Genomic DNA, 72,089 nt, shown 5'->3' with positions numbered 1-72,089 from the left:
GAACTGTTCATCCCATCCCTAACGGTGTAGCTTTAAGCCCGCACAAAAGACAACTTCAGATGATCTCATGATCTCTTTTTCAGCAGTGTAAGTTATTGCAAACACCCAAAAGGCACTTTGGATTTAATTTTCAATATAAGCATGTCCGGTTCAGTAGACCTCGGTGCAGGAAGACAGTGGCTGGTCCCAAAGCTCTCAGCTCTGCATGGCTCTTGCTGGCAAAGGAGTGCCCTGTGGCAGTGGCACATCCCAGCAGCCTCTGCCATGGCCTTGGCACGCAGAGCATCCTCCCACTGGTGTCCCAGAGAGTGCTTGGCAGCTGATGGCTGTCGGGAGGACAGAAGAGGCTTCCGGATCCGTGGTGGCCTCTCCTGCCTTCTGCGGGTACCGGTTGCAACCGCAGTCCTTAATGCAGTTCTCGCCTAAAGCCACAGCAGCTTAGCATGGCATCTTCCAAGCAGCTGCAACCAGGAGGACATCAACGGTTGAAGCTGCTATATGGTCATGTTTATAAAGAACGAAAAAACCAATGTCTAGATTGTACCTGTCCCTCCAGGACCTTGTTTTTAAAGGCTGTTTCTCAGACTGGCTTTTGATCTCAGGTGAGCAGGGCCACTCAATTTTGCCGTACTTACATGGGTTCAGCAGTTTTTGCCAGTCATCTTGATTCAGGAAATCAAAGTTCTTTGCCAAAGGACTTATTCAAATGCAAAATGAATTAGGCTTTTTTATCTTACTGCACACGTACTTCAGGAATTTTGGAATATTAAGAACCCCCAGAGACTCCTTTCTTCTCTCCAGTTGCCATGGTTCATTTGACAAGCAGCGATACCCGCCTCGCAGGCAGCCGCCGGCAACACCACGAGCTTTGGGGAGCAATTAGGGCAAGCGGGAACAGTCCTGTGCTGTTTCTGGAAGAGGCGGCAGAGTCTGGGCACCGCAGTGGGGCTGTGGCGGGTTGAGTGTTTTAAGAAAAAACATTACGGGGCAATGGAGACTGAATTAACTCCCTGCTCTCCCTTTCACTGTCCCCCCTCCTCCAACGGAGCTGGTAGGAGACAGCAAACGCTAGAAACCGTGAAATTCAATCTATTCACCCTGGATCCTGACCACATGTGATGATGAAGAGATTCTCAAGTGAGAATGCGCTGAGAAATGCTGTGCCCAACATTTACCATGTAAACTTGGTCTGATACAACACATTGGTATCTCCCCGGCCTCTATCTCCGGCTCATCATGGTTACAGCAGCATACTACTGAAACCATAATCTTGCAGCAAATGTTAAGAGATCTCATCTGCACATTGTTTACTGTCAAGTAACTACACAGCATGAGGATGAGATAAACTCACTGATGAAAATTACGTGTATTGTCTATAAACAGAAAGTTCTCCTTCTTCTCTCCTTAGGGGAAAAAGAGATGAAGCAATGTACTTTTTTACTGCCTGACCTAGTTTCTTCTCAGGTATAAAAAAAAAATTGTAAACATTTTTAGGCTCAATAACTATTTATATCTTACACGGGAGTAGCGAGCGGGCAGGGCAGGATTCGGCACTGCATGACCTCTGTTTCAGGCAGGAGCGGCTCCATGGATGAATCAGCCCGGTTCAGGTCACGGATGCTCACAAAAGCCCCACACCTCTGCTCCACGGGATGAAAAAGCAGAGTACTGCATGCGGCTCTTGTGAGTTCGCACGCTCCAGCTCTAGGTGCAGGCTGCCCTTTCCTAATGGGCGGTGATAAGAAAGGGGGGTCCCGCACCCTCCTGGAGTTGACACTGGTATCTCTGTGCCCTTGCGATCAGGGACCCCCATCCGTTAGAAAATAAAGATTAATTTTCAGCTGCAATTATCTTCTGGTTGTGAAACCACACGGAGAGATGTGTAGGATAGCCTGGTCCCCCTGGGAAAGAAACAGCAGAACTGTAAATCTTTGCCTGCCGTGTAAACTACAACTGCTGGCCGTGATGCTTTTCAATTGCAACACGTGCTTTCTGCCTTGTTGAGCTTCCAACCCAGCTTCTCTGAAAGGCAGCAGCAAGGCCCCAACTGATTTCAGGAACAGCCAATTCCCCAGCGGGTCCGGGGCACAGCGCAGCAGCAAGGACCAGCCTCCGAAGCGGGAGAGATTCCTGCTCCGACGGGTGGCTCCGTGCGGGGACGGCGGCTCCTCTCCTTCGCTTAGCAGTGAAGGGCAGGTCAGTGTCCTGACGTGCACCGCTCCCCGCAGATAGCGTCAACGTGCTGCAGACCGCTTTGAATTAATGATAAGAAAAACACGCCCAGGTCCCACTTGCAGGTTTCCTGAATGCCATTTCTGCTCAAATACTTACTCTCGGCAGCTTTGCGTGTTGTTTCGCTTTAGAGCTCTGCTTCGTGTGTGCGACGGGCTGAAACACCAAGGGTTTATTATCCGCACAGCTCCTCTGTTTTATTCAGAGATTGTGATTTTGGCAAGAAATAGCTTCTTGAAGGCCCGGGGTGCCTGCAGGCAGGGGGGTCACTGCAGACAGGGTCCACGGAGAGGCACCAGCCCCCCCCGGGGCATGGCTGCCCCGCTACACTGCCCTCCTGCCCCGGACACAGGAGCGAGAGAAACCTGGAGGGTTTTGCAGGAGCCGCCTGCTCCTGGGGACACCGGCTTGTAAACACAGGCAGCCTGGCATCGGTGTGGCGGGGAAAGGGCAGCAGACAAGGCTGCACACACGAAACAGGGTGGGCACGAGTCGGCACACGGAGGGGCAGCTCCTCTGACTTCAGCCGCCAAAAGCTCACTCATCCATCAAAGGAGAGAGGGGCATCTCCAGGAGATCCAGCTTATCCTGTGTCTGTTAGAGAGGATCAGTCACCCGCGTAAAAGGGTCCCTTTCTTCTGTTGGCTTTAGAGGGGGCCACAGGGGTGACCACGACTCTGCAGGTTGAAGCCTGCTCCTGGAGGCAGGTGGAGGGGGCAATCCCACTCTGCCTCCTCCACCTACGGTACCAAGTCCAAGGGTTAGATGCTTTTTAATCCGGCACCTGGGCCTCTTCTATTCTACGGCCTGATGCTGAGGAATAGTGTCCAGGGATCTTCGTGCTCAGAAATGCTCCATTAGGCTGGATGCGGTGTTGAATACGGGGAGCCTGACATCTTTCTCCTACTACGCGACCTGGCACACCAGATGTTTGCTGATAATGATGCTGTCCTATGGGCTAGGCAAAAAGAAAGATTACAGGTATCTCTGGACAGAAATCGTGCACATCGCCGCTCTGCTAAGAGAGCTCCAGTTCATTATTTACTACAGAAAATGGAGTTTCAGTGTGGATTGCCAAGAGCACTTAGTTGCAGGCGCCAAGGCTTTAGTACGTAGGTCTCTGGACAATTCCCCGCTGAGGTTACATAGCAGATGGAGCTACCAGGCAGTCACGGACAGAGACGTGAACTCCAGCATCGCGTCTGGCCTCTGGAGGAATTCTGCAGATGCACTGAGGAATTCTGCAGATGCACTGAACAACGGCTGAGAGCATAAGCTCCCCCAGGGCATGTGTTTTGTGTGCCTCTGTAGAGCCCAGCAACTGCATTTGCTGCCGTTACCAACAGCACAAACATCTCCTAAGAGATTTCCCTCTTCTCTCAGATGATTCTGCATCTTCTGGCAATTCTGAGAAGCAACAAACCTTTCTCTCGGTGCTCCTTCCTCAGCTGCAGAACAGCCAGACTTCTGCACAGCATCCGCAGGCTCTCCATCAGAGATGCAGCTAAAGGTGGGTGTCAGGCACTTTCAGCAGTAGCTCTTAAGTAACTATAAAAGTACTTGATTTTTTTATCAACAACATAAGCGACGCTTTCATTTTTCGAAAGGTCGGTTTTACTTCTTGCTGCAATATGCCACTGAAATTGCCTTAGAGTATCTGATCGCTTCTCGATCTGTTGTGGTTTTTTTTAATTTTTATCTTCAGCTGCGTATGGTCTTAGCATAAGGAGTTTAAGTCCATGACACAACCGGAACCTTAGCACATGCCACATGAAAGAAAAGACATAATTAAAAAGAATCTAGTACCGCAAAAAATAATATTACCATCCATTCTGTAGGGCTAACAACCAAATGAAAAATGTATCATCAGAGTGTAACGGACGTTTCTTGAATCAAGAAAAGGTCATCTGGCTCATCGCTCTTCAACATCTTAGTTCCTTGTGAAAGGTACTTAATTGATTCTTTAATTTGTCCCAGGAACCTTGTTAGGGAGAGCATGATGTAGCTTTTCCTCAGTGTGTGGCATGAAGTCTGCTCCAAATTCAGCTTACATTTCCTCAAAATTAATGCGATTTTCTACAAGGTTTAAATTCCATCTTGAAGTTTGTTGTTTGAGTAATAAATGTTTTAGTCAAACATTTCAATTAAAACATCTCTTATATGAATTTAAGTCGAACCTGGCAGCTGTGCAGACTGAAGTCCACTCTTTAGCCAGGGAACAGGAGCAGGAGCAAGGTAGGCAGCCATCTCCAATTTCTCTGCCAATGTCTCAGCTGTCACCTTTAGGGACAGCTTTTAGGGGCAGAGAAGAGTTTAGGCTTCCTCATGATGAACGAAGCCCCTGTAATCCAAAGGGAAACGGTGAGGGACCTGCGTCAGCACCTGGAGGATCCACCCAAGGGTAGTGAAGGAGCTGGCGGAAGTGCTCTCCAGGCCATTTTGCATCATTTATGAGCAGTCTGGATAACTGGGAAGGTCCCAGCTGACTGGAGGTTGGCAAATGTGACACCCATCCACAAGAAGGGCCAGAAGGAGGATCCGGGGAACTACAGGCCAGTCAGTCTGACCTCAGTGCCTGGGAAGGTCATGGAACAGATCCTCCTCAGTGCCGTTACATGGCACATGCAGGAGAACAGGGTGATCAGGCCCAGTCAGCATGGGTTTGTGAAGGGCAGGTCATGCCTATCAAACCTGATCTCCTTCTATGATAAGGTGACCCACTTAGTGGATGAGGGAAAAGCTGTGGATGTCATCTACCTGAATTTTTGCAAAGCTTTTGACACTGTTTCCCACAGCATTCTCCTGGAGAAACTGGCTGCTCATGGCCTGGACAGGTGTACTCTTTGCTGGGCAAAAAACTGGCTGGATGGCCGTGCCCAGAGAGTGGTGGTAAATGGAGATAAATCCAGTTGGTGTCCGGTCACAAGTGGTGTCCCCCAGGGCTCGGTGCTGGGGCCGGTTCTCTTTAATATCTTTATCAATGATCTGGATGAGGGGATTGAATGCACCCTCAGTAAGTTCGCAGATGACACTAAGCTGGGTGGGCGTGTTGATCTGCTTGAGGGTAGGTTGGCTCTGCAGAGGGATCTGGACAGGCTGGACCGATGGGCTGAGACCAATGGTACGAGGTTCAACAAGGCCAAGTGCCGGGTCCTGCACTTGGGTCACAACAACCCCATGCAGCGCTACAGGATTGGGGCAGAGTGGCTCGAAAGCTGCCCGGCAGAAAAGGACCTGGGGGTGCTGGTTGACTGATGGCTGAGTATGAGCCAGCAGTGTGCCCAGGTGGCCAAGAAGGCCAACAGCATTCTGGCTTGTATCAGGAATAGCGTGGCCAGCAGGAGTAGGGAAGTGATCGTGCCTCTGTACTTGGCACTGGTGAGGCCCCACCTCGAGTACTGCGTTCAGTTTTGGGCCCCTCGCTACAAGAGGGACATTGAGGTGTTGGAGCGTGTCCAGAGAAGGGCTACAAAGCTGGTGAGGGGTCTGGAGGACAAACCTTATGAGGAATGACTGAGGGAGCTGGGGTTGTTTAGCTTGGAGAAGAGGAGGCTGAGGGGAGACCTCATTGCCCTCTACAGCTACCTGAAAGGAGGTTGTAGGGAGATGGGGGCTGACCTCTTCTCCCTGGTGACAAGTGACAGGACGAGAGGAAACGGGTTCAAGTTACGTCAGGGGAGGTTTAGATTGCATATTAGGAAACATTTTTTCACTGAAAGGGTTATTAAACATTGGAATAGGCTGCCCAGGGAGGTGGTGGATTCACCATCCCTGGAGGTGTTTAAAAAAAGGGTAGATGGGGCACTTAGGGACATGGTTTAGAAGTGGCTTTTGTCAGGGTAGGTTAAAGGTTGGACTCGATGATCTTAAAGGTCCCTTCCAACCTCAGCAATTCTATGATTCTATGATTCTACGATTATCCTTCCAAGACAATGTAATTTCCTGTGATGATACCACAAAACCTAGAGAGCGCCAATGACAGATGCTGTGATTGCAGCAGAGAAAGAGCTGCCCTGTTCGGCCGGCTTTTGGTGGATGAACTTCCAGCCGGCACTGGATGCCTGCAGGGAAGCCATCCAGCTCCTTGGAGGTTTATCACTCGCACCACCTTCTCCATTGCAGGTGAAGGAGGTTGGTCACGTCATCTTCCCAGGTTCAAATCAATCCATCAATCCATTTCCAGGGAACCATTTTGGAATATTGCATAGGTGATGACAGCCATAAACACATGCTCTCCCGAAGGCTCAGAATCGAGTCTCCGTTTCACTGGTGGACTTGTCATTCTTACCGTCAGCCTCAGATGGGATTTTCATGTTCCGAAGCTTTAATGACTATAATGCATTAACGGACTAATCTGCAAAAATGACTCAGGCGTCCATTGTATCAGCCTGCGGGGAGGAGATCTTCATGGCTTTGTCTCTGAAGTGAGTTTGTTCGGTGTTTTGGAGAAGCAAGTCACAGATGGGGATTCAGCCCTTAGAGCACTCCTCCGTTCAACAACCGTTGCTAAACAATCACAGCGCACAGTCAAGGTGCTCACGCAGACAGGAAAGCAGCGCAGCTTGAAAATCAGGGGCAGCACAGGACACAGACACCGAGCTCTTGAACTTCTTCGGGGAAGAAAAAGACTCCTTTTCATTTTGCAACAAAATACCATATATGCGGTATTCCCAGAAGAAAGTAAACAGACAATTCAGTAATTAGCTACCTTGTTTCATCCACTTGATAGGGAAAAAGAAAATAAAGAAAGAATATTGAAATTCAAAGACAGAAAATCCAGACTTCTTTAGTCTGAGTAAAGTTTCTTCATAAGAAAACTTGTTAGCTGAAACCAGCACAGCAACTTCTTTTTTACTTCCTGTCGTTACCAATCCCTAGGTATTAGTAGGATAAAGCAGAAGGTGACTCATGTATCACTGTGGGTCTTTAGAGGTACAAGGCACAACCTGGTGAGGCTGCAAACTCATCACACGCTTCATGACCGTGACCATTGAGAGTCACCCTCCCCCTCCACACATACATCTCCTGCCACCACCAAATGTTCATCTGGGCATCAATTTTAGCCTTTCACTTGATTTTCAAGTTGTATTCCTAATTAAGCCCATTTTGACTGGAAGGCATCTTGGATCCATCCTTTACATTTCCATGGATTTGGAACATAGCGTACTACCAAAATATTTAACAAGGGACTTCTGTTGATATTTTTTCCCCATTATTACTATGCTTATCCCACCATAAAAAGACTCTCCACTGCATCCTGACCATCAGAGCTATTTCCTTTCCCTCCTTGAAAAACCATCAATCATTTCATTTTCTGCTTGCCAACTCCACCCCTCTCTCCCAGTCTGCTTAACACCCCTGGGAAGGCTCCAGGCCTTCCTTAGGCAGTTTGTCTCTCCTGGCAGTTGCTGCTGATGGCAGCCAGGATGGGCTGCACAGGTGGAGGGCAGGCAGGTATCATCTCCTGCACGATGGCTGGAGATTGTCCTTGGCTTGTACACGCTACAGTTGGGAATGTCAAGGCTGATTTCGATTTTGCTTTCCCAGCTTATTCAAAGCCTTGTGCCTCGTATATACGGCAGATTCAAGAGCAGGGAAGAATTATTTCTGGTGTGTATTATGTCACTGAAACAATCACCGAAGCAGAAACCTTCTTTGCTGACCAACCCCTCCGGATAATCGTGTTGAGCTCCTGCAGTAATTGAAAAGGAGAGCCTGTTGAGTCTGTGCTGACATGCCCCAGCGCTCATCAGGCACTGGCAGGTTTTTTAGTTAAGAAAAATCAAAATCAATTATGCACTTCCTTTCAAACCCTTATCTGTGCAGCTCGGTATCTTCACTCTGATGATGTTATTCTATGTGTTCCTCTACGACCTTAACTGTGACCTGAACTTCTACTGGGGATAGCAGTAAAACCAAAACCAAATATTAATCAAAGTCTCATCACAGTTTGGTAAGTAGCATAGGCCTGACATATGCTTAACATATAAATTCTTAATTTAGGAAAAGGTGGCGGGGGAGGGGGTGGGTGGAGGGGGGGAATACAAGCGTAACTCTGCTCCTCTCTGAAGGTCACATTTAATGAACATGATCCCATTTTGCAAAAGCCCAGACCATTTCGGTAGGTCACATTCTGTCTAAAAATTCTCATTTAGCAAGCCCAGGTTTTTAAAACACTTCTCAGTCCTACAAAATGGCAGGGTCCCGCCGAACGTGCTCCTCTAATCGTCCTCACTGAAGTGCTCCGTGGCTGGCTCGGAAGTCGGGTCATGTAATCTATGTGCTTTGAGGTTCGATTCTTGCTGCCTTACTTCCCTATCCCTCTCAGCACATCTTCTTACTTCCTTTTGTTGTAACCTTGTCATTAGCATTTTCTTTGCTCACCTCACCAAAATATCTGTTTGCAGTCTTTGTAAAAGAACTATTTATCTTCCAGAATACATAACACCACAGACTTATCTTCCCTAATGTTTAAAAGTAAGCTATTTCTATAGCCCCAGCTGTGCAATCTGCTGTTTTGTTGAGGGTTTAGCACACAATGGATTTCAAGCCTGACAAAACAGACTGGGAAAAGATGGATAGTACACAAAACTGGCTATGCAAAAGTTGGACTTCTTTAATGCTACTGACGGGCAGCAGGAAGTAAAACCCATCCTGATGCCTTGGCAGGTCAGGACTATAGTTCAAGCTATGCTGGAACTGCAGACTGACCACCAAACTGCTTCGTCTTGGAGGAAATCACTCATTGCTGATGTTCACTGCTTTAGGTAATAGACTAACACTTCTGTTTCCCTGCAATTAAAAGGAAAGCACTTCGCTTCAGTAACTGAGGAACTTTTTGCTGTAGCATAAGAGCCTGCCACCCCTTCATGGCCATTGCTCATGGACACGTGGCAGGATGAGAACGTAGGAGGTGGATGGTCTGGATTCACACTGAAGTGCCTTACACCATCTAGCTTGGGTGAAATGTCAGCTATAAGCATGAAGGAGTTAACAGAGCACAGGAACGCTGTCAGATCTTGAAACACGCGTACAAATGTTTTGCTGAAGTTTCATGTTTCCTCTACAGAGCCTACAGCCCAGGTTCTCTGGTTGCCCCAGGACACATTAAGCAACGGTACATCCTTATCTTTGGTCAGAAAAACCCTAATTCATGAAATGCCACTTGCTAGCAATCCAGAGACAATCTCACTGACCTAGAAGGGTTCTCCAGTTCCTTTTGACAGTAGGAGTTAGGATTAGATATGCTGATGCTAAATGGCTTAACATTAACAGCAAAACAGCTTAACTACCCTGTCCCAGAAGGTTAAACTATAATGAGCCTCTTAAAAAACGCTCAGCGCGATGGACAAGCACTGGCTTTGCGGCACAAGGCTGGGGATCAGGCTTCCTCTCCACTCGGTGCGTGGCTGTACAGCAGCAGAAAGAGTCAATCCAGACCAGAGCATACTAAAGTATTACTTTTCAAATGTAAATAAATAAAACGAACAAATTTAGATGCAAAGAAATAGCCCAATGGAATTAAATTTTACATTCATCTACGAATGCCCATGGCAGGGGGGTTGGAACTACATGATCTTTAAGGTCTCTTCCAACCCGAACCATTCTGTGATTCTGTGAATAAGGGTATTTTACCATGATAAGGATTTATATTTAAATAATTCTTTCCTCTTTAGGGATCTTAAAAAAAAAAAATCAGCAGCTTGGGACTTGGCTTTGCAAATTCGCACGTGTTGACAAGCGGTTATGTCTGCCCTGTGAGTCACCTGGGGTCCACGCCGGCTTGCCAGTCTGCCTGGGATGGTCTGCTGCGACGGCAGCTCAAGTGTATGATATTTAGATTTTACGTAGACGGCACTCTAATCTACAGCAATAGCGGCGTTGTAAATGAATGCTTCCAACACGCAGATGTCACTTTACTCACCACAAATATGTAGATTCCTGATGAAATGCTCCAGCCTTAAAGCGCTACAGCACGCCTTATACAATGGACCATGATTAAAACCAAGAAGAAATACCATGCAGCAAGCAGAGGCACTAAGGGAGTAACTCCTCCCACCAAAACCAATGTTCCTTGTCAGGCAAGAAATGGCTGGTCAACAGAAATCGTTTGCTAAATTGCTTCTGGGAAGCACATCTCTAGTAAGAAAGAAAACATAAAAAACCACCTGCCCTAAGAAAGAAAAAAAAAAAACAAAAACACAAAAGAAAGGTAGCCTACGGTTAAAAATACTTATTTTCTTCGACTGCTTTCCAAGCCCCAGACATGTAAACCGGGGCATGACATATTTGAAGCTCCGTCCCTGAAACCTTTTCTTTTTGCCCTCTTCTTCCCAGTCGGGAGTCACATAAAGTAACGGCTCTGTGATGAATTACAGCATTCCAGACCTGCATCGTAGTTGAGTTGGGGGCCCCCGTATGTTTCAGCTTCCTTCAAGGCTACTTTCCACCACTACAATCTGGTGATGTCTGGAGGTTTTGCCAGTAGGGCTAAGCATCATCCATTAGAAAATTTCCGTAAAAAAAAATCATTTTCTGCGGAACAGCTCTACCAGAAAGTTCTCCAAACATGTCTAAAACTGCCCTGCTCACTGCAGGAATCTCAGGTGTTCCGAAAACATGGGTTCCTGAGAGGCCAAGCAAAACTGCTCAGCTTGCACAGTGAACCTCTGAAGCCCTTAGAAACCCCTACTTCCAAGCCATAATTGTTGCTGTATTTTGCCTAGGAACAGAATCTGAAATTGCTGATTTCCCTCTAGTTCTAAAAAAGCAATTTGGTGTGTAGCATGACTGACTTGGCTCTACACGTTTCACTACATATTTCACTGTTACAGCCCACTGGGAAACCAGCAGATGCACATCCCTCATCTACACGGTGGCGATACGGGATGCGCAGCTACAGCCTCACCCCATGATCGAAGAGTCCTCCCGCACCAGCCAGCGCTCACGGGATGACTAATACCCCTAAAATGCCCCCTCTCATCTCCAAAGCAAATCTACACCTCTGAAATAGTTCATTCTGCTTCAAGCACCCATTTAAAGACGGCTGGGCTTTGCACCCGCTGAAGCTCCGTGTCAGCCCTGCTGAGGAGAGGGTAGAAGATAACTCGACCCACAACTCCAACAACTAAAGACAGCGCAAAGTGCCAACTCCAGTAAAATCACGCCAACCCGAGGTGGACCTCCCACCCGGAGCCCAAATCAGGAGAGCAGCCTCAGCTTTTCTGCTTCCAGCTGGAAGCTGAATTACACAAAGTCTTTGTTTGGAGCACTTTCCTGTCACTCATCTGTCAAAAGCAGAGCTTGGGGACAGCAAGGTACAATGTAAAAAACACAGAATTGAGCTTCGTTTTCTGGATTTGTATTGTCTTGTCATGAGTGTTCCTGAATTTTTTAAAAACCAGGTAGTTGTTATGGCAATTTGCACTTGGCAGGTTTAAGATGAATTTTTTTTTCTTTGGTATTTCAGACTAGGCTACAAGAGGACACAAAAAGAAAAAGAATCCTTAAAGCAAATGATTTTGTTAGGTTAAAACAGAAGAATAGACGAATCAAGCAACCTTTACTGTATAATTCGTAACCTCAAGAGTGGAAAAGCATGCTTGGGTCTTACTCGTCACAACTAGCAGCTCCTACTACTACAGCTAAGGGTGAGTTAAGCAAAAAATTCTTTTCAGTTATTTCCACCAGATTAATGCAAGGCCTTTGATTACAGCTCAAAGGCTACAGCGACTGTTTAGAATAGTTCTCACTTTCAACAGGTTCCTTGCCTGCGTTTTGAGGCACCTTAACGCCGCATCAGCAGCAAGCAAATTCCCCTCTTTGAAAGGGTACTTCGAGTAACCGTTTTCAGAAAGGCCGGGATTCCCCATCTTCCAACAACTTTTAACTGCACCTTGGAAGAAAATAAAGCTACTTACCATAAAAAAATCCCAAGAGAGAATTGGGAACAGAGGCTAAATCTTGGACTTCTAATACATTTTCTTATCCATATGGCTGTCCTTCCTTCCCTCCTCCGTTCAGAATCTGGAAGTATCAGCCCGCCAGGTTCTTGCTGAGATGTAAGTTACTGGAAATAAGGAAGCAGACCCAGTCACGCACTGCCAGCTGCACGGGCGGCTTACCGAGGGCAGGTGTCGCTAACTGAACCCCCTGACTTCCAAAAGGACCCGAAGCAAAAGGCAAGGTGAATAAAAGGTAGGTGCTTCTGCAGCGTCTCAAACTCACATCTGTAGTTTCTCCGTGCCCACGTCGTCACTCTGGAAGTCTTCCCCTCCAGGAGCACAAGGCTGAGGTGGGTGCTGGGCTGCCCGCAGGGCGGCACGCGGTTCAGTTTAAACAGCCCCAACCTCTCCCACTGTTCTGGCCCTTCAGCCTGCGCTGGCTAGTCCATGGGTCTGTAAGCACTATGCAATTCCGCATTGCAAATGGGCACAGTGCTACGACTGCACTAAAGGCTCAAAGAATTCCAGGCCCCACGAGCCTTTTCTGCTCAACAAAGCAGGAGGCTACACCACAGAACGGGATATGCAGCGCGCGTGAAGCAACACTGCCACGTTTTAGGAAGGTCTTCAATGTCAAAACAATGACTAAAAATACATGAAAATATGCTTGTAGTAAGAGGATGTTGATCATGCAATACAGGAAATTTTTTTCATGATCAAATACTGTACATCACTCTAGTGGAGGAATGGAGGAAATGTAGACTTAGCGGTGAACCTTCCGTGATATTTAAGAGATCAGCTTAGGTACTGAAATAAGAGAAGGCTTCCTTAATAAACCAAAATGAAAATACACCAAAAAAATCCAATGACCCCCTGTGTAAAGATACCATCTTATTTTGTGTTTAAAGGCATGAGAATAAAGTATTTCTTCTGCTATATTCCACTGGTCCTCATTTGATTATGTGCTTTTTAATTTTCAGTATACCTTGATTTCTCCACATATATGGAGTAACTATACAGAACCTTATTAAATCAAAACTTTCATAAACAGTTAGATAAAGGCTTAAAAAAAAAAAAAAAGGCATTTTCAGGTCACGTTATTTCATATAGCTTACATTTAAATGCTTAGAGTAAAGCAGTTCACCATGCAAGTTTAAAGTCAAATCCTTTCAGTAAGGGAAGCAGGCAACATCTTCATTAAAGCCTTTCCGAGACAGAACTCACATTTGCTATAGGGTGAGCTATGGTCTTTCCTTTCTAAAAGTGGATCCGATATCCCCAAAGGAATTTTTTAGTCATGGTCTGACAACTTGCCTTGTCGCTTCCAGACTGGAATGTAGCCCTTTGTTTTGTAAATGTATTTGATTACTGCTTTTTCCTTTTGACAAGTGCTTTCATGTATTGAAGTAGTCATTGTTACTTTTTTCAGTGGTAATTGAGAGATATACTAAGTTCTCCCTTAGAAAGCCTCATTAACCTTTGCCCTCCATATTCTTCCCTCTTCTCTGTTCTTAATCAGATTTAATTTCTATTACCTATTATAACAGATTATTAACTTTCCATTCTAGGAATGGTGACTAGTGTCCCTAACTACTTTTTTAAGGTTTAAGATTATCCTACCCACTTTTTCTACCAATCTTGATCATTAAATTTTGGGACAAACGTCTCAGCTGCTTCTAGAAATGGAGCATCACATTCTGAATCCAATGATCATATGTATTTTAACCCCCTTTTTTTTTTTTTAAATACAAGAAAAAGCCTATACTGAACTTCTAAAATGTCAGACCTGTAAGTTGCTCAGGTCAACTGCATATGCAAGAGGGTAAAGCAATGGAGTTCACATTCAGTGACTTTGTTCATCTTATTATTCCAGGTATCAGATTAACCTGGTGACCCCAAGATTAACTTTTCACCCAAATAAAAGATATCTAAAACGAAGAAATAGTTACACTCTGCTTACAGGTGCAGCTCAATCAAGAAAAAGGCTACTCAAGCTTCCTTTATGTTGACTACATAAATACAATGAGACTATTTTAATACAGTTCAATTATTTTCCAAGAGTCAGTACTTGACAGAGATGTGATACTGTTTGAAGTTAGTCTCAATTTCCCTGAAATCCTTTCAGTTTCAAACCAAATTCCTACAAATGTCATAGTAATTCTGTGAATACCATCAGTGGGGATGAGGAAAGGAATCACAGAATCACAGAGAGTCACAGGATGTTAGGGGTTGGAAGGGACCTCTGGAGATCATCTAGTCCAACCCCCTGCCAGAGCAGGGTCACCCAGAGCAGGCTGCACAGGAACGCGTCCAGGCGGGTTTTGAATGTCTCCAGGGACGGAGACTCCTCTGGGGAGCCCTTCCACAAACTGAGCTGCAGTGTCTGAACCCCCTGAACTCTATGGAGGCTCCCGCTCAGTGCTCTTTTACAGCAAGCTATGGGTTTCCACATAACTAGACCTATTCCAAAGGTCAGCTCTTTAAGAACGTATGCCTTTTGCCATAAGTCTGGGGACCGTATGTTTGTTAAGGTATCTCCAGAGTACTAGCTGGACAGTCAGAAAGCTGTAGGCATCTAAAAGCTGTAAATTAATTAATTAGAGCAACCGTAAAATCAGATGTGAAACATTCTATCTTGACTTCCCTGAAATTAACTAAATGCCTACATGTGTATTAAGATTTTCCATAACAAAAATACTTCCATATTAAATTTGTGTATAATACTGCCATTGCTGTAAACAGTGTGGGAAGACAGATCACATGAAATCTACAAAGGTAGTTGAAAAGTCCATTCATAAAACTTTTATTCCACTTACATCAACTTAATACACATGTTCTGAACAGTTATGCTTGGATTGTTCATGAAAATTTCATAAGACATTAAACAAAGCTAGCCATCATCTCAAGTTATTTCCCTGTTAACTATTTTTACAGCACATGCATGTTAGGCAAGTATCAAAAAAAAAAATCACAAAAGCAAAAAACCTAAAAAAGTTAAATACATGGGCTTTTGTTTTACTGCTGTGCTCGATATACAGTGTCATTATGGATATCAAGCAATTCATTTTTTACTGCATCTTTACTTGTACATTTGTTCTTAGGTTGCTTAAACCATTTAAATACAAATAAAATGTGTAGCAAAAATAATGAAAGCAACAGCAGGTAACTTTACAAATAATGGAATGTGAACCGTTTCTCTGTCCTTCTCTAGAGAAAGTTGACTGGGTTATCAAACTGTCTTAAGGAACACTTCAGCTGCAATCAAAGATGTACACTTGATCGGTATATTCCACAGATTTCACATGTTGACTTGACATGCAATATCTATGGGACATCAGTTTATTCACAGCCGTGCGTGCTCCAGCTGGGATACTCATGCTAACTACACCTGTGGCTGCAACTGATTATCCCTTTTTTTTTTTTTTCCATCGTGACAGACCAATATGCAAGCAGTTGTCTTTGCTTGACATAGAAAGCTGTTTAAACACTGGCCTTGTGGGAAGCCACAATGTACCAAAAGTACTATGCCAAACATGTAAAACTTGTATAAAAATTTCACAACCCTATATTGGCCACCTCAGATGAAAACAGATAAGTTCCCCAAATGTTAACTGGCTCTATTCCCCTAATATTAAACAAAACCACATGGGAAATATAGAAATCCAAATAGAAGTAACATAAACCTGTCAAATCGTAAACAAAAACTATTTGTGGGACAGCATGGATGACAAATGGTCTACTGTGTAAATTTCAGAATGAGGCAGACGGAAGTTGGAAGGCTGGTTAATTCTCCCCTCCTTCTCCTGCTTCGGCTTCATCTCCTTGGGTATCCGATGTCCACAACTATTCAGAAAAGAAAACAGAGTAAAACATGTCAGACGTTAACTTTTATGATTAATAATTAATAAGGAATTACTAGAAAGAAAGCCTACTTCTTAAAAAAGAATTTTGTAAGAGGTCCTACTAAGCACCATGCGGAAAAAAGCACACATTAACATGAATATATTTCTGGGCTATTACTTCTACACAAGACAAAATGGGAATCTAGTCCTAGGTGCCCCAACCCTACGCTGCATTTAATGAGGAAGTTCACGAACAGGCAAAACCAGAGGCTCATATCCACAAGGCTCACTAAAAGCAGGCAAGAATCAAACCTACAGAAGAGATACAAGAGAATCAGGAACTAAGAATACTTGGTTTCCTGTGGATTTATACCTTCTCCTCAAGTGAGCTTTACACATCTTTCTGAAGGAAGAGCCTCAGTAAAGGTCTCTCTCCACATCCAGCATTAGAGTGAATGCTACCTTTTCTTCAAAAAAAGGCAGCTGAAGTTTATTTTTGTTTTTTAAAAACAAAAGCATTTCACCAAAATCTCTACCCCCTTGGCTCTGTTCAGTCAGTTGTGCTCCCCTTCAGCTTCCAAACTTGGAGGGCAGGGCAAGGAGGGAAGAAAATCAGGCTAAACATGCAGTATGCACATAATCTTATTTTCAGCTCCCTAAAAATCATACTAAGGAGCCATATATCAAGATTAAGTACAACTAAGGAAACTAAGCATCGGTTCCCGAGCAACACCCAGGGCAAAGAAGTTATTTTGTGAACCAAGTGTTTCACCGCGCTGGTTACTTCCAAACTATTACCAGCCCAGTATGATTTGTAATCTCTCGCTTTATGGAGTTATAGCAGCATTAACCGAATCCTTCACACTCTATAGCATAAGGTGGTAAAACCCACATACAACTAATTCTCTCTGCTACACTAAAGTCTCACAAGACACTAAAATAAATGAATAAATTTTAAAAATCCATCATCAGAAACATTTTATCCTTTCCAGGAGTATAAGACAATAGAGAAACTTGCACAAGACCAGTAGCCTTGTTCTTGCTCTGAACGTAATACATGATATCTGCACTAAATGTTCCTTGCAGAAGGCATTAAGCAACAAGTTTGTTTACTGGAGACAACAGCATATTCGTCAGTGCCCAGCCCCTGCATTACATCCTGTGCTACGCTACATTATTAGAATACTGTGTTATTCTCAACTTCAGTACTATTCTTGTGAGGAACTGTTAGTAAGAACAGTTTTATTAGAATTTTATCAGAGCCTTCTATCCTAAATCCTCACCTCTAGAGTACGTACAGATATATACGTATATATATTTTTATTCATTAAATAAAAAGGGCCTGACTGGTATGAAGGGAGAATTACCAATTGAAAGTATAGTTTAACAAATCTGCTGGGGAAAAAAAAACCCTTAGGGCTTTTATTTTTTTAAAAAGAAAAAACAATTCAATAAAAGAGCAAAGAAGAAATTATCTAGCAATCCCAGTAAAACAGATTTTGACTTGATATATTGAACAACCCTCTGAGCACTTCTCTGCCTTCAGTCCCGGCTGAGAATAAACACAGACTCTTCTTCAGCCATACAAAGCTCAACGTAAAATGAATCAACAACTGAGGAAACTGCTCCTGCACAGAACTGATCAACATGCTGAACCACTGTCTAAAGCCTTTGTAACAGACTTGCGTAACCAGCAAAACAGACCTTTTTTACATTTATGAAATTCATTGCAGTCTTTCTCAGTCACACATACATCGAAACCTATTTTTCTACCTCAAGAAGCTGTAGAAAAACATGGAATCCATGCACTTGTACAGGTCACGCTAAGCATTTAAAGCAAGTCATATCATCCATTCAAGAATACGGAATCCTGCAGCTGTCCACAGCTTTCTCCCTTATAATGGAAAGCTCACATCAATTATCAGGCCTACTTCCATAACTCACACACTATGGCAGCTCAGTCCAACTTCTGCTCTTGTATGAAACAATTTGCTTTCCAACTGCTATGACAAGCTTTACATTATTTTCACTGGGAAGCTAGCAATTAAAGTCAGCTTCTATTATCTATTTCAATACTGCCATTCAAAGGACAGCTCTTGAGCAATCTCACACAAGGGGACAGCACACAGAGACATTGAGAGCAATGCCAACCCTGTATCTGTCTCCATTACAGAGTTTGAGAAATCTCTTCCATTTGTTTTGTAAGCAACAGCTGGAACAATCACAAGTAGTTTTTTTCAGTAGTGTTGCCATTCTAGTGGAAAAGGTTCCAAGGAACAGAGAAATAAAGTGTTAGAAACAAAAGCAGAAAATATGGCAACTCCAATTTTACAGACCTGTACAACTTCTAGTTATGTTAAAAGAGGCCCAGCTACTTTGTAAATGTCTCTGATATCAGATGCACAGAATGTGAACAAGGGGTTACATCTGGCAACAAGAAGTGCTTATTTTTTCAGTTCTGGCTTGCAGCTCTCCCTCCCCCAGCCTCAAAGACCGGGGAGTGAACTATGCCATTAATTACACTATTGCATGTTTGCTTACATTTACTGTTTCATTTGCTTTAGATGTTTATCTTTGCCAGTTTTAAAGTTCAAAGCAGGTTAAAAAAACCCCCCACACAAGATGAAGATTTTGATTACTCTGACAGAGCAACACAATCTTCATCTATAACTTACACCACAGACAGCTGTAAGTCCAAGGAAAGAAATAATTAAGACAGTTGTTCTACAACTGCCACGGAAATAGCCTGGCTAACACTGATTCCAATTTCAGCTTTACCAAAATTAAAGCCAAACAAAAATCTCCTAAACAGCTAGTAAGTCCATTTAAAGGCCTGTTATGTTTGTAGTTTTCAGTAGGATCTATTCCTTGCACATGCAATCACACAGAAGAAGCTATATGCAATTTGACATAAGTTTTGACGAGGCAAATGTGACTGTATTCTCAAATGCTGTTTAACAAAAGACAATAGCTTTGCTAGTCACAGTCCAAACTACGTCACTTACTTAAACAAGCTTAATTTCTTGAATAAAAAAAACAACTGAAAAGTTTGGTCAATTTGTCATGTCAGAAAACTGTGTTAATTAGCATGCAGACAAAAGAGACTAGGCAAGAGAAAAAGATGTAGCTCAGAAAGATGGTGTACCTATAAACTCATCTGCAAGTAAATGACGGGCACAGTTCCACAGCTGAGAATGAACAGGACAGCTCTGGGTGCCACAAAGACCAATCCCATTATTAACAATACGCAAACTTTAATAATACTCACTGTCAAGTTGTCTCTCAGTAACTGCATTATTAGCGTGCTGTCTTTGTATGACTCTTCACTTAATGTATCAAGTTCAGCAATTGCTTCATCAAAAGCCTAGTGTTATAAAAATAAACAACAACTCCATTGGCCATGCGACAAAAGGTTATGAAAATAATATAAATGGATTTTCCCCCCTCCTTAGACTTACCGTTTTTGCAAGGGAACAGGCTTTCTCCGGGGAATTAAGAATCTCATAATAAAACACGGAGAAGTTTAGAGCCAGACCTAATCTGATAGGATGTGTTGGCTGCATCTCCTTTTTACTGATTTCAAAAGCTTCTTGATATGCTTGTTGTGATTGCTCCACTATCCCTTTGGGGAAAAAACAAACACACACAAAACCCACAACAAGTAAGTAATTCACATACTGTTTTCAGACATACAATCAGAACTGTGTTCACGCTTGCATGAACAAAGTATGTTAAGACCAAACGCCAGCGAGTGAGCACTTTACCTAACAAGTTCCTATTTTATGAAGATTTTACTAAATTACATTTTAAAAATATTCAAAAAGCCGAAGTTGTCACTGACTAAATCACAGGTTTGAGTCTCTCCCTGACACCCTGTGACTACTTGTATTTACGAATGTTTGCAGCAGTTTTGTAGCACCTAAGGAATATAAACCCCACCACCTACATGAAAAGGTAAAAAAAAAAAAAAAAAACAAACAACCACAAAACCAAAAATGGAAGTTTTAACTACACATAGGTTTGATATAGTACCACAATTTCAATGCCTTTAAATGCTGCAAAGCATTACAGATCCACGTTTTAGTCACAGAAAACAAAGGTGACCTTTGCCTATCATGCTGAACCCTTTCAGTAACAGCCATCTATGAATTCCCATTCAAATTGCTTAGCACAGACATTGTGGCATATCTCAACCCGAATTAAATATATTTATTTTTAAAAAGCTTCCAACATAGTTCCATTTCCAATGCAGATATAGAAAGCATTTTAACCTAACTTTAATGTTCTAGTACCTACAAATTTTGAAGGAGAAAAATTAACAATTGGTCTCCTTTTCTAGAGATTAATCTTTTTCCATTCTCTTAATTGATTCAATTGTACAAGTTATAAATGTTTGGTGGAAAAAAACAGCTCTGTGGTGTACTCTAAGATTGAAGAGCTCAACAGCTTCCGTTCTCGCTGAATGCACTTGAACTTATGAGCAGACTATGCCTGCACAAGTCAGAGATCCTGGCCCAGCACAGCCCACAAGCTGGACGATGCCGTTGATGACTGCAGGAGGCAAGAGATGCGCTAGACGCTGAGCAGAAAGGGACCGTTGCTCCTGCACCCTCCAAGGCTGTTAATAGCATCTGAGAAAAAGGTGGGCAGGAAGTCATTCAATTCAGATGCAAAAGGATCCCAACCCTAACGTTTCTGGAGCAGACCAGAAACATATCCAGCATCTCTGCAACAGCAACAGTCACACGTATTCAAAAATAAAGGAAGGAATTTTAGGCTAAGGACTTAAAAATACATCACTGTTTAAGTCAGAATTACTCAAAGTCTGAGAATAACCGAATACCAATATTAAGGATGTCTACCTCTATTTGTTCACCTTTATGTATTCACAAAAGTTAAAGCATTGTATTTTTCTCTTCAACATGGGAGGACACTCACTGCACAATTATTCTACTCTTTGTCCTTTCTACACTCATCACTAATAATGGAGTGCTTCAGAAAAATCAGACAACTCCCTAATACCTTGGAAGTGACCAGAAGTTGGTATATTATGGTTGAGATGAACAAGATTTACTCTAAGTTCAATTTAGAAATAGTGAGAAGTGTTTCGCTGTTCCCATAATGGAAAAGCTTTAGAAAATGGCACTGGTCAGGAAAGGCAAAACAAGCAAGGTGAAAAATAAGTAACTTCAAGGAATGAAGCCGAGCATTTTATTTTTTAATCATTTTTCTTTAACATACATAATTTCCAAAAGAAAAAAAATGGTCTATTTTTTCCTCATTTGAGAAAATACAGTTACCTTTTGAGCAGTGATTTGGGGAACTTAGTGCACAATTGCATGTATTCTGTTAATTTTTAAATCAGTCAGTATAGAAAAAGTTGCAAGATTTTTAACCTTGAATTCTTTAGAAAGCGTTGTACAGTTCCAAAGTTCAAGGCTAAAGTAGTAGGGTGAAGCACCTGCTTGACATTCCTGTCCATCAGATTGCTGTACGAAACCTCAGTTGATAAAATAAACAATGTGGTTTATGAAGATAAAAATCCAATTCCTACAGTTGGGAGCTTTATACTGTTGCTGTATTTACTGCAAAAGGCTGAAAGAGTACTGTCCACCTAAATTGGCCGTTATTTCCTGAACAATAATTATCAACGGCTCTTCTTCAAGGTCACAGACAACATACAGGAAAAGCCTGTGAGCTGAAATGCCTGGGGGGGGCGAAATCTTAAATTCAGGAGCCATAGCAACTATGAGCTAGATGGGCTTTCAATACATTTTCTTCATCTGGAAACACACTAAAAACTGCTCTGCCAGGAGACTGGGTTACATAAAAATGAACTTCAAAACCACTTTAAACAAAGATTTTCGCAATCTAATTTTAGAGTCTGTAACTTAATCCTCAACAGAAAAAGAAACTTCGGGACTCAAAATATTGTGCCTTCTATGCATGTGAATAGAGATTACTAAAAGGAAAATATAATTACTCTCTGTACAGTACCAGATCTAAAACACTAGTTACACAGACGATTCTGCCACCACCAAGACTGGGTCAGTTTGTATGGAGTATCAAGCACCACAAGTCAAATCAAGCCTTATTATACTAAGTATCTTTATGCAACTCCCTATTATTCAGCATACTGGGGAAACGAGGCTACCCTGTGTACCGTGGATGTAACACATATGCCACAAAGCTACAGCAGACGCATCTATGCCCTTGAAATTATTCCAAGTCTGTTTCACCTCTATACCAAGTTTCTGTGAAGTCGCACAGAGGTCTTTCTGTATCATAGAGAGAGAGCAGCACAAGGTCACAGGGGCACCACAACTTCAACAGCACCGCAAGGAACCTATAAGCCCTACAAAAGGTCAGAGTGCTAACAGGCATAAACCACACAGCTGAATGGTTCCCCAATAATCCCTGAAGTTCCAAGTCCATGCATCCAGACTGCCTGCACACTCCCAAGCATCCCATGCACATGGGCTAGCAGAAGCTACCAGACTGGGCTCTGTGCTGCTCTTCAGGGCTGCTCTTCAGGGCACGCCACCACCAGTCCTAAACTGACTTGAGGAAACAGCTTAACAGCTCATTGCAAACAGTGCTATCTAAACATGATGTGTCATTTTGAATTTTGAAGGGTGTTCTCTTCAACTACAGCAGTTAAGCCACCTAATATATTCAGTGCTGTATATTAACTTTTCTAACTAAATTTAGGTGAAGGCAACTTACCTGCAATTATGACAAACTGCTTACAAGATGATAAAAAAAATTTGAGGAAATAAAAAAAACATTTGGACATTAAAACTACCATGGTTATGGAAGAAATTTTCCTAACAGTAAGATTAGTTTTATTAATCCTTTTCTTCTCCAGGTGGTTTCTAGTCTCTTTGCTCACTGAACCTATGCAGACTTTTTGTATTCTGTAGAAACGCAGGAGAAACAGCATGAATAAGACTTCAAAAAGCTACAAGACTTTGTTCCCCTGCAAAGAGGTAAAAACCCAATACTGATCCGGGCAGAAGATGCATAAACCTACACTTCAGTGATAAATCAGATGCACGCACACACACATAAGTTGGAGTGGATTTCAAGAGTTTGTGACTGAACATCTGCTCCCTGCTTGCAATGGCAGAGGTACATGGAGATTTTTATAACTCATTTGAAAGCCAATGACCAATGATTTTTCTTCCAAAACCAGAAAGCCTATTACCAAAGAAATGTACATCTAAATCAGAATTATTCTAAAGTCAGTCATGTCACCATCCCACCAAAAGCAATCTAATTTGACAATATTTATCCACAAGCTAACATACAATACCTTTCTTGTCATCTCCAGCAGCAACCTCAGCCAAGTAACGGTAGTAGTCTCCTTTCATTTTCAAATAGAAAACTTTACTTTCTGCTTGTGAAGCATTAGGGATCAAGAACTTTTCCAACAGAGACTAAAAGAGAAAAAAGAACATAGTGTTTTGAACATACATACTTTTACAGAGCACTGAACCAACAATTCAATTATACTACAATCTATTTCAAACTCAAGACAGCTTTACTTTTTGCTTATTTTCTTCACATCCTACATAGCATATTCAACTAAGGAGAACATATTCTGGATCATAATTCCAGCTACAAAAAGGAATGCTGCATGCTGTGACTTGACAGGGGGAAGACTGTGTTAATTTAGCAGATGAGACTTGTATGACCAAAGCAAGGGTTTCTATAAACTGTTGTACAGTACCCTGACAAAAACAAGGTAATCCAAATTGTCTTGGCAGAGGGTACACAATGGAAGAAAGTCTGCATTCACAGAAGATAGTAAAAGGATCTGAAGTATCAGCTGCCAAATCAGAGACCCAAATATCTTACATACACAGGCAATAAATAGGCCTCATTAACCTAGTTCCCATTAACTGGAACGCTGTACTGGCATCACCAGCAAGAAACTGCAAGGTGAACCTGGATTCTTGCATTTCCAGACACCTGACAGTCTGACAGTCAGTTGTGTGGCACTGAAAAGGATCATCTATTTGACTTTATGTGCTGCCCTAACAGGTGTTTCCTATATCTTCTGAAACAAAGGTAGCTCTCTGGAGTCACTCCACCAAATCCTCCCTGTGGGCTGCCTGTTAAGACCAGGTTTTTCTAGATTATTCTAACTGCTTATTAAATTAACATAGCAAGTTCCCAGCTGAGGCAGTCATGTAATTTAGCAAGAGTTCTATTATGATGAAAAGAAAAAAGGAAAAAAAATAAATCACCGACTCCAACACATTTAGTCAAATTAAGGTACAAGCTTGTCAAACTTCTTGATATAGAGTGCTTTAAGTCAGACTTTGAAAGAAAAGCCAGTTATTTAAAAGCCAGAAAAAGTGCAGAAGTGCTCTTGAATACTCAAAATTAAATGAGAAGCTGTTACACATACAAGGCTACATAGCAAATAATTTTTTAAAAGAAGTTTTAGTAAGAATTTTTGCATGTCTTTCTTCCCCTGTAGATTAGATGACTGACGTTTCAGTTTTGTCTCACTGTTTTTAACTCATATTTCCAAGGACACCACAGAAATGGACAATCTAATTCAGTTCCAACCCACAGGACGATGGCTGCTTTACAGTACTTTCATCTAGATAGCACCCTGCAGGCTGAGTGAGTATCTTACACGACGTACTCCTGGGGCAGGCATACCCTGAATACAGTAAGCTGTAACCACTGTACCGTGACAGAGGTACCTGTGGTACCTGCTCTGCTTAACAGGCCAAATGACATAAAGCTACAGAAAACTATATTCAGTTTTCAGAGAAAATTCAGAGAAAGAGCAATAAGAGCGAACAGGTTTGGTTGGTTGTTTTGTTTTTAATTAAAATACTGCTAATTCATTTTATATAAATCATGAATATTTAGCCTGGTAGCCTCAGCCTTGTGTGAGACCCTTCAAAATGAAGTGACCTGTTGTGACAGCTCTCTCTCATTCCTGTCTCAGCAGATAGGGTAATGCAGAAGTTCGGCTGACAGAAACCAAAATCAAACAAGGTTCGGCCATGCCCATGCTCCAAAGAGATAAAAACCTGTTAACGGACTCTATTAGTTTCAACATAATGGAATGTATTTATTCAATCATCTTTACTATTAGATATTTTCAGTATTGTGGGGGTTGGTATATAGCTTCATTTTATGCAGGGAGACATGGAAAAATACTCAGTGTCCTTGCTTCTTCCCATCTGAACAACAGCAGAGACAATCCTTTGGCAACAAAGAAAACACAACACAAGCACGTCGGCAGCAGCAGCATTTTTATGGATCCTATCAAATGGGCTGATGAGCTGCCTCACGTGAAGGGCACCCTTCTGGAGGACGTACCACTATGCGAGAAGGGTTCAGAGCCACCTCTGCCCCAGTGTGGCTGGAACGAAGCAGAAGGCCATAAGGTATATGGGTCACGCGCTTCAGCTCTCCGTAACTACTTACGCACTCTGTTCTCACCATTAGAGAACTTCAAGATTCACAGCTATGACATTTTTCATCAGTGCCAAGAAACTCTGACTTCAATGTCAAATGAAGGTTCCCAGCTACTGAGAATAAGGCTCCTTATTAGTTTTTCTCTGTAGGGCTGCAATTAAGTCAGGTGTGTCAGTCTGCACCTACCCTTCTGGCACCACGGGGAGTCGCCCTCCTTCTGTCCCCTCCATTAATTGGTCAGACGAAAATATTGTCAGTGATTCTAGAAACTGAAGTCATTCATCATCCACATAGAAGGTTGTTCAATTAAAAAGTACAGCTCTGCTCGCTCCCATAGCGGCAACCAAACTTCCAGACTTAAAACTTCACTTAGGCAACAAATGAGGTGAAGTTCTTTGCAAAACACCTAACTGAATGGGTGAATTGCACCAGCAGACAGAGAAGAGGAAAGACTACCAAATGAGATAGTCTTTCTAATCAGATAGATACTAACAGGGCAACAGCAGCTCGGACAGTGCGTAAACCTTGTATTGAAAAAAAGTTTTAAACCCATACCTAATTTAGGAGACGGACAAACTAAGAAAATCCTGTTGAACAGCTATTCATAGAATATAGCCTATGCAAAGAGGCTCTGACTCTGAGACTGCGCTGGTAGCTTGCTCATATCTGGATGAAAGGCTCTATTCTATACAAATAACACGTAGGACTGGTAGGCCACATATCTTTGGAAGAATTTTATTTATGCCAAATACTTCATAAATAGCAACAACAAAACCTGAAAGCAGATTAACATTTAAAAGCTAGCATGTGAAATTACTGAAAGGAGATCTCTCCCCTATTATTTATCTAGTACTATATATTCAGTTTCTGCTGTTTGTACCAGTCTTTTTAGTTCAGGATATGTTTTCTTTTACTGGCGTAAGCAAGCATAAAACACTCCTTTGAAGTTAGCCTGAAGATTCAGGGTACTCTGATTTATCCTAGAGATTGGCTGTGAAAGCTGCAGTCTGTATGGAGGTGGTGTGGCTACAGAAAGGCATACAGATGAGACCAATAAAACTACTGACCTTTTGGAGTTCAGTTACAGAAGATAACGTAAAATGCTAGGCATAATGAAAGGCATAACCAATCTACCACTTTGTTATCTTATGGGGAATATCTTTTTTTTTTTTTTAAATAGCTTTAACCGCAAGGCTCCTCTGGAAGATACAATTTTTCCCACATGGAAGACTATCTTTAAGACTATATTTAAGTCCTATTGATGGCTTCTGTTTGTCCAAAGCAGAATAAACAGAAACAAGAACAGTTCCGATAGTACCACTAATATATGCCTACCTTCTCTCTCCATTACCAGTTGATATGACAATGATTATCAGTATAGAGCTGATAACCATATGGTCCACTAAAGTGCTAATAGCTAGTCCAAGATTGTACCAATAAGCTGATCTGTAATGACTAAGTTTGTTGGGTGATCTGCGTCACTGCGATGCATACAACACCCTGACAACTGGAGTCCACTCAGCACGGGTATATTATAGCTACATGGTATGTAGCTAAGCCCTCATGCTCATTCATGACATTCCTGCTATCGTGCCAAATTCCCGTCCATTTTTGATATATACTAATATGCACTAACTACAATTCCATGGGCAGTAATTACAGTGCCTCAATCAGAATCTAGTAGAAACAGCTTTTTAAACAAAATCAAAACACCGCTCCCTGCCCCCAAAACCCCACAACTACTCAGCCGTAACTGTCAGAGCTTTTAATTTGACAGCAAGAATCTAACTGCTGTGAAACAAACCATAGCATTGTAGTCAATTAGGCAGATGCAGCAGCATCTCAGAGCACTTTTCAGCCAAAATCTGTAACAGCTTGTACGACTGCTTCTAATACTTTTCATAGCAAAGTCATACACAGTCTTTCCAGAAAGACTTAATGGAAAATTATTACTTTAAACACCCACACACACATGCATGTACTAAATTTGAATACCAACTCTTACTAATATGTTGGCCGTTAAAAGATCAGGCTTCAACACTTCACATCTGCCAATTGTGATTACGACAAAGTTAACAGCTTTCTGGTACTCTGAACTGGGAGAGACAGCACATTCAAACTCAGGAGATGTCACCTATGCTCACACATACCTAGGTAAGAAATCTCATAGATTTGGTATGGTCCCCCATCCCCAGCAAGTATGCACTAGAGAAAAGTCTTTGTCTCCAAAAACATAACAGAGGCTGCATGCACACAGCTTCGTTATTCTACTGGCAAACTTCAGTCCTGGCTTATTTTAAACACTGAACTGGTACGAGATTTACTTTCGTCATTCTTACACATGTTCTTTTGCCAGAGCAGGACACAGTCAAGAGATGGCAACATTAAGCACACTGCATTTGGTGCCTATTTTGATGAAAGGCCCTATGGACTTGTTCCTGTGGTTTTGCAAGATAAAGTCTGAAAGCTAAAGTCAAACTCAGTTAGGAGTGTGAAGGAAGCACAACAAGCAGTAATTCTGTGTTACAAAAAAAAAAAAAAAAAAAAAAAAAAAAATCAAACCCCAACACCCAACCCTCTACAAAAAGTCTGCCTGCTTCTTACTACAAGTAGACATGCTTCAGTTTGTCACGTTGTGGTGACAACTTCAGTTGAAGACAGGAAGCCAACCCACAAAGACTTGAATAGTCCTTTCCTGACACTTGAAGCCTACAACTACCCTTCTTTTAAAAGCATTTGCTTACATCTTTGGCAAACGAATTGTGTGGGTCAGAACGCTATTCCCAAATTCATAAGAGCATTAAAATCAATGCCTCAGTTTTGCCTTGTTGCTTATAGTTCTGTGCGTATTTCCCTTTATTAAAGGCTCAGTCTCAGCACATGTTATTGCCTGGGAACTTTAGATAATTATTAATGGACTTGAGGATTGCAACAGCGCCAATTTTCTATTTAAGATATTTCTCTCCTGACAAACAGGAGAATAAGAATAAATTCACCAGATTCTAGAAAGATGTAGTTTTAAATAAGCAGGTAATATATGGTTAAAGTACTGAAAGCAAGAAACTTTGTTTTTAAATACCAAAAATTGGTTATTAAGATACATTTTTGAGTAAAAACTCTAGAACTATCGAAGAAACAAAACGATATTGCTCTTGCACGGAAGAGCCAAGCCGCAGAATGGCAAAAATCCAGAAGAATACACTGATAAACATTAGGTAGTTTAAACAGTATCAGTTTTGCTCAGAGCTAACAAGGCAGGGCTTATGTTTTCATGCAGTAACATAGTTACGATGTTATTTCTAGTTTTGAAAATAAGTTACACAGGAGTATTAGCTGAACTTTAATTTACATGTCATCCATCTCTAGTATATCGCATGGGGATGAAGATGGCATGGAAGAACTCTTTGTGTTTTAAATTAATGGAAAATATGAAAGAAACGTTTTTGGTTTTTTTTAACTCAACCTGAAATCTATTTCACGCTAACTGACGATGGCCTAATATTTTCATGAGTTAAGCAGCATGCCACTATCTTTCTCCAACATATTACAAGAACACAGGACAGATTGTACTGGCTGACAGGACTCTTCTGTCTACTAACCTACCTGCAACACTTGCCCAAAAGAGGATACCATTGGAAAAATACATGAAGAAAGCAAGAAAATGTCATGCTCCTGTTAGCCTCCATCAATGCCTAAGGACTTCCTGAGCCAGATGTGTTTTCTCTGAATGTAGTAACCTTCAACAGGCTTCTCATCCACATTCCACGCACTTGTCCAAACTCCCCTTACATCAACATAACCCTAATACCCACAATACACTATGGAGAAGAAGCTGGAGACACTTGACTACCTGCACAGGAGAAAGTGGTACTGTTGTCTTAAACCTACTTCCCAGTTTCATTAAAAAAGAAATTTAGCTTATAAAAGCACTGGTATTCGAGTCTGCATTTGTTTTGAAAGACTACCAGATAATCTCAGGCTATTTGAAGAGTTTCAGTACCATTCCCAAATAGGAATCCAAAGCCCCTGCTTTTGATTCACACCATCCAGGTGGCTATTTACTTTATTCTTTACAAAGGAAGAAGGTGAGCAGAGGAGGGGGGAAAGGAAAATAAGAAAAGTGTGATGGATATTAAGAAAAAGGACATCCAGCTGAAGCCCTGTGTTAGAACAAGCAATAAAATTACAGTCTATTGAATCTTAAGATTCAGCTTTCCAGATACATCAAGATACATCTACCAACAATGAGCATGAGTATTTTAAAGAATTACACATATGTAACTATCAGGTGTACTTAGGTAGGCATTCAAAAATATTGATTCAGATCAGTGTTTCCAGGTACACACTTTGGAGGAAAAGCTACATGTACTTGCTTTCACCAAGTGGAACTCGCTAACCAACCAGCACAGTAACTGCAGCACACCTTTGTTAAGATGTTCTTTTACAGACTTCTATTTTGATGACGAAGTTATCAAAGTAGGCCACCTGTGTTGGACAAGTTCAAGATGCCTATCACTCCCATAAAAAGCTAGTGTGTCATTTTCCAGGTATGTGTTCTGTGCCTCAGCACCACAGTTAGGAAAGTTACTCGGGCTATAAAACAATACATGCAATCAGCTGTACTGTAGACTGGCACACATGCTACAAAGAGTTTAATTAAGCTATCTGTGGACAGTAGAAATTTTATTTACACACATCTATCTGAATTGTTGGAGGGAAGTGACAAATATTTGTATTTTTAAGGGGAGTATTTTTAGACAATTCCTTCCCAAACCCAGGCTGTTTTGAGACAGGCTCATCATGCTGCTTCTGATTACAGTTCTACGCAGATCAGGGCTCTGCAACTGCTGCCTCATGGGTGACCTCCAACCCTCTTGGTGGAAAACCAAAAGGACTGTTCTACTGTCAGCCTTATACTCCAGCCAAAAGCAAAGCCTCTTGTTTAAAGTTAGCTACAGGTTTCTATGTATTCATTTGCTCACTAGAACAGGAATACAATAAAATCTGTCAAATACTAGTGGCTGCTGTGGTACCGGAGATCTCTCTGGTAAAACATCTGCTGAAGAAGGAAACAAGCCTGCTGCCTGTTCTCAGTAGCAGTTATTCACTCTTCCCATCAAACTGGCTGCCCACAGAAACAGACAGCAGCAGAAGTTTGAAAAAGGTGAGAAGGCTGGCTGGAAGAGATGAGGTAAGAACAATTCCTCCTCTTAGCAGGGGAGGAATTCAGAATTTGGGACAAAGGACTTTCACTGGCAGGAAGGAATTTGATTGTGGAGTTCAAACAACACTGGGAAGATGTGACATGCACGGGGACACCCAGGATTGACAAGAGCAGGGAAAAGGTAGACTACAGCAAAATGTCTGATCAAGTGTATCTGGTAAAGACCTAGAAAGGGAAAAAAAATGGAGGATATGAGGCTTAAGTAATAAGAGAGTAATTGAAAAAAGAACTAAAGGAGAAAAGGGAATCCTGTATAACAGGAAGAATGGCAAGAAATTTTAGCTTATGAAAAAAAGTACTATTAAAACAGTCTAAATGTGTTTCTTTAGAAAGGGAAAAAAAGCAGTATCACGTATGGACAAGCAAACATGGAAGAAGTAGGACACTCAGAAAAAATTATCTTCATGCTGACACGTATGCTGGGGGATAGAACTAAGTCAGTAAGAAGTAGGTGTATGCACTAAAACACCTACAGGGTGCTTAGAGGGAAGATACGGCACTTAAGGACAGACATACTACTGGTCTGCATAAAAAGAAAAGGATTGGAACTGAGACAACGAGGAGCAGTATCTCAGTTCACGTTTTTACAGCCACACACGTAGCTCTCCTTGCAGATCTACCCTCCCCAGCTTAGACTATCACGCCCTTTACTAGCTTATTGCTCCTACCACTCTGCTTTCCAATTAGTATTTACGGCAAGGGAAGCAAATGTGTTTAATATCAGGATACACTCTTTTGAGATAACTCAAAAGATTTTATAAGTCCTTCATCCCAATCATCACAGTTTTTAACAAAGTATGCTTAGCAAACACATGACAGTGAAGGAATCAGATTCTGAAACATAGGCAAAAATACCTCTCTGGTTTAGTAACCAACTCTGAGTAAACTCATACGAAAGGCAGCAGCCAACAAGACACTTAAAAAAATAATTAGGATTAAAGTATTTAATTTGTTGAGGCATCACTATAGACATTAATATACAAACCAGTCTCTGCTGAGGATCAAAGCCAATGTGCAATTTTTAACTTTTTTTTTTTTTTTTGCATCACCTCATTAATTTATTTCTTGACTATTGGGGACTTGCAACAAAATGGAACGGTGCCAAATGCATCTATTATTATTCTTTGAAGAAACAGAGTATCTGCTGAGAAACTTGAGATAATACAAAATTGAAACCAAATGAGTTGGATGAGAAATTCTGCTAGACAGGTAGGTCTAAGCGACAGCTGTTGTGTCTGTACTTGAATCAGAACACGTTCTAGCTGTCTTAAGATGCTGCAGGTCTGGTCTCTGAAGAAACACCAATAAAAACCCCCATAAACATGATGTAATCCTTTTTATCCTTGGTAAGAAACAGAAATAGGAACTATTTTTCTTTAGCAGCTTGCACTCTGAGAAGATCTGAAACCTCCTGAAGTAGACTATATATCTATTAGGAGTTCATTATAGCATAGAATTGTTAATAAAAGCATTTTATTAACAAAAATGCCATTTTGTCAATGTAAGCCTGCCTTGCACTAGGAGAATCTGATCAGTTAGAGATCAGATTCCTGCTGTTATATTTTGTCACCTGCATAATCACAAAGGGTATCAACACCCAGAAAAAAACCCCAACAAAACAACAACATACAACTGCTAACTCATTTGAGCTGCATTAAATCTGATAAAAAAAATAAAATGTTTACGGTTCATCTCAGCAGCAGCACTACTTATTGTTTCTTATTAGAAGAGGCATTGCTGTCAGATTTCAAGAAAAATAAGCAACTACACAAGAGCTGACGTTCAGTAAAAAACAAGTTTAAAAAATAATCACAATCTTAATGGTCTCCAACCAGCTTTAATAGCACAAGCTTTCTCAAACTATTTTGAAATAGTAGTCAACTACTGCCTGAATGGATGACCAACTCAAGTTCAGGGCCAGGAGCCGCTGTGTCTGCCTACAGCAAAGAACGAGTAAAGCATTTGAAAACCTGTTTCGGAAACATGTATTTCTGTCAAATGCACGATAACAAGACAGAAGTTTCCAGAGAAAACCAGAGATGGTGTGGCATCTGTTTATACAGATGTACAGAGATAATACACTAACTGTTCATATTCTGAATTTTGTATTTCTACCACTTACAGTTTTCACAGGCACAGTAAAAGCTGGTATCTTTACAATACAGCATTTCTACTCTTAGTCTTCTAAGTAACCAACCAGCGAAAAAACACAGCGGCTTCACAAAATTACAAGTACACGCAATGAAGTTCTTGCTTCAACAGCACAGAAGGAGACTGTCACAGGTGACTAAACTTACTTTATTTTGCTGCTTAGAACTGCATATCAGCAGTAAGTGCTTAAAGTACTTGAACACTGAAGGTTGCTGTCAAATTAAGCAAGTTGTTCCTTGCATGCTTTTGAACAGTGTAAGCACTATGTACTTTTTTCTTTTTAAATCAAAGCCAATTACTGAACATTAATGCCAAGTGAAATTAATACAGCAGACTATTCGTTATAGTAAAGATTTGTTCTACTTCCAATAAATGCAAGAGGATATAGACATATGTATATATGTGTATAAACATGCGTGTGCATAGCTAATAGAAGTATAAAAGGTAACAGCGTGTTTACATATTTTTTTTGCATTTATGCAGAGCACCTTAGCTGATTTTATGATAAACGGATACATCAAACACACCTATCAACATTACAGATGCACTTCTTGCTAAGATTAATAAGTACTAGCTCACCTTTGCTCATGCACCCCAACCACCAATAAATTACTTATATACGCTGCAATCTAAAATCCTTTCAAACATGAGATGAAGTTTCATATATTTACGAACAATTACACGAACAATGTAGAATAAATAAAAACCAACACAAGTCATCTCATATTTGAACTGATCCGTGAATGACATTTTAATTCTCCAGCAAGATTCAACAGTTTTTCAAGTTTAATTTGCTTAAAAAAGATAGAACATTTGCTCAAAAAAAAAAAAAAAAAGGAAATTGCTCTAGTTTAGGCAGTGCTTTCAGTGCGGGGGGGGGGGGGGGAAAAAGCCAAAACCAAAAAAACCTCCCATAAAAATCCAACAGCCAAAAAAAACCAACCCCAAAACCCCAAAGGAGTGTAGCTACAACCAGGAAAGTGATTAAAGGATTAACAAAGCGAAATCATGAGGTTGATGCGGATTGCCTCAGCCTCCTACCTTCAATAGATGTGAGCAATTACACCAGCCAAACCTTAACTGAAAAAGCTAGACTCGAGAGTTAATCAGAAGCTTAAAGTATAACCATCCTTGGAAGTTAGTAAACCCTGGCTACATTTTGCTCTGTGATATTAAAAAATCCACGCAAAGAAGCATTTGTGAACCAGAGGTACTCACATATTTTCAAATACACCACTAGCGCATTACCAATTACCATCTTTTAATAAAAATTTTAACAACATAAGATGACATCTTGAGTTCTATGTCCAGGTTTGGGCTCCACAGTACAAGAGATACATGGATATACTGGAGTCCAGGGAAGGCCACCAGCATCATTACGGGGCTGGAGCACATGATGTACAAGGCAAGACTAAGAGAGCTGGGTTTCTTCAGCCTGGAGAAGAGAAGACCAGCAGATCTTACTCCTGTACACAGCTGCCTAGAGAAGATGGAGCCCAACTCTTCCTGAAGGTCTACAGTCACATGATGAGAGGCAGCAGACAAATTGTAACATGAGAATTCTGATTACATACAAAGATAATTTTTTTTTCTCTTAACCATAAGTATGATCAAGTATTATGACAGGCTGTCCAGAGAGGTTGTGGAATCTCCATCCTTAAAGATATTCAAAATTTGACTGACAAGGCCTTGAGCAATGCAGTCTAACTGGATCTGTTCTGAGCAGAGTTGAACTAAATGACCTCCCTTCCAACCAAAATTAGTCAACCAAAACAACTTAAAATAATCAGGACTAATTGTTTCAAAACAAAGATTTTGGGCAACTAACTCCTAGATTTCAAGAAATTAACCACCCCTCTTCTGCAATCAACATTCTGCAAATAGAGGCTTCTACAAATACCTTCCCTTCTTTTCCAAAAACATCAAAAAAAGGACACAGATCTCAAAGACAGAAACAAAGTGCAGTCAAAAATAAAAAAAATCAAGCATGCCTGAAGGAATCACAGAACTAAAGGTAGCAATTTTCAGTCAGAACATTGACTTTTTTGTTAGTATTGGGTATCTTCATAGCACAGAAGGTTGTATAGTATAATCAGTCACACGAGCTCATAAGCAATCTACTTGTTAGCACCACTCAGTAGGTTAGTTGTGCTCTTTGACCATGAGGAGGACACACTGAACATACAAAGGTTGACAAAATGCTCACACATGCGCATGTCAAAAAGCATATGGCTTTCTATAGGACAGAGGACTAAATTTCCTAATCCTGTCATTAAGAATTAGTGCAGAAACAGGTTTTATAGATGTTAGCATAGTAACCTATTAGATGTTTGCAGGCAAGTAGAAAATAGTCCCACAGTAATTTGAGTATGACTGCAATAGGCATTAATTCTGTGGTATGTTCTTTAAAAAGCCATTTAGATGCATTCTAAATGGCATTATGCTCCCTTCCCCCCAGTGAACTGCAGCCCCACGACAGGTTATTAAACCTTCTCCCACTCCCCCCCAAAACAACATACATAGGAAAGAATTGCAAACATAGTCACTTAGCTGGCATTTAACTGCACCTTCTCTTCTCACAACAACTACCACTTCTAAAAAATGAAATATCCATAACAAGCGCAAAGAAAACTGAACAGTGTAAGTACACAAGGAGTACCATTTTACACTTCTGAGCATGAAGTTAGGAAGAAGTAACATGGCGAAGCAAGCAAAAAATTCATATTATTGAGAGGTCCTGAACAGCACCATTACCCATATTCTGACAGGGAGGGAGTGGGAAAAAAGTACTATGTAGCAGTACCTATGTGTGACAGTAACTCTGGAAGGCTGAAGGGCAGCCAAGGTTTCAGGAAGCTCTCTAGACCTTAAAGGGGACCAACTGAAATGGAAAACAGTGAAACAGAGCACTTGGGCACTGCAAGCAGAGAGATTTACTTCAGGTATGACTGTGGGGAAACCTGTCAGGAGGAAGAGATATCACCCAGAAGACTGGGCATGGGGGAAGAACATGGGAACTCTCACACAGGGTTCACTTCGGGGAGACGCAGGGGACTATGGCTGTATGGCACAACCTAGGGAAGAAAGTGTAACTGTCTTGAATTACATTCATACTAAAATAAAGACAGCCATTTGTGTTTTAAATGATTAGTTTTGCATTTAGCTCATGTCAGAAACTGCCTGAAAGCTACTAGTATAAAGCTCCTGAGAACTTCTAACATGCAAGCAGTATCAGATGTTAGCTATTCAAAGACCTCTCCATAAATTCTTCTCTGTACTTCGGAATCCTCATTATCTGAAAAATTCATCTTACTACAGATTTGGACCACTTCAGCTAGAGCTCTGTTTCCAATTAACTGCAAAAAGCGTTTTGAAGAAAATCCACACCTGTTACATTAATAACAATTTTTATTATGGAAATGACAAATAAAAGATCATTATACTGGTATTTTAGACAGACCTTCCCTTCTACTATAGAAAGTGAAACAGGATGTGAAGCACACAAGTAGCTAGCATGAGGAAAAGTACTTAACAAAAACCTTAATTTCCTGTATCAATATGAAATTTCTGAGGCTGGAAATTTTCCATAATATGCAAGTACATTTAAGATGCTTGTGTATGGCAATGTATGTCCTTCCCCCCCACTCCCCCATTATTCGTGAAGAATTTGGAAATTCAGTCTTTATTGTTACAATGCAAGGAACTCATACTATGCACAACGTGTCACAACTATTTGCAGTTTATCAGCACCACCAGACCAACTCCAAACTGGAGATGGTTATACTACACCTGAAAATACTCCAGTGTATACCTGACAGAACTGGTGCTAGACCAAGAGATTTGAGGTATCTCCTCTTTGTACAGCAGCACAGAAAAGGACAAGTTCAGGATGTAGATGCTGGCTTTTCCTGCTACAAGGTCAGCGTAAAAGAGAAAAATAAACCATCGGACCTGATCCACATAACTGCTAAAATTTTTATCACCGAGTCAAATAGTTACGAAGTGAGAAAAAAGTCCAGCATTAATTGCCCTTATTCACTCTGTAAGTTAGTGGAACAGCTGGGAACAGAAGCCAGGCAGAGTTTGTATACTCTGTGTCTACTGGATTAGAGGAGCTATTTCTTCCATTCCATAGTAATTTGATTCCAACAATCGAGGGAAGAGAGCGAGAAGCTGCAGAAGAGCCAGCTTTGGCTACATTCTGCTAGTCACAAACACGTTCTCTTAATTGGTTTACTCCCTTCAACACTGAAGTTTGGACACCAGTTACTTCCAGGCTCAGCTGTGATGCAGCACCCCAGGGTATTAAATATTACTTAAGAGCCTAGCAGGCAATTGAAGACACAACAGCTCAAACAGACTCACAGTCTTAATAAAAGATACAAAAGTTTTGGAGATGCTTTTGTACTGTAATTGATAAGGCTCCTGACTGAAAGCTTTGAAAGTCTGTTAACACTTCAGGTCCTATTAATGACATACTTCACACCAACCAAGATTTGGTAAGCCTTGTTTTTTCACTTCTGTGAAGAGTTATAGACTAGATTATGCTGTACAAAAACTACAGAGGATCTTGTGGGGGGAAAAAAAAAGCCACCCTAGTTCTATGTTTGCACTTAGCATTGTGCAGACTCCTGTTCATAAAAATCAATTAAATATGTTACCACAGTTCTTTTTTCTCTGTTAAACCATAGTGGCTATCAAATAAAGCAATACAGTCAGTCATGTTTCTAGGTTAGTAAGAATGCATGTGAACAGAATATTCCAACAAAGAAAACAAGAATATGTTTTAAAATATAAACCTAATTCTTTAATGTAATTAGCAATGTCAAAGGTGGTACATGCCACCTGAAAGCATTTTTAAATCCTATCCCTTGAATAAAAAAAAAAGGTTTTTTTTTTTCCTTTTGAATCTAAGTCTAAAAAAGTAGTTTAATTACTACTAATCACTGCCTAAGGCATTGTTTTTTTTATGGATAGTAGTTTTTCCTTAATCTATTAAGAAAAATTGGAGTGGCAACACTGAAGATTAGTAAGACATTAGCTTCCTAAAAGTAGTAACATGTCAAAGAATAGTAACTTCTTTGAATAATGTACATATCTCTCATTAAACACAGAGAGAAGTTCAAGTCCATTTTGAGATTCAGAAGATTTAACAAGATTCCCTCTTGTGTTGCCCCCATCCTAGATACTTTAGCTGCTGCAGCAAATTGAAAAACTGGGGTTTTTAGTTTTTGTATTTAGCATGCACAACAAAAGCTAGTTTCACCTCAATCTGGTTTCCATTATCAGAAAAAAAAATTAATTGGAAACACTAAGTTCTTCTAAAAGGGTGTTTTTAAGCCCAATGACTTAATTAAAATGATTTCTTAAACCCAAACGTAGTTTACAAAAGAATTTCAGATCGCTCTGAACTGAAAACATCCACCCCTGAGGACTTTCACACTAATAAAGTAAATTAATTAATTTTAAAAAGAAATAATAATAAATTAGAACACCAGATTTGGATCCTTATTTCCCTGGCTTAAATAGATGAGCCACCACTTAACAACACAAGAACTAGTAAATCAGTTCTTTCCTATGTACGAGTTGGGCATTTCCATTTTCATAGTGGAAGTTTAAGAGTTATCCTTACACAAGATAACAAGACATACGAAACTGGGTGTGTTACAATAACCATGGAAGCCAGCCTAAACTGGAAGCCAGGACTCAGAGTTATCCATGCCGACTTTTACACACCCTTGGAGAACCAGTCTTCTAGAAGCAATCGTCACCCATGTCATTTAGTTATCTTACAAAGCAAGCAAAATTTATGCTACTCATTGATCTTAATTTTTGTTTGACATCAGATCTTCAAGCGCATACTTAGCTATTTAACACTTCCCTCATATCACATGTCATTCTGCCACCTCCAGGTACGTGATCCCTCATCACATATGGGATGACACACCAGCAGGGTCCACAGTGGACAATTCTACTGCTGACAGTAACATCTACCTCACAAGTGGCTGCAGGACTGGATATCCCTTAGTTCTGTGCTCACTGAAGCACCACAGGTGTATGCAGTTGAAAAAACCCTGACAATCTGGAATAAGCATTTGGAAGAGGTTTGGATTTCATAAACAAGTCTCCTAATGAAAATATAGGGTTGTTTGACAGGTATACGCACATTTTAACATAACTACAAGCCACAGAAAATGTCTAACTTGAACACCCTTGTACTTTGCTATTAAAAATTTTAAGTTTAAGAGGGTATCACAGCATTTCTACTGCCTCTTCCTGCAGACAATTTTCTGCATGGCTGAGTCATAACTAACATTACATCATCTTACCCAGGGAGGGGCACAATTTCCGTAGAGTAAGAACTACCTCTTACAACTAGAGCAGCATATAAAAGTTGCAGAAATCAAAGCGATCTAGGACACAAATACTGCACTGAGGGGGGAGGACAAGGGAAAAAACCCCAAACTAAACCTATATCTAGTTCAGTCTCAAAGAAATATGTTGACTTTTCATACCTATTACTTTACATACAATAATGTTTCATCATGTCTCCAAATTCACTAGCATTCATAACTATGATGATTTGTATATAAATAATCAATATACTAGAAGGAAAGAAAAGTCAAGACTTTTTAAACCTTGTCCTTCAGAAACAGCATAGGAGACCATAGCTTTACTAACAGACTAGAAGTAGTCCCAGAGAGCCCAGCACCATTTACCCTGCAACTCGAAGTAAAAATGCATCAACAGTTTCATTATTTCTCACCAGCACATCATTGCAGATGTCTCTTAGCTCAGTCTCAATTTTCTCTCTGTATTCTCGAGCCATCTGCTGTTTTTTCTCAGCGCCTTCCGTCTTTTGTTCAATACTTGAGACGACTCTCCAAGATGACCTGCGGGCTCCTACAACATTTTTATAGGCAACAGAGAGAAGATTCCTCTCTTCGTTGGACAACTCGGCTCCTTGCTCAGTCACAGACTTCATGCAACTTGCCATGTCATCATATCTTTCAGCCTGCTCAGCCAGTTTGGCCTTCTGCACCAGCTCATTTTTATCCATGCTGATATTTCTGAAGAGGAAAAATAGCGAGGCATTATTCAGACATTGACCAAGGACAAAGGTGTTTTAACTTCATATGCAGAGCAACCATTCTCTAAGTAGTTCGGAACTGTAAAGCTACAACGGAAATCCAGAACACAAGGCAAAGAAACACTCAATGCTCTAACACATGAATATGTGGATTGAAGACTTAGTCACTGCTTCCTCCTGAAGAATTGTTAACTTTAAAAAATATGTTATTATTTTAATAAATGCAAACAAAAGCATCCAAAGGTGAACCGAAAGCAAATCATTCCCATCTTATGTGCATAAACGATTCTAGTCCTTTGCCATTGTTCTCTCGTAAGACTACTTTCAAGCTGCAGCATGAACTGCATCCAATTATCAATATAACAAAGTCGACAAAGAAAATATCCAATAGTAAGTTTTTCACAGGAACAGACGAAATAAAGTGCAGACAAACAGTACCACACAACTCTCTATGCCTTAACAGAATCTTACAGTTACATGCAGAAAGACTTGGCACAGGCAAATCAAATCCCACACTGGATGTTACAGTCATCATCCACCAAATATCTAAATTTCAAGGTGTACACCCTTCAGCAATGTTAACTTCCTCTCCCAAAATGGGATACAGCAGATGTTCTGAGCAAGGTAGTGCTCTCAGCCTGAATGGCTATGCTTTCAGAGACAAAAGGAAATTTCACTATTTAAAAATATTACTTCGACATCAGTATTTGAGATAGCACAACCTGTCTGAGATGCTTCATAACCTGCATCTTATCAGCACTTTAAAAAAATAAAATCAAGCTCTGCTGAACTGAGATAATGGGATTTTTTTTTTTTTGGTACATCAGGAAAGAATACTCTCCCATTACACCCCCATCCTTTTCTGTATCTTGACTCAATCATTTTGAAACCCTGGTAATGTGCTTTGGGATATATGATCCTTTAAAGTCTGACTAGCTTATTAAAGCAAGAACCAATTTTGGTCATGTATGCTTTATGTATTTCTGTACATTCCATACACAACAATCCTGCATCTTAAGCTTTAACCATTAACCTTTTTGTCATTTCATATGAAGTTGCCGCAAACAATAGCAGCACTATCTTCCATTTAGGAACAAATTAAGCACGTTTTAACGTTCCAGCCACCTGAAAGGGAAAGTTTTAGCAGCTCCTACCCCCAACACGGGGGTACAGCCTCAGCGGCGGCTCCGCAGCGTTCCCAAAGGCGCGTTGAGAACTTGACCGCACCGCGAACGGCGGGTTAAGGAGCCATTTTAAGGCAAGGTTTTGGCTTACGGTTATTTACCACCCGGCGTGATCTGGGCGAGGGTGGTTAAAACACCGGCCCCAACGCCGGTGTACCGGGTCGCCCGCAGGCTGCTACGGCAGCATCTTTCTCCAGTGGCCACGCCGCCCGTGTCCTTCCCGGTGGCCGAGGGCGACCGCCCCGCAGGCGCGGCGAGGGCTGGGCGCTGCCCGCGGTTCCCCCGCCGGCGAGGTGACAGCAGAAAATGGAGCGGCCCGGGGGGGGGGAGGGGAGGGGAGGGGAGAGGAGGGAGGGGAGGGGAGGGGCGGGCGGGGCGGCGCGGCCCCCCGGGGCTCAGGCGGATCGGCCCCGGGCCGCCCCTCCCCGCGCCGCCGCATCCGCCCGCCGCGGGGACACCGAGCGCCTCGCCGGCCGCCTTTGTCATGGCGGATCGGCGCCGCAGCCCAGCCCACTTTCAGCGCGCGTTAATCCCGCTCACCTCCGCCCAGCGCCGGGGGCGGCGGCGGAGGAGGATGCCGCGTCCCCGCCCAGGCAGCGGCCGGACGAGGGGAAGCCCGCGGGCCAAGCCCCGGGGGACCAGGGGGTGTGGGGGGGCGGTAGAACGAGGGGGCGGCGGAGGAGGAGGAGCCCCTACCCCCGTCCCGGGGGAGCCGCCGCTATCCCCAGACCCCTCGGGGGGGTGCGAGAGGGAGGATGGGCGGAGGCGAGCGGGGGCGGGGGGGAAGGGAAGCGCTCCCGACCGAGGGGCGGCCGCTGCGGCTCTTCCGCGCCCGGGCAGCGCTCCCGGCGGGAGACCACACCCAGCGGCGGCCGCCCGCGCCCCGGCCCCCCGCCCCCGCCCGGCGGAGGCGGCACAGCCCCCCTCCTCCCCCATTCCTTCCTCCCTCCCCAGGGGCGCGGGGTCGCCCCCGCCCGCCGCCCCACGGGCGGGGCCCTCACCTGCCGCCCCCTCCCCCGCCCCGCCGCCCACCGGCGGCTCTCCCCCTCCCCCGCTTTTCCTCCCTCCTCGCCGGCGGGGAGGGGCGGCCGCGGCCTCACCTGCGCGGCCCCCACAACGGCCCCCACCGCCCCGCTCCCTCCTCGCGGAGCCGCCCTACCGCCGCCGCCGAGGCCGGAGAACGAGGAGGGCGGGGAGGGGGGGATCGGCGCTGCCCGCCGGCCGCCTCGTTCGGCCCCCACACCCCCGCCGAGCCCCCGGGGGCAGGGTGGCGGGGCGGCGGCGCGGCCGGGCCCCGTTACCTGTGGGCGGCGGGAGCGCGGCGGCGGGTGTCTCGGGGCGAGCGGGCGGGCGGCCGGCGCGGACTGTGCCTGTCTGGCGGCTCGCTGCGCTGCAGCCTCTCTCCCAGCGCCACACACGGCGTCTCCGCCAATCAGCGCGCTGCAGCGGCACGGGCAGCGCACCGCCCGTGACGTCAAGCCGGGGCCATGGCAACGGCGGAGGCGCGAGCGCCGAGCCCGCGCAGCCCCCCCTCTCCTGTCGTCCCCCTCCCGCCGCGCGCCGCAAGGGCGGAGGCCCCGCCAACCGCCGCGGGCGCCGGCGGCGCGCGGGATGGGCGGGACACGCCCTGGAACCGGCGGGCGCGCGCCTTCCCCCCCCCCCCGCTTCGCCCTCACCGACTGCGGAGCCGAGCCGGGGGGGGCCCGGGGCTGCCGCAGGCTCGGGGCGGGCCGGGGCGAAGCGGCGACCCGCCCCCTCAGCCCCGGCCTCTGACACTCCGCCAGCCGCCTCGCCCTACCCGGCCCGGCGGGGAGCCGCCTTCGCCTTCCCCTGCCTTCGCCGCTGGCCGGCTGAGGAGATCGGCGGCGGCGGAGCTGTCGCCAGGCCTGCGGCACAGGCCGCCGTGTGGAAACGCGGAGGTGGGCGGCACCGCCTCATGTGGCCGTGGGTTATGTGTGGGTGTCACCCCCGCCTCCCCCGTTTACCGCACAGCCCAAGAGACCTGTCCTGGCTTTGGGTTTTCCACGAGGGCCGAGTTTTTCCAATCAGTCCCCCTTTTCTGACCCCCCGCGGGGCCTTGCTGAGCAGCCGGCACTGTTCCCATTGCAGGGCTACGATGTGGGGTGCCAGAGGCCAGGTCCGTGGGTGAGCCCCGGGGTACCGAGGGGATGGGGAGTGTCCTGGTGGCACGGGTTTTCTTGAGGGCCTGCGTGTGCTGAGCGAGGCGTCAAACTGCCCACCAGGAACTTCATGGTCCACGCCAGGAGCCTAATGGCCCCTAGGCCCAGAGCGGGAAGGAGGTTGTGGGTTGGAAAGGAAAGGCCCAGAGAGGAGGGCACAGGGAGCCTGGCAGTGAGGGCACTGCGTGCTCGGAGGGACTCTGCCGGGCCCTGGCTGGGTGGACATGCAGCCGGGCTCTGCAGATGCAAACTGCCCTTTCGCAAGCCTCTCCCTTGAAAAAGCAAACAGGCATTTCGGCCAGCACCAAACAAACATTGATGAGAATGTGCTGACAGGAGTAGGAAGAGTGTTAAAATAATAAATATTGCTGTTGTTGGAAATGCTTTTTTTTTGGAAAAAAAAAGAGTGTTTCCCAAAGGTGTTCAAAGCCTGCACTCACTTGTCCCCTTTTTGAGGAGCTTGCCCCAGCTTGATTCCCTGACTCAAGTCTGCGGTGTCCCAATATCTCATGCTTTCTTCTGGGCTCTGGGATCAGTGCTATCTCACAGAATTAGAAATAAGATGGAGAATAATGAGATGGAGAAAGCACCTTGATATTTTTTTTGAAAATGGTCAAGTAGGATAGAGGGGGTAGGGAGATTTTCTCCTCTGGACTCACATCGAATCTGGCAATGCCACAGAACAGGACCATCTCCAGCGGGAGAGGGAGATTCTCCCCCAGGGGCTTGCTCCAGGCTCTAGTGCCTGTGGGAGACCCTGGTGAGCACTCCACCCTGTCCTTTTTCATTGCCAGGTCTCCCATAAAACCTCGGGCTCTGCTCACGTGCTGGGTTATCGTATCCCAGCTGTGGAGCCGTAACTGGGAATCAAGCAGCAGCGGCTTTCTGAGCGACTCCTGCTCGGGTCACAAATACTTGCTTGACTGATTGTTCAAAACAGCTTGTGCAGAAATAGCCACAGTGCAGGATGGACATGTATTTATGTAGACAGAGTCATAAAAATCTGTTGGTAGGGCAGTATCTGGGAATAGCATAGGATGAGTGAGGTGCTTGCTTCTCAGAAAGCTAGAGGAAGTTATGAAAGTATTTGTTTTCTTGACAAGTGACTGTCTGGGCCTGGATTGGTACAGTACCAAAGAAAGTGGCATCAACAGATTCTTCTGCAGATGTGTTGCCTTCTGCCTTGTGCCTCCTAGTCTTGCCTGCATGCCCCTCCATCTTTTCCAAGTGCTTCTGGGGTAGCTTTTTGGCACGTTCCTTGTCTTCCTTCTGCCTTGGACTGGTGAAGTGACTGTAGACCTGATAGTGCAATGAAATGACCGGAATGGGGGTTTTGTTTCTAAATCTTCAAAACAACCATCCTGTGTTTTGACTGAATATCAGAAAGGTGCTATTTTAAGCTCTGCATGACAAAGTTGTCTTTTTAAGAATAGAGCTTTTTTTCATTTACCCTTAAAATTGTATCATATAAAGAACGGTTAAGCTTTCTGTGGTGGCATTTTACCTATAGGATTTGTTTATGGATCTCTTACTACCCTTTCTCAGGGCCTAAGATGTATGTTGGGGTTCGTCATAAAGTATATTTTTGTCCGTGTAAGCTTTGCTCAGCAACTTCTGTTATCTTAGACAATGATTTAGCAGTGGGGTATTATTTTTTGATTTCTCATCAGTTCTAGTGCCTTCCATTTGCTCCAAGGTTTAATGAATTTCACTCACGTTCCTGTGGAATGTTGCTGGAACGCTTGTGAAGAGAGCTAAAAAAAAGCAAAGTGGGCAATACCGGGTAGAGCAAAGCTCACCAGAATTTACTAGCTGTGTCAGGTGAGAACATCACTGTTGCTTAATTTAAATGTGAAGAATATAACCTTCCTTTTTAGCTCCCCAGTGATGCTTTGTTGGGGTATACAGATACAGAGGAGTTCATTTTTGAAACAAGCATTGTAATGCTCAGGTTCATAATGTATTCCAATACACAATGCTTCTTCATCTTATCTGTTTTTATTTTTTATCATTATTTTCCACTTTAGGAAGCAATAGGAGGAGAGCTTGAGAGCTGTACTTGAACACAGATGGTATGATGGCACAGCATTTGCTGCAACTTGCTTCAAGTTATGTTACAGAGTTCATTTTTAACATAAGCTTTAAACCTTTATTTTGTAGAAAAGTCTCATTGAAATGGCAACCACCCAAATATAGACTATACATTTTCAGAGGTGCTTGAATATTTTGCGGTAGCATGATGAAAAATTAACTGATACAGGCAAAATAATAATCCTTACAAGTGTGTAAAGAATCCAGATTGGAGCAAACGTTAGGTGAAGCATAGGTATGTATTGTTTTTTTGATAACTCCAGGAAATACAGGAGAACCCCTTGTGAAGTAGGCTGCGATACTGTAGGCAGTGTTAATAGTTTTGTGGAAGGAAAACATCAGCCTTTCCATTCACTTCTTGCCATTATTTCTGGTTTTGGAGTGAATGGAACAACCCTAATTGCCACTAACCGTAGTTTTTGTTTGCTAACAGCCCCGTATGTCAATAGACTCTGCACTCCTTCCCCTTTAAGTGGTCTATTTTTGCCAAACACCATTTCCACTCCTCTGGATTTTGTGAACGCTGCCATTTGAAACAGATCCAAGGAATTAGACATTACTCACCTTTGCATATGCTGTCTCTCGAACAGATACTCTCCTGCTGTCTTCTATTCTTATATTTCCTGCATTTCCCCCAGTGTGGAATGTTTTATTTTGTCTTGCCTATTGCAGTTTTGACCAGGGAACTTTGTCTCTTAAAAAGATAGGCTTTAATCAGTTTCCCTTTTCTTCAAATGCATTTTCCCTGCTGCTCTCCACACAGCTTTTTGTTCAATGACTTGCACTTTCACTATCTCAGACTGTCAGGCGTACTTGTCGGCAGCTAGGAGCAAAAACTCATTTGTAGAGTTAGACACATTTGCATATAAAAGTACATATATGTATGTTTATTTACAGTGATTCTTACTTTACTTTCTTACATGAGAGGAAGAAATTGAAGGGGGGGGGGAACGACTCCAGATAGCTTGTATTCTCCCTCTAACACAGCATTTAGTTCTTTCTTCTTCCCTCTTTATTCTTCTCCCTCTTGTAAGTGCTTAGTTACTGTTCCATGTGCTTGACTATATTTAATTAAAAGCGGTTGGTAGCAAGGCAGGGTTATCTATGCATTAGAAGAGGATGGCAGTTTTGGGGGGGTTACCCTCACATGGGCCAGGGAAGTCAGTCCAGGAAGTCTGTAGGAATACCTCCTAGAAGATGGCAAATGCCATCAGGACTGGAAGGTGCAGCAGTGGTTTCTTTTGGTGCTAACCAGCCTGCTGCTAGAAAATGGAGATGTTCTGATTGACATTTTGTTTTTCCTGGGAACAGAAAAATGAGGAAAGGCAGCCTAGCAAAGGGCATTTCTCCGGAGACCAGGAGATGATTCTGCAAATCTATGGCCTGCGGGGGGAAAAAAGAAGAGTAGCAGCTCTATCGTGTGCTCTCCTGCTGTCAGGAACTACTTCTCTGAAAGCTGCTTGCTTAAAATCCTGACTGTTGTGGCTTTGTTACATACGTACCTTTCTGTGCTGATTCTCAGGCTACATGATTATCCTGTATAAAGGAGTATTCTTATGCAGCCTTTGTGTGCTTCTGTAGGGCTTTGAGCTTCTTGCGTCACACTTAGCAAAAGCAAGATTGTCAAAGTATTACCATCTTTCTGTAATAAAACATTTATTAACATTCTTAGGAATATGCCCTAGCTGTCTTTATTTCTTTCTTTGTCCACAGCCTGTGATTTACAAGCCAAACTTGAAGCTTTGCACAAGGGAATGAGATCTTCCGTTCCTCTCCTTTATAGTCTGATTGTACTTTTGGATCAGCTGGCACCCTTTGTCCTCAGGACACTCTTGTAGGTTGACCCAACTGAGAAACTAGAGAAGGCTGGATGCATTTTAGGCTTTTCTTTTCTTTTTGTTTCTCCTCGCCCCTCCCCCGCATGGTCTAAAATGAGTCAGATTCTGACTCTCTGTCAAGTGCCAGTGAGGAAACATATAAATTGTGGATAAAGCTGCTATTTTCCATCCCTGAGTGGAAAGTAGTTAGAGCTGCTGGATCTCGCACGGCCTTTCCCTCTGCCTCTTTGAAGATGTCCTGAGAACCTCCTCGAACCTCCTCACCTGCCTGTCCATAGTCTAGTTTTATAAAAAATGACACATTTAGTTGAAAATCAAAGTACCAGTGAGTCTCACTTAAGTAATTCTGTATCTTGGATTAAAATCCTGAAATGATTTTGGATGTGGACTAGTGTAAATATATATATTAGAGAGTTAGTGCATGATTGGAAGTGTTCCCAGGATGATTCCTCAGACTTGGCCATCAATAAAATGCAAAGGTCATTTTCACAAAAATAATTTAAAAATGTTTGCAAACATCTTGTCACCAAAGTGACAGGAATCCACGAAGGATGTCAGGATACCCACCAAATAAATGGCATACAAGTGATGAATTGTGAGTTAACATGTTCCCTGATTCTGGAAAAAAAAGTGATGTAAAATGGCAACATCTTTCACAGAACTTGTCACCAAATGACAAAGATAAATCAGCACTGCTGTATACTTCCTACTGACCTTTCTGAGAAAGGAAGCTAAATGCTGTTTTTCCATGTTTACAAAAAGCTCCTGAAAGGTATGGAAGACTGTAAGTTTGCACAGGTGTCACTAAAAAGCTGAATTTAATCTAAAGAACTTTTATTTCTGACATTTAGTGTATGAGATGGGGGAGGACGTCAGGATCTGGCCACACTTGAAGGGCTGCAATAACTTCCAGTAACCAGTTAGCTGGAAGGAGGGTTTGAGAGGTCTGGGTGGCGAAGTTGTGATGTACAAAATGTAGGTCCATATTGAGATCTCATTGGTTCCTTTCACTGTAGTGTTTGAGTGCATTGGTGGCATCTGAGCACCTACATGTTGAATGTAAAAGTGTGCAAATTCTTGAATTGCTGAGAGCTCGTTTTGAAAACAGGCAACCTGGCATTGCTTCGGGTTTATCTACTTTGCCATGGAAAATTCAGGTTGTTTTTGTGTTGTACCTGAGTTGATTTTACAATATTAGGTGCAAACTCAAAAGCTGCACAGAAGAACAAAGTTCATTGCTCTTGAAAAAGGTTGATTAATCAGACTATTTTGAGATGCAGCTAAGGAGCATTTTAGGGATGCTGTTGCAGTCATCAGAACCGTGAAGAAATCAAATGAAATATCCCCAACCATCAGCAATAAAAAGGAGATTTAACGCAAGTGTTTGAAAACACTAGGCTGGATATAGGCCTGCAAGTGGAATATATATGGTTTATATATTATGATTTTATTATATTCTCATTCCTAACTGATTGCGCAATGCTGAGGTATTTGTGTGTCTTCCAAAGATGTCTTGAAAGAGCTTATCACATGTGTTTTCTTCTCCGCTTCTCCCTGCAGGAAGCAAGATGAATGGTGCCAAAGTGGGCGTACTTTGCCCTGGGATGCAGGAAGGCGGTTGGCCACCCCCTCTGCAGGGAGCACCAGCTGAACCTGTCTCCTCCAGGGCTGGAAGTACAAGTTGGAGTGAATTTAATACTGTGTTGATAAATTAACTGTGCATCGGTCTTATTCTGGGCCTCCACACAGGACTGAATTACACCCTAAATTATTAAATCCTGAGTAATTATTTTGATTTATAGATGAAAACAGTACTTTTCTTTTTGCAAACAATGGCCATTGGGATTTGGGAACTTGGAACTCTTTTCAGCTTGTATTCATTTCCGTTATGTGTAACTGCTCTTGAGTGAGCAAGATAATACTTAAAAAGTATTACCAGAAAAGACAGGATGTCTTGAAGCAAACTTGAGACTAACATCATTCTATTATACCTACTTTGATTTATTTTTGGACTTATTTTTTATTTATTTGCGCTTACTAGCTAATGTTATTTTAATGTTGATTGTCAGGAAAAAGGCTCCCTAATATCTTGTTTCCAATCAGTTCTGACACTTAATTTCAGAGCTTCTTGTCTTGTATGCATTTATCCTGAGTTTGTCTCTTATTTTTTAAATAATAAATTATTTACCTTCTTTACTTTCTTTAGAAAGATACCATAGGTGTTAGAGTTGAAGGCATCGTAAAAAATGCCAAGGTGCCAGTTACTAGTCTCACAGGGTATGCGCTGAGGTTTTCTGGAGGACCTCAAAAACAAAATAGCGTAGCTGCTATAGGATACATGCAAACTCTCACTATAAACATTTGCCATTAAAAGGATCAATCGGTAACGTATTGAACCTACATTTTTAGAAGGTAATCCAAGGAACAATTAATACAGTAAACTGTGTATTAGATGATCATTTGAAGTTCTACTTAAAAATGGAGTGATACAGCACTTCAAAAGGTCATTTTATGAGATGGTCTAACAAATGACAATTTCTAGAGTAGAAAAATCTGTCTCATTAATCTCTTACTGGTATCTGAATGATTCGATAGAGGTATGGATGACTGAGAATTTACTAACATATTCTATCAGATTTTTACAAGCCCTTGTTAAAATTATCACAACAGGCTACTAAATAAATACAGGATGTAGTTTTACAAGGGAAAGTTAGGCCCCTAAATATGTATTTAAGTACCTTTATTAAAGTTATAGGCATTAATAGCATTTCTAACCTTGAAGGTTTTCTTAATGCAGTAGGTACTTAAATTTTCGACTGGTAAAAATGCTCAGTTCCCTTGTTTTTGCTGCTGAGCATGTGCAAAACCATCTTGACAGCTCCAGGCTGCTAAGCCCCAAAGAAATACATAAAATAAGCATTTTCTTGCAAGTTTCCTCTCAACTGCCTGTCAACTTCAGTTTTGCATCCCAGCAACCAATTTCAACTCATTTTATTTTATACTGACTACATTTATCACAATTTATTTTATATTCTTGATAGGATATTGAAAGAGGCTCTCAGGGCCACAGATTGCTGCTGAAATGTTGGACAACATTTGGCATGAACAGGATCAGAAATTAAAAACTGGCATTTTTTACCATGGTTGCCTTTGAAATGAGGTTTATGAGATTGTGTTGTTTATCTCTCTGTACATTCAGCAATTCCCCTTAAAAACTTTGGGACCCAATTTCAACTAAATGTGAAAGATGATCTGAAATCTCAAGATAAATAAGGTCTGTGAAGAACTGCAGCTGTACAGAGGACAAAGCGCGTAATTAAATGCCTGGGCTGTGGCAAAGGCAGGTGGAAGCCAGCCTTTATATAGCGGTTGAGAGCCGCCAGCCTGCCCAAATATGCTCAAAGATTTTTGATTGAGCATAGCATGTGCCCTATATGGAGAGTGGGTTTCGGAAGGGAACCCAAGGTTGCTATGGTAGAGGAGATTTTAGGAGGCAAAGAACTTAAGTTCATAAAAACAATCAATCAAACTCTGCCTTGTTTGTTTTATTTCTTGCAGAGCAACTCGATTCTCTTGCCCTGCCTCTTCTTCCTCCTTCCCACCCTGAACACCTTTTTCTCTCCCAGAATCTCCAGAGCCTGTTACTATCTTTGTATTCCCCTTGCTCTCCTGGCTCAGCATCAATTCCTGTAACTTAACCGGCCTAAGAATTCTGTCTGATTTAGTAATGAGGTCTCAGATACACTCTGGTGGGAGCCAGTTAATGGCTGTTTGTTCATCCAAAAAGTTCAACCAGGCTGTTAGGATGTTCTCATGTCAATAGCTGTAACAAAACTAATTGGTACTGACCCCTTTCCATCCTGACTGGAGAATGTCCTGCTTTGGTATTTATTCTCATCAAACTTTTGTGGGTTGTTATTGTGCCCCCCTGCCAGCTACCTGACATTTTAAAACCCAGCTGTTGTGTGGTGGAACTAGCGAATCTACTTTAAAAGAAACTAACTAGAAGTAAGCAAATTATTATTTTTTTAAAAAAATCTACACACACATTTTAAACAGTATATCCAACCCAACATCATATTGTATTTAGAATATTTCTATAAGGAATGAAAGCTTACAACTGTCCCGCAGGATCTGTATTGCTCTAAAAACCCGTGTGAGCGCTGTATATTTTACGAATTATCTTAGCTGGAGAAACGAATTAAAAATGCCTTGTCTCCTTTTTGTCTTTTCTGTCAGGTCCTTCCTCAAGATGGATACCTTATCTAGCATGGAAAGTTTTTGTAGCTCTTCTCTGGTCAATTATCTAAACAGGACACAATTGAGCTGATGTCAAAACAAAGAATAGACACATACATAGTACTGGGCTGTGATAAAAGCTGCTCTTCTGCACAACTTCCCAGCTTGTGAAACCTGTCTGGTTTTGCATAATAGATAAGCCCCAGGAAGTATAAAATTAGTGGGAGTGCTTGCAGTGTGGCCAAGTTACAGTTTTACAGTCGTTTAAAGGTCAGTAGCAAATTGACATCTACACCCAGTCCTGCAGGATAAGGCTCTGTAGGGACAAAGCTCTCAGGCAAACCTCTGCATGATTTGCCTGTGGCCATATGGAAAACCTGAGGCCGAAGAAGAGGTTGAGATGACACTTGCAAGCTGGGGCCAGAGTTACCAAGCCAATTTTTCTTGTCATTTATCTAGGGAAGACTTTGAAACCTAGGCTTCGAGGAAGAATTTTTGAAGCAAAAACTCCAGCCTAAGGTCTCACAGGGCAGGTACTCTTTTTTCCCCCAACTTCTGGATTCTCTGTTTCATAGTACTTAACTTGAAAATGAGGTTTTGATGAGAAGAAGGTTAAACTGCTGAAGGAGACTAACAAGATTATGGATGTTATTATCTCTCAAATAGTTAATGTCTCACTTCTCAGTTAAACATTTATTTTTTTCAAACCTCTCAGGCTTCTGGCTAGGCTAATTAAGAGTGCAACTAGGCTGTAACCAAATGATCTCTATGATAGATAAGCAGTATGCGAGCAGGAGTAATAGCAGTAGACTAACTTCAAAATGCTGTGAGTTCCTCTGAGCTTCACCAACAGATTTGTTGATCAGCTCCAGATTTTACAATGTCATTTTTCTCCTTCTTCTTTAACAGAAAAATTGTCACTAGAACTGCTTACAGCTCAAGCCTGAAAATGCAAAAAGTTGTGTGGAGACAGCAGCGCACAGGCAGACTTGGTAGGCCATGGATTCAGATGCTCACCAGTGCCAATTTCAGAGAAGATGCGTTGCACAAGGAAAGATCGGAACTCAAAAGCAGAGACTGGGTGCTCTCCTATGGAGAATCTGGACGTTTTTGCCAACGTGCAATGATAGGTGAGGGACAAGATTTGGGCAAGAAAAACTAACACACACACGTCCCCAAAAATAGCGTAGAAAATGTTCCACCTGCTGTGAAAACAAAAAGGAAGGGTGGTATTAAAAGAAGTCTGAGGAGTATCTAGTTTCAGAATTTCGCTGAAGAAAAAAAAGCAATAAAAATCACTACTACAGATGAAATCCATAGATGGTCTTAAAGGACGGAAAGATGTACTGCATCCTGCAACTGTCGGAAAGCACATGGGGAGGGGAGGTGTTAGTGAGCAGATTTAAGACAAGGTGGAGATTGGGAAGTGTCCAGCTACAGCTATGGCTGATATTCAGGGAGAACGTTCTCCAAATGTCCTGAACTCTAGAGAACATGCTTAAATCCACAAGGCAGTGCTGTATAAGCTACAGCTACTCAGCGCTGAACAAGAAGCTCTCCAAACTATTTGTTTTCTCTGTCTGATGTAGATTACTCGTGATGAGACTAACACGGTTGGGAGTTCTCTTACTGATGAAACTTTTAAGCTCTTGGTGCACAGGTACTTGGTCTGCAATACCAAACCTGCCCCTCAAACAGCTGGACGCAAATTTGGGGAAGACCTTTCCTGCAGGTTCTCAGGTAAGAAGCTAGGCTGACATACCTGTACCTCAGCTGTAAAGGATGCTGCTCCTGGCATTCGTGCAGCGTGCCACTCCCAGGACGATTTGCGATTTTGCTAGGCATGTCCTGCCCCTGGCTTACGTGGTCCCTGGCACCGCTCCAACATTCACAGAACAATTTACATCTCCAGCATATCACCTCTCCAAGTAAATAAGGCATAACAGCTCAAAGGATGTTCAGAGGGCTCTTCAATACATTCACTTGGATATACATGGCATTAAAGTGCTCTTTTTCTGTGCCTTGGTGCTTTGCCACCAGCCAAAAATTCTTCCCTCCCTCCCTGCCATGATCTTCCTCCCACAGACCAGCCTTGCTGGTGATTTTGGCCTGCTCCTCCCTTCCCCAGCACTCCCCAGCACGCTTCTTGCTCTGACAGATTTTCCCTTGGCAACAATAGCTCCTGCTGGGTTCCTCCCAGTCTGTGGTCATGGCTACTGGGGTGTGAAGTGTTCTGCCCACCTGAGTCAGAAATGCTCTGCTGACAGCCTAACAAAGAGCAAGTCATCAGCTGAATGGTACCCAGCCACCGGGACTGTCTCAGCGGAAAGGGCTGGATGTGAGAATACCTGGCCCGAACATTGCAGTCTCTCAAATTATTTTTTCAGCTCTAACAGCCTTCAAACGGCTCCAAATTTATGAATCCATCCTGCACATTATTTAAAAGCGCATTTTCGTCAGAGAAAAAATAAATTGCAAAAATAAAAATGTTCCTCTGCCTAAAACCAAGCCTGTGTTATGTTTTGGGAGTGGAAAAGAATCCCCAAACTAGATTACAAAAATACACAGTAGATTATTTTGATTACAGTTGTTCTAACTGAATATTTTTACAGATCTGAAAATGTTCAAAAGCATTTAAAAGTAAAGGAGGCACTTTTTTTTTTTTTAGTCCTAGGGCTTTAAAATTTAAATTCTGCCTCCATGTTTGCTAGAGATCCTCTTCTCTGCTTCTTTTGTACAGAGCTTCCTGAGTAAGATACTGTTTTTCTTTGTTTTTTTGGGGGGAGTGTCTTAATTTAATTGAATGAACCACTTCCAGAGAAGGCTGGCTGTTGAGCCCACGCCATTGATACTGCAAACCCAGTGCTGGTGAGAGGTGCGGTACCAGTGGGGCCTTGTTCTGTAACCTAGTGGGGGGCATCTTTGCTGGACCAAGTGCATGCGCTCTTTTCCTGTCACACCTGTTGCGTCTTCCTTACAGCATATGTTTGTTACTGTCAAGTTAATGACCCTGCGCAGTTGGCTGCCTGCAGTGCTGAAGGGAATCTCTTTTATCAGGTTGGGGGGCATTAACATGCAGTTTCCATGTGGAGATGAAAATGGCAGGTTTCTGCACATGTTTGTTTCTTCCTGTCTTTTTTTTATGATGAAGTAAGTCAAGGTCTGATTTTTTATCTATAGGGTGGTTTCGGTCTTTCACCATACCGCTTACTGCTGCAAGGAAGGTGCTGGGGAACCCTGATACTCCTTAGAAAGGTAATATGAGTTTATTTATTTTACACAGTAATAATCACTGAATAAGGCACAGAAATAGTCGTTAGGGCACAGAGCAGAACCAGATTTCCTCGCCTTTGGCTGCGAGCTCTGGCCACCAGACCAGCAGGATCAATGTTCTGTCATTAATTTTTGGACAAGTATGACAAATTTTTATAAGGAGCTAAAGGTCCCCTTGAGGAGCCTGAAGAGTGTGCCTGAAGTAATGGGTTTGTCTTCTCTCTGACGCAGGAGTGAATTGAATCTGGGTCCCCCATGTCCTGGGCAAATGCTCTTCCCACTGAAGTGCTGGGTTAAGGTGATGGGTAAGAGAAAGTAGACAATTTTGTTCACTGTTTGAAAGGAAAACATAGAATCATAGAACGGTCTGGGTTGGAAGGGACCTTAAAGATCATCTAGTTCCAACCCCCCTGCCACGGGCAGGGACACCTCCTACTAGACCAGGCTGCCCAAAGCCCCATCCAGCCTGGCCTGTCCCAAGGATGGGACATCCCCAGATTATCTGGGCAACATGGGACAGTGTCTCACCACCCTCACAGTAAAGAAATTTTTCCTGATATCTAATCTAAATCTCCTCTCTTTCAGTTTAAAACCGTTACCCCTCATCCTATCACTATACTCCCTGATAAAGAGTCTCTCTCCGTCTCTCCTGTAGGCCCCCTTTAGGTACTGGAAGGGGCTATAAGGTCTCCTAGGAGCCTTCTCTCAGCCTGTCTTCATTGGAGAGGAGCTCCAGCCCTCTGATCATCTTTGTGTCCTCTGGACCCGTTCCAACAGGTCCATCTCCTTCCTGTGCTGAGAAACATAGAATCATAGAATCTTCATGGTTGGAATGGACCTTTGAGATCATCGAGTCCAACCATACTCACACAAAAAAAACCCCTACAATCTCTGCCACATGGTACCTGCTTGCTCTTCTTCCAGCTCCATCTTCAGAAGAAGCACCTGGCTCTCACCCCCTGGTGAAGAGAGATCCTTCCCTGCGACCTGGCTGTGGGCACAATGCAGAAGATGCACCACTGGCTGCCTCTCCGTAGGCACAGAGCCTGTCCTCTGGGAAGTACCAAAATCTTACCAGAACTTGATATGAGGTGGGTGGGGAGGAACGGGAGGTTTCCATGTTTTACACTGAAACAACACGTGTATTGACAAGCCTCCATGTTCGCAGTCTTTCTTCCTGTGTTCCATATAAACAGGAGTCAGTCCCAGTTAGAAGACAGCTGCGTATGGGATGGGCTGTGGGTTGTTATTGTTATTCCCATAACACTCGCGTGTAAAGATGTCAACCTGTGCTGAGACCCAGTTAGGTTATAAACACAGCAAGCTGGAATCCCCTGGAGAAACAGAAAGATAGATGACTTGCCTGCAGTCAAACATAAGTCAGTGGCAAAAATAGTACCTGGTCTCTGGACTGAAAAACCAACGTGGAATCAGCCTGGTTTGTCTTCTGCTTTCTGCAGCTCACAGGCGGATGTGAATATGTTGGGCTGAATTGGGATCTGTTAGATCTAATTGAGCCTTAATTATAATACATTAAACAATTAAAATAATGGAGATCAGGCACAATCAAATTTCAAAACAAAGAGATTTAGCAAGATTAGACTTAAAACCGTACAGATGATGCCATTAATTTTGGAGGAGGTCCAACATAAACGATACAATATCTAGCCAGCTGGGAAGACAGCAAACTGGAGGTAATATCAGGTTCCCAGCATGAAGCGTCAGGGGGTAGACGGATTTTCTCCTTACATTTTACAGCTTTATTTTTAGACAAGAGCAAAATACTGAACATATCAAAACATGTATATGTGTGGCATGCACATATAGCATAGGTGTGATGCCTCTAAGTCATACAAATTTGTGGACTTCAAGGAGGCAGGGAGTTCACAGCTTGAAATGCTTGGTGAATTATATACACTACTGTACTTCCCATTTATGTTTTTAAGAGTTATTCTGTTATTTATAGTAACTTTAGCACTGAGGAAGCTGGCTTTGACTGACAGCTCCAGGAGCAGAAGTTGTTCTTTGTCCATAAAACAGGTACAGCACTTCAGGAGATGAGAGGGGGCTTTGGGCCCCCCGCTCGTTCCTTTCCTGGCCTCTCCAGGGGTCTCATCATCACTGTTATCAACAGTAATGCATTTATGACACTTCATCATTTGTGAGAAGAACCTGCTGTGTTGTTCACATGAAGCCAGGCTCCCCCCCAGGAAACCCAGAGCTGGTGGAAGGTCCTGGAGCCCGGACACAAAGCTATGGGGGGGGAAGTGCTGCAAAACACCCCGAAGCTGTTTGTTGGAGGCAGAGCGTGGGGAAGGACAATATGTAACAGCTGATAACGGAAAAGTAGGTAAATGTGACCAAAAGCCTGGCCTGCAGTTCACAGGTAAAATGATTTTACCAGAAAAGGAAATTATTTTTAAAGAGCCAAAGAACAAAGACATTTGAGGCCTCCTCTGGGAAATAAGGATGAGCAATCTAAACTGTGGGTTTTCTTTGTATAATCGAACACTGTATTCCTGGAGGGATCTTTTTATTTGGTTCTTTGGTCTCTCTGATTCCTCTCGACAATGTACACAAGCAGCAGTACAGAAAATAGAGATAGTCAGAGAGAGATAACACTGTACCGAGAGAATTTAATTAATAAGTCCTTGTGGGACTGTGGGGGACTGTGGAAAGAATGGAGGAAGATGAGCAAAAAGAAATCTTCCTAATGTCTAAATGTATTAAATATTTAATTGAAAGAAAGCAAAAGAGGCACCAAAAGGAGTTTATAATTCTTGGAAAACCTAAAAAAGAATATTAGGCAATATATTCTCTTTTCTCCTTCAATTTTGCTTTAAACAAACTTAGTACTGCAACACTTTCAAGGAGGAGAATTTGGGTTTAGGATTTAGCAACAGACATCTGAAGACCTCAAAAAAAGCAAGGGACTGGGTAAACAGAACCAAAGGAGAGACTCACTCTCTTTTTCAACAACCACCACCTTTTACAGTTCTTCAGGATCCACATGTGAAGTCCTGCATGGCCGGATGCCACACACACCGAGACGCAAATGCTGGACACCCATTGCTGCGCAGCAGGCAGCAGATAGACAACAGCAATGCTGCTGAATTTCAGGCTGACCCAGGAATGAAGGATTTTTGGCATACTGATCTTGACCTCTGTCTTCTGTCCTGTCAGCTGTTACTTCCCAGTGCCCTTGGGCTGGCTGAATTTGCTCTTGCTGATGGCCTTTATATAGTTCCCTGCCTTGGTACCCATGTTGAAGCTGGGCTTTTAGGTCTTTGGGTAGATCTTGGAATTGCAAATTAAAATCACATATCCCTGCTTTTATTAGAAGCTTTGCTGATGTCCAGAAGTTGCTGGAAGCCCGATATTCTCCACCATTTACTGGCTGTGAGCTATGTAGATACTCATATTTTTAATTTCCTTTCATTTAGATGTGTGTGCAGGACCTCTGTCATGATCAGCAGGGAACTCTCCCCTGGGTACAGAGAGGCAATTCGGCATCTGTGCCAACCCTGGCTTGTAAAAGCCTGGCAGCTCTCGACAAACAAAGCCTAGAAATGTTGCTATTAAAAGCATTTATTGAATAAATCCATATGCGACAAAATGATAGCTGCAAAAAGCAGTGGAATTGTTTTTTAATGGATAAATCTTATTTGAAAGGTAAAGCTGAGCTGCAAAAGCTCAGAGAACAGTCACCTGAGGATAGAGCTTTGAGCAATGTGGGAAAAATTAGAACCACTATGAACAATATAGAGGATAATAGATTTGAGAACATGTCTGCTTTGAGTGGGAGCTTTTATGTAAAGAAAAGAGAGGATAAGCCTGGATTTAACTTCGGCATTTGAACACTCTCATAAATAGAGATAGAAGAACAAACCCTCATTCCCTTTAGCAAGCCTGCAGCAGGCAGAAACGAGAGGAGACCTGTTGTTCCACGTAGGGGTCGGCAGACTGCAAAGGGGGATGGTGGGCAAGATCTGACCTCCCAGCGAGCCACACAACTGAGCTGCAAGGTGCCCCCGTCGCACCTTGGCTGCGTGTCCCACCAGCTCGGTGTCCTGTGCACAGCCTGTGTGTTTCAAGGGAGGCAGGGTGCTGAGCTTGGCTGGTTGATGTCTCCCTTGGCGGGGGGAGCAGAGGAGCAGCGGTTGTGTAAAGGCTGTTGCAACAACTGAAGAGCAGCTCTGCTGGAAATTCAAAATTGCCGTGGGAGAGGATCCTGGTTTTGTGTCTCTCTGCTTAAAGTGTCTCTGCTTTGGCCTTGCTTGGGTGATCAGAACTGACTCTAGACAGCAAAAAAGGAAGAAGAAAAAAGAAAAAAGTCATTCCTTAAAAAGAGGCATCTGGGCAGTATTTAGCTATAAAAATAAACCAGCATTTGCTATCTGAATTGTTTCTTAGGACGCTGAAAAGAATCTGTTATGACGGGCTTCAGGCAGGTGATCGCTGGGGGCAGATATTTCCTGGTGAGGGATGGGGAGCCCTTTGTTGGAACTGGCAGAGGCAGATGTGGTGACCTAGAGGTGCAAAATAGCCTCTTCTGGAATGAGAGGTCTCCGGCAAGGACAGACAGCTCCCGTGGCTGCTGCTGACATACCTGAATGCAGTATGGGAACACTCAAATGAAGTCAGGAATTTCTTGGCACACATAATGTCCACATTAGAGAAATGTTTTACATTATTTGAGGGATGGTCTGTCTTGTCCAGCCTCTTCAAAGAGATTATTGGAGAAACTATGAAAACCACATATCAGGATTGTAAAAGTTTACTGGGAGATCAGATAGATAGAAATGAAAGGGAGGACAGAAAAATGTTATGGAACAATGAAAACAAATAACATCTGAAAACATAACATCGGAACTGATCCTGCAGAGAACTCCAAGACATGCAGACTCATATTTAAGAAGATATTTGGGAGATAATGAATTCAATCTAGCAAGGAACAGATTTTTCAAAATCAGACATAGGAAAACAGTCAGAAGCACCTACTATGTTGGGAATATTACACATGCAGGTGCAAGTGCTCGATTTAGAAATTAGTCTCTGACATTCCTGCTCACAGTCTAGGAGGAAGTGAATGTTTGTGTGGACCTATTGCTGTAAATCAGTCTCATCACCTATGAATATCTTGCTTTTGGAAATGTCAATATTTTCTGGGGGAAAAAAAAAAGTTCTCTCTTCAGTTTCTTCCCAAAATAGGATGCCTAATGTTGGTAAAGTTGTAGACCTTGTATTTCAAGATAGATCTACACTGGCTTTTCTGTAATAGCAGTTTCCCCATCTACTTCTTCCCAAAGTGTTTGTGGTAGAGCTGTGATATATCATCAAAGAATGTCAGGTGCTCCGTGCTTGTAAATCATCTTCTTGTTAGAAAACATCTTACTGAAAAATGAACCATTTTCCAAAATTGAGGCTATTTGAACTTTCAGAAGTGTCTGGGATCCTTAATTTCTACCTTACTCTTAAAAAAAAAGACGACTAAAAGAAAAAAACATAGTTCAACAGCTTATCCAGGGGAGAATAGGTAGAAAACGGAGAACAGAAGCACATCGCATTTAATTCACGTGTAAAATCCCCCCTTGCATTACAAGTGAGACAGAGTACCACTGCTATATTCCAGCCCCCAGCTAAAAGTAGCTGGAATTCCATGTAAGTAAAGCCCAGCTTTGCTGTCTTGTCTTCTTTCCTCCTTTGTCTGATGCTCTGCTCCCTGCCAACCCCAGCCACCCCATGATGGTTTATTTCTCTGGAGGAGGTGCCTTAACTCCAGACATCTTGCAAAATGCTTGCTGTGTGGGTTACCAGCACTGGGAAGAGTAAGATGTCTGTGTGATAGAATAGAATTAGAATAGAATAGAATAGAATAGTTCAGTTGTAAAGGACCTACAATGGTCATCTAGTCCAATTAGATATTAGATATTAGCCAAGCCTTCTGCAAGGGACCGGTCTCACAGCTGCAGCATCTGGCAGAGGAGCACAGATAGCCAGAGCAGCAGTTGCTCTTAGGGGTGAAGGGAGGGCCCCATCCTGCAACAGCACTTCTGTCTTCACCCTTCCTATCTCCGCAGTAGAGGCAGCGGTAACAAGCCTGGTTTTCCGTCACAGTGCTGCCCTTCCTTCCCCTTTCCTGCGGCAGGAGCAACCCAGCCCTGGCCCCTTGTCCTCAGGATGGCAATATTCAGTGCCACCGGCTCTTCTGAGGAGCCGTTGGCTGGCTCTGCCTTGAGTTCCCCATAGCAGAGGGCTACAGTTGAAGCTGGGGTCTCACAGCAGTCCGTGGGTCTAAGGCAGTCCACAGGAAAGGTATGAATGTGTCCCTCATGTGAGTTCTTAGGGAAAAGTCAGATGCTTCAGCTAAATTAGGATTCAGAGCTTGCAATCAGGTTTCGCACCAGCAGAATAGCCTGACGGTTAAGGCAAGGTCAGTGAATCCGGAGAGCTCGCCCATCTCAGCCTGCAGGGATTTGGATGCACACATCCTTTGGGAATATCGTAACCACCAAACTGCGCTGCCGCCCATCTAACAAAACCGGACGTCTTCACTGCAGGACTTGCTGAGGAGCTGCTGCCTCATCCTCGCGGCCCTTCGCTGCATCTTTCTGAGGGAATTTCAGCAATTTGCTCCAGCCTTGAACCTGTACTATGAACTAGAGAAAGCACTGGACTCAGATGCCTTTGAAATCACTTTGAGCCTTGCATTGCTCTATTTCTCCCAACAATTCCCATTTGTATACTGTGACATTTAAGTCTCCCAGCCCCTCGGAGCAGAACGGCTGGGCAATTATAAACCACATTTGTTGTTCAGCTTGCGCCCCCCTCCCGTGAACTGAACCGTGAAAACGGAGCTCAGGCCAGCTCTGCTCTTGTGACCAGGCAGCACCATTTATAAAGCTCCGGGATGAGACTTTATGGCTCATCCACAGTGATGGATGCAGAACTCCTGCAGGTGGATAAGGCTTGATATTCAAATAGTCGAGCTGATCTCCAGATTCTTCCTTCCACAAGGCCGAAAAAGCCTCTCGACAGAGAAGGGCTGAGCTGAATTTCCCATCCAAAAATCCTGCTTGGATCTTTGTGTGCAGACTCACTTTCTTCTTGGCCTCTTCACAATGGAGGGCGCCGTATAAACGTTATTTATCAACCTCCTTGGGAATGGAGTGTGACCAGTTATAATAATCCCTTGTATTTCTTAAACACCTTATACCTGATTTCCTAGCCCTTGGCAAATGTTATGACTTCAGCCTCATGGTGTCTGAAGGTAAGTGCTGTTTTCCATGGATAATGGGTGGGAAACTGAGGCGCAAAGGTTTTAAATGGCCACTGGGATCTCTAACTGTCGTGTGAAGTGGATCCAGATGCGAGGCATTCCCAGCCTCAGGTCTGTGCCAGCCCTCTAATAACAGGGCCAGCAGGAAGAGATGAGTATGAAGGATTCTGCCATCCCCATATTAGCACAATTTGCCAGCTTTTTTCCATGGATACAGGGAGCTCTGAACAGGACTGATGGGTCGCGGGGGCTTGAGCCTCTATCACCTTCCAGCACTGTTGCTCTGGGGCAGTGGCTGCTGGCAGAGCTGGGTGCTCAGGTAGGGACAAACGATACAAACAACCATCGCAGAATTGCCCAATGTTGTCTGTCAAGAGGCCTCGACATGACCCAGAAGATGCACTTCTGACAGAGCCAATTCCTTTTCAACCACAAAGGCATCCTTCCTTCCCCGTGCCTCTCTGTTGCTTGTTTCGATAGCTGTGGTATGTTTCCAACATGAAATAAACACACATAATATAATTTCCCCCCGCCCAGCTCTTGAGTTTACCTAACCCAAACATTTTTAGGAGCTGGATAATAGAGCAGAATGCCAGCCTCAAAATCATAACTTTTAAAGTTGGGTGAAAAATTAAAACAAATTAAAAATAGATATTAAATTTGAGAGAGGCTGAAAAAGTTCTGTTGGAACTTGGAGGAGTTTCAATGTTATTTTTAACCGTAGACATTTAGCTCTTATGGGAAACAAAACTTAGAAGGACAGATATAATTAGGTCAGATATTGAGAAACTTATTATGCTTTGCTACAGATGATCCCAGGAGAATGTAACTTAAGCCCTCTTTTTGTATTAAGATTCGATCATGGTTCTTCACTTTTTAATGTAAAATAAAGTAGGATAGAAATATGCTTTGTATTACTAACTGCTTCAGCATGTGAAGCAATGAATGTTTGACAAGAAATCTGAAGACAGAAGGCAAGTTTTTTATTTCATTTTGTACCAAAATACATAACATTATGCTAGCATCTGTGCCTGCTTTTGTTCACTGTGTAGATACAGTTGATTTACTGACGATACCGGTGTCTCCTGGGATTATCTGATGCTTGGCATCTCCGAAGCACCACTGTGCAAATATTAACTGTGCCTTGCAGCGTGATTGCAGCATAGACATTATTCATATTACAAGTGGGGAAACTGAGGCAAAGAGCGCCAGTTGCTAGATCAGCACCGAGTCTGTTTCACAGCCACAGTCAGGACTCAAGAACTCCTGCCTTCTGCTCCCACTGCCTCTGCAGAGAGATCCACCTTCACACGAGAAGTGTGCATTTCATACATAACCAGAGGAGAAAAGCCTTTATCAAAAGAAGAAATGAGCCAGTAGGTGGCTGATAGAGAGTACTGTTAACACATGGATCTGTCATTACTCATAGCATTTATCATGTCTGTTACTGCGAGGCACACTGTTCTTTAAAGTAGGTGTCTAATTTGAGGGATACTGGTTTTCCTAGCAGCTACAGCGATCTGGGGAGGGAGACTTGGTGAGTTGCCTGAAGTGGGATTTTGCACACCATTCATTGTAAAGGCTGCTCAGAGAGAGGTGGAAGTGGACTGGAGTCATGCTGGGCAGGTCCTGGATACCAAGTTTTCCTGGCACAGCCCCACTGGCTCAGGAGTAGGAAAAACAATATTCTCACTGACAAAGATTTGCCGGCACCTCTCCTGGAACCCACAGCCAAAGCAGACACAAGACATACAGGCTATATCTAGCCTTTTGGCTAGATAGCTTGAATTTTTCAGGGAGATGTTTTAACTGTATCAGCAACAGGTCTTCATTGCCAGTATAAAATGCTTCCCTAGCCCGCAGGGGATTTGTGGGTGTCAGCAAAACTTATATAGAGTAGGATCAAAATGCAAATTTTTACAATGACTGGAGTATGCACATTTGAAGTTTGGGTCAGACCCTTCATTATAGTTGAATGAAATAGGAGGAGTCTCTTCTTGCTGCTAGGCCAGGAGCGGTGGTAAATTTGAAGAACAGATTTATCTTGAATTCATCTTGAATGTGAAGCGAAGATTAGCCAGACGCAGTGGCAGGACCATCTAGACCTAAGCACATTCAAGACAAGTTAATCCAACTGGTGTTAACATGGAGCAAGACTCCATAACTGACATGGCACTGGAGGAACATAAGATAAGCCAGGAAACAGAATACATTAATATTTCTCATAATATGTTTGAGAAGCGTAGCGGAAAGGAGAGCACATAAGTTCATATGGTAAGGAAAAAACTCACGCTTGGCCTATAAGAAATCTTGATCAAGACAAAGTGGTGGAAGGTAACTGGCTCCTGTTCTGCCTTGGAAAGCGTGTATTTGTGGCAATGTGAGAGTGTCATCCATCCCACTGTTGCCAATATTCAGAAGGTTACTTGCTTTCTATACTTGTAGATGGTTGAGATTGCAGTCAAAGATTCCCTGTTTACCACAGGAGGTGTTAAGGTTGATGAGGTGTTCATAATTATTGCTAATGACTACAAGGTAGTAATATTGCTCTTCACCTTCAAGGTAATAAGTGGCATCAAGCTATGGCAATAATTTCCTGGAATAAACACTGTACTCTTACTTTCTAATGTAAATTGCACTCTTATTGATGCAATAAACTGCAACTGTTTCTTCAGGCTGTGGAACACTTCCAGTAAGTGATAAAAGCCTCAGTCGTGTAATTCTGTTGGGTGCGAGTTCCTCACAGTGCTTTCTTGCTGAGCTTGCAATAGGGGCTGTGTAAAAGAAACATATTCCCTGTCTGTAGCATATGAAATGCACAGGAAGTTTGTGTTTTTCCATGTGGTTCAAGTAGAGTTTGGTTGTTGTCTTTCAAACATGCCACTTCCTACACGCAATGGCAGAATCTCACTGCCCTGAGAAACTCAAATCAGCTGAGTTGTAACTCAAGGCCCAGAGGTAGCCAAGATAGGGAACTATCTTGGATAGCCTGTTAGGGATAACGCTTCTTGGTAGTGTCCAGACAATAAATTGACTTGCATTAAAGCTTATTAAGATTATTACTGTCTGAGAATACATGTGCGTTTCTATGCTGAGTAACTCTGCAGCCACATTTCTACAGTTCTTTCTTACCCACTGCTTCTCCGCATTTCTGTTAAACTCTCAGTCATCTGTCAAGTCTGTCCCAAGCCCTGTCAAGCCTTGTAAAGTTCTCCTGAGAGAGTAAATTTCCTTACTTAAGGTACATTGGCTAAAGAAGTTTGGTTGGGGGTTTTTTGTTTGATTTGGGCTTGTTTTATTTTTTTGCTGAGGGAGCTAGTTTAACTTTTCTCGGTCTAAAAAAACCTATCCCAACAAAATTACTTTTTTGTTTCTGTACCGAGTCAACTTTTCCCAGCATACAAATATAATTTGGATGTGTAATGTTGCACAGTAACAACTGGTGTAGCAGTAACAGCTCTCCCCTGACACAATGGCCGAGCTCTGAATTTGACATTTGAGTGTTCCCTGCTGTAGGCAATAGCACCTGCATCTCTAGAGTAGCGGCACGGGAGCAGGCTATGCAGAAAGTAAACTCTGCTTTGGATTTTTAGGATGCTCAGCTAAAAGATATTACCAGGCAAACATGGAACTTCATCCCCAGGCTTTGGGAGGTGAAACTGTGAATTCCTTTTAATCCTTGAAACATCATATTTCTCTGTTAGTATTCGAGGCAACCAGTAGGATGGCTACTTGCCTTTTCTATTTTTCGGAGGAAAGCAAAACCAAATTCTTCCTGGTTTGATACCAGAGAGACACTGTCTACTTGAAACAGAGCCAGCTTTTGAAAATGAGTTAAAAGTCATCTCCTTGCCAATTTTTGTGGGTGTTCATCCTGCTTGGGTAGCAAGAAAAATCCTGCAGGGAATCTCATGAATGTCAGCGCAAGCAGGTAATGAAGAGCTAAGCCCCTGCTAAATTTCTTTCTTCCTTCCTTTGAGGAGGAGGAGGAGAGGGGAAGGCAGATGGTAATTCTTCGCTGGAGCACTGTGCGTATGTCTGCTTTTGAAGCTTTACCTCTATAGAATTGATGTATTTGACTAAAGAATTATATCCTTGCTGCAGAAAACAGGAGCAAGACATCCAGCATGTTCCCTGACTGCATTCCTCTGAGCCAGGGAAAAAGTACTATGGGAAGCAGGGAGAGGAGTGGGTGGGAGCCGCTCACTGCAGAGAGCACTCCCAGCTAGAGGAGAAAATGTCAGGACCGCTGCCAACATGCCAAGTGAAAGGTGTTGGGGAGACTTGTTCAGATTTACCAAATTGATGTGATTTATTGTGCTTTTCCTTCTTCCCCCTCTAAAGAAGTTACATCTATTCAAATACATTTTTTACTTTATTGCTTACAGTTGGAGGTATTTCACACAATAAGGCCCAGGTAATATAGTGCAGTTTCCCAGCTTTTTCCATGGAAGCTCAAAATAATGCTCAAGTGCTTTTTTTGCAAAGACCCTCTAAAAATTGAACGCAACCCCTGCTTCATCAGTCCAGTTTGTGGCAGAACAGTGGGAAAGCCTGTCTCAACTTGGACTTTACAGCTATACTAAAATACATTTTTTTCACAATAAAGACATAGCCTAGGACTATGGCTTCTCAGGGGAAAAAAAAAGTGTTTAAACCACTGTTAAAGTAATTTATGTACATTAGTCTCTTATCTCGTTCCAGGGAAGACAAAGCAGTGCATCCTCTTAAGTCCCAGGGAAATATTTCCAAAATTTGGGGGGCATAAAGTATTTCTAGTTCAGCCAGCTGGGGAGTTTGGAGTCCACCACACTGTGGGGAGGAGAGGATGTTAAAAACATATTTAAGTCTATGCTGAATGCACTGAATTGTGTTCATTTCAGCAGTCACCTTTCTGAAAATATTTTATTCCAACACGTTCAAAATAAAACCTTTGTTTTTTCACATCGAAGAGCCTTTTCCCATGTTTAATTCAGTAAAAATCAGCCTATCCCCGCAAATAAAACATAACCCCTTTTGCCCTCGTGCCTTTGGTTCCCATATTTTGTTTCTTTGCTGGTTTTCCACTTCAGACAAAGGGTCAACAAGATCCAATCCAATCCACAGGTGTTACAGATCTTTATTTTGTCAGGTGAATGTGAAATACTGTTAATTTGTGAAGTTGAGCAAAATGGAGGATTTTTGCCTGTACCGGCCTGGCAACGCCACTGTCCTCACCAGGACAAGTTCTCTGGAGCAGAAAGCTTGCAGTCAGGGGTGGACTCAGGAAGCCCTAATTAGCACCTGAGCTGGGTGCTGGTTAATTGGGTTATTTGGCAATCTGAGCTTTGAAGCACAGGGCTGGCCCTGAGAGCGAGGCCTGGTGGGGCACAGGTGGGTCCAGCCACCATTGCTGCCCAAGGACAGGAGGGAGGGCAGGGCCCCACCGCCATCCTAGGGCAGTGCCAGTGGGTGCCAGGACATGGCAGGCTGGGCTGGTGACCGAAGTGGCTTCTCTTGGCAAGGGGAGAAGTTCCTGGAGGGGGAGGAGGTGGCAGCCGTCCTGTTTCTGGGAGGAGAAAGGCACACAGCTGGGCTGAGGGAGGCGAGAAGCCTCAGGGTTTTTTTAGCGGAAGCAGGAAGGACCTGGTGGTGAGGAACAATGGCTGCTGGGGTCAGAGGCCTCTGGGGGGCAGAGGCAAGTGTCTGTCTTGCTTGTTTAAATGGCCTTGGCACGTGCGTGAGGACCTCTCCTTCGCAACTCCTCATATGTATGGGAGCAAGAAGTAAAACAACTGTTTTTGAATTTCTGACATGCACACAGAGAAAATCAGTTAAAATGCTAGCAGGATGCTGCTTCTTCCTCCTCTCCTCTGCCTCGTGGAGAGGCAGGCGTTATGTTTACATGGTAGGAACATGCAGAGGCTGTAACAAACCCACGGGCTATTCCCATCAGCTCTGCCCCTCACGTTCCTGCCCCTAAGGCCTGTTCATCACCCGCGGCACTGGGTTAATGGCAAATAATGCCAGCGGGTGTCACTTCCATGGGATGCTCCATGAACATGCAGCAGAACCATGGCATGCGCACTAAGGAGAATTTTATCCTAAGTAAGCAAACAGGAGTTTAATGAAGAGCATGATCATTACGTGGAAGGTGTCCCTGCCCATGGCACGGACGTTGGAACTAGATGATCTTTAAGGTCCCTTCCAACTCTAACCATTCTATGATGATACTTGGGTGCTATTGTTGTCAGATGAGGTGTATTAGTGAGTGTCTAACAGTCCAGACAGTCACCAGAATCTGATTTCAGAAAAGATCTGATGCTTACCACTGCAGAAGATATACATGGCACTGGAAAAAGGTGGGCAGCCAATGCCTTCAAGGTGGGGTTTGTGTCAGTTCGACTGCCCTGCTTCTGTCCTGCAGCAGACAGCCGTGAGGGATGGAGGTGGAGGCCAAAGGTACACTACTGCCAGGCTGTTCGAGGAAATGGTCAACATGAAGTTTCGATTAAAGACCATAGAGAATAACCTTTCTTTGTATCCCTGGTGCTTAAGGATAATGTAGAATACTTGAGTGAAATTTGGCTAAACCAATACCAGGCAACGTTTGTCTTTAGAATCATAGAATGTGTTGGGTTGGAAGGGACCTTTAAAGGTCATCTAGTCCAACCCCCCTGCAGTAAGCAGGGACATCTTCAACTAGATCAGGTTGCTCAGAGCCTCATCAAGCCTGGCCTTGAATGTCTCCAGGGATGGGGCCTCCACCACCTCTCTGGGCAACCTGTTCCAGTGTCTCACCACCCTTCTTGTAAAGAACTTCACCCTAATGTCTAATCTAAACCCACCCTGCTCTAGTTTAAAACCATTGCCCCTCGTCCTATTGCTACATGCCCTTGCAAACAGCCCCTCCCCAGCTTTCCTGTAGGCCCCCTTCAGGTACTGGAAGGCCGCTATAAGGTCTCCCTGGAGCCTTCTCTTCTCCAGGCTGAACAACCCCAGCTCTCTCAGCCTGTCCTCAGAGGAGAGGTGCTCCAGCCCTCTGATCATCTTTGTGACCCTCCTCTGGACCCACTCCAACAGGCAGAGAGAGGGGGAAGAAGCACTACAAGCTTTTATGTCACTTTGGACAAAGATAAGCCATACATTGAGATCTACTGGTGAAACTAGATTGCATCTGTGCTGGTGTGGAAAATTACGTAGATGTTTCTGGGCTGGCAACCATCTCCTTTGAACTACCCTGCACCACATTATGCCTTTCAGGTGGTGGAGAGCACCCGTGAGCTTCCCAGCCCCTGTGCTGGAGCCAGGCATGGTGCAGCTGAAGGGGACACAGGCAGGGTTGAGCCATCTTTGGTGTGAGACCCAGGAGGAACGAAATGGTTTGAAGCCACCTTTTCATGCACCTTCACCTTGCTCTCTTATTCTACTCTGAGCCAAGGACATGAAAGGTGAAGAAAAGAAGACGTCTCATTGTCTCAGATTTATGAAGTCAAAACAAGAATTATTTAATTCTGACTATTCTGCAATAGTTTACTTCTGCTTTTGTGTGTATTATACTGCATACAAAGTCTGCAAAATCCTTACCTGTTTCTTTCTGTTGGACATAGCTAAAGAAGACACAGGGAAATCCCAATGAATCAACATGCAGCTACCTTGACCCATTGCTTCCACTGAGATGTCGGCAACACACGCAGCAGTTGTGGAATGCCTATCCCACTTTACATTCAACCCCTAGCTTATTCTGGAATAACTTTCATGTGTAGACAAGCCAGGGCAAGGCTGCAGTGCTAACCACCCTGTCTTTCTGTCTTCAGGAATTCTCCCATGGGAAGGCAATGCTTTATTTCCTCTTTAAAGCAGCGATTCGTCCCAGGATCTTCCACAGCTGCACAATACGGGGGAGACGACACAAGGATTTGTGCAAAATGAGATGGGCTGGATTGTGAATAAGCAAAACAAACCCCCTTCGTGTGAAGGTCCCACCTACCATTGTAAGGTGGATCCAAACCAGAACACTGAATGAGGCTCATCTGTAATGCCAGGGAAATTGAAATCCAGGTCCAACTTAGAAACCTAGGAATGAGAGGTGAGGTAACATGACACTTCCCCTTGGGATGGCTGTGCGAAAGAATGCAGGAAAAAGGAAAAATTAACCCTGTCTGCATGCAAAGTCAGCCACGTCCCTCCCTTGCTCAAATCCTGGGGGAAAGGCTCCCTTTGCGTGTTCAAGATTTGAACATTATTCCTATGCCCCAGGCAAGAAAGGGCATGATACAGTTCTAATGACTGGGATCTAGGGGAATGTGGAATTCGTTGAGAGTATCACAGACTTTGCAATACTGACTGTGCTGGTGTGGAGGAGGCGTAAAATAATAAACATTTTAGGAATTTCTTCTTCCATTTGATGCAAGAAAGTTAGTTAGCAAATAAGTTGTACTTGATATTTCTTACATTTTTAAAGGTGAGCCTTACCTACACTGGAACATTCGGTCAGTTATGTAGCACTTCTGCAATGAATAAAGATGATCCTAGAACTCAGTACCACTAACACTTGCTTTACTGTCCCTTTTATCATGGTTTCATGGCTCTTACACTGTGACACAGAAGTGGGAAAGTGATTATGGAGGCAAATACAGCAGCTATATAACACTTTCACTCAAATCTTCCATTAAAACCCTTTTTTTGAGAGGGAAGAGATGAAATTTGAAAGAAATGACATTTGAAAAAAGAGCCGAGGGCAATGGCTGATTTCCACTTCAGCAGACATCAGAGATGGGCAAGGGAATCTCATCTATGGTACTGTCCGTAGGCTGATGCTTTTAGTTCAGTAGCACCGAAATGCCACCCACCATCAGCCGAAGTTTTGTTCACTATTTATATAGAGCCAGCACCTGTGATGTTCTGGCCTGGAGGCTACAGAAGCATCAGCTAATGCAAAAAGTTAGCACCTGCTCATGCAAACAGATTCACTACAGATACACACACCTTTTTGCGTGACAGTGTTGTGCTTGCTGACGAAAGGCGGATGTTTAGTCCTGAGTTTGCAGAGGTACTTAGTCAATGCTGAAGAAGTGAAAAGCTCAGGTGGGAAGTGCTTCTGACATTAAAAACGGGACCTTCGTACTGCACGAAACATTCCAATATGGAAGGTTTAAAACATACGGTGACTTTACTTACTCCTACCTTTTGGATCAGTGACTATTGCAGTTAGCTGGAAAAAAAACACAAGGCAGAGCACAGCCAAAACGGTGGAGCCGCATATGGTTTTGACTCAAAACTGTGCAAAAATGCAGCCTTTCAATGGTTTGGGGAGTTGAAACCATAATTCCCTCCTCCCGTGATCTGCTTCATAATTCCCATGGGGATAGATACCCATCAGGAAACTTGGTCGTGCCGCCCCCCCCCCCCAGATCCGCCTCAGTTTGCTGAGAAGGGCTGGGGGGCGGTCAGGGGAACTCAGCTGAGACTTTGTGCTGGAACAGTGAACCCTGTAGCCGAACTCTTGAGAGGTCTCAGGTGGTTCTACTTAGAAGCTACAGTTTCTATCAAATTAGTTATAGCCCCCCGTGGGCTTAGATCTAGGCCAGTTTTAAAATGATGGCAGAGGCTATTATGTTTAAATACGTACTCCTCTCACAGCTTGAGTGGTAGTGGTGCAACTTCTAAACCAGGTCGATGACTAATCAAGGGCAGTTTGTACTAAAAAGAAAAAAAAAATTAAATTGTGGCACACGCGTGACTTGTAGATGAGGCCCAGTGTCACACACTCTGCCGATGTGGGGCTCAGCAGCTCCTGGGTCCCAAACTAGTCCTGGGCATTATCCTGGTGACTATTTAAGGTCACTCTGGTATTTTACACAGTTTTAAGTGCTAAAAGGCCACATGGTGTTACAGCTATGACTGTAGGATTAAGGATAGTGTTTATAACATCTTGAGGATGATACTTGCTCATGCACATTGGTATAATGTTACACATGCGAGTGTCTCCACGTGTAGTTGTCTCCACATATTAGTGCCATATATCAAGCCCTTGTGTGAAATTGCCCTGGTTTCTAAAGACGTGATGGGACTGATTTCACCCGACTTCAGTGCT

At 43.1% G+C, this 72,089-nt stretch overlaps 1 protein-coding gene across 2 annotated transcripts; it reads right to left on the bottom strand.

The window, feature by feature from the left end:
* Window positions 1–14,963: 14,963 nt before the first annotated feature.
* Window positions 14,964–42,570, bottom strand: YWHAZ (tyrosine 3-monooxygenase/tryptophan 5-monooxygenase activation protein zeta). Of its 2 annotated transcripts, none has more exons than XM_054190541.1 (6): window positions 42,416–42,570; window positions 39,607–39,910; window positions 23,334–23,457; window positions 19,477–19,640; window positions 19,287–19,382; window positions 14,964–16,019 (listed from the first exon to the last, which is right to left on the bottom strand). In XM_054190541.1, the coding sequence occupies exons 2-6, from the start codon at window positions 39,898–39,900 to the stop codon at window positions 15,960–15,962; spliced, it is 738 nt and encodes a 245-aa protein (XP_054046516.1). In that variant the 5' UTR covers window positions 39,901–39,910; window positions 42,416–42,570; the 3' UTR covers window positions 14,964–15,959. The 2 variants fall into 2 exon arrangements, with proteins under 2 accessions (XP_054046516.1, XP_054046517.1); XM_054190542.1 differs by lacking the exon at window positions 42,416–42,570 and adding an exon at window positions 41,206–41,409.
* Between the last annotated feature and the right edge of the window lie 29,519 nt (window positions 42,571–72,089).

This window comes from Rissa tridactyla, chromosome 2 (assembly GCF_028500815.1).
Source record: "Rissa tridactyla isolate bRisTri1 chromosome 2, bRisTri1.patW.cur.20221130, whole genome shotgun sequence".
Taxonomy (NCBI): domain Eukaryota; kingdom Metazoa; phylum Chordata; class Aves; order Charadriiformes; family Laridae; genus Rissa; species Rissa tridactyla.
Note: the sequence above shows the minus strand (reverse complement) of the source record. Positions and strands in the feature narration are given on the sequence as shown.

Excerpts from the sequence above, each read along its gene's own strand:
- YWHAZ (XM_054190541.1), bottom strand. The coding sequence starts at position 39,900 with ATGGATAAAAATGAGCTGGTGCAGAAGGCCAAACTGGCTGAGCAGGCT. Across the intron at positions 23,458-39,606 it reads ACATCTGCAATGATGTGCTG|TCTCTGTTGGAAAAGTTCTT; the intron begins GTGAGAAATAAT and ends TTTCTCTTTTAG. Across the intron at positions 19,383-19,476 it reads CCTGTTCCCTTGCAAAAACG|GCTTTTGATGAAGCAATTGC; the intron begins GTAAGTCTAAGG and ends TTATAACACTAG.